The sequence below is a fragment of the Myodes glareolus genome, chromosome 17 (genome assembly GCF_982192425.1).
Source record: "Myodes glareolus chromosome 17, mMyoGla1.1, whole genome shotgun sequence".
Classification (NCBI taxonomy): domain Eukaryota; kingdom Metazoa; phylum Chordata; class Mammalia; order Rodentia; family Cricetidae; genus Myodes; species Myodes glareolus.
Window position 1 is genome coordinate 63,088,133 of NC_142042.1, and position 72,089 is coordinate 63,160,221.

The 72,089-nt window shown below is 42.1% G+C and overlaps 1 protein-coding gene across 2 annotated transcripts; it reads right to left on the minus strand.

The window, feature by feature from the left end:
- Window positions 1–20,965: 20,965 nt before the first annotated feature.
- On the minus strand, window positions 20,966–45,437 carry Them4 (thioesterase superfamily member 4). 2 transcript variants are annotated; one of them, XM_085678000.2, is made up of 7 exons: window positions 45,261–45,373; window positions 41,719–41,764; window positions 36,829–37,015; window positions 32,755–32,914; window positions 31,784–31,891; window positions 25,482–25,606; window positions 20,966–21,525 (listed from the first exon to the last, which is right to left on the minus strand). In XM_085678000.2, the coding sequence occupies exons 2-7, from the start codon at window positions 41,749–41,751 to the stop codon at window positions 21,485–21,487; spliced, it is 654 nt and encodes a 217-aa protein (XP_085534126.1). In that variant the 5' UTR covers window positions 41,752–41,764; window positions 45,261–45,373; the 3' UTR covers window positions 20,966–21,484. The 2 variants fall into 2 exon arrangements, with proteins under 2 accessions (XP_085534126.1, XP_048283903.1); XM_048427946.3 differs by lacking the exon at window positions 41,719–41,764 and having other exon boundaries at window positions 45,261–45,437.
- Between the last annotated feature and the right edge of the window lie 26,652 nt (window positions 45,438–72,089).

The following is a 72,089-nucleotide window of genomic DNA, read 5'->3' on the forward strand; positions in this document are numbered from 1 at the left end:
TGAAGACAGGACCAAAAGCAAAATTTGTTTTAAAAAAGACTTTATTTACTTTATTTGTATAAATGCAAATGCTTGCATGTGTGTATGTGCACCATGTTGGATCCCCTGAAACTGGGGTTATAGATGGCTATAAGCTAAGAGCAACAACTGCTCTTAACTGCTGTATTTTCTCTCCAGATCAGAAACTTACTTTTAATGGTTATTTTGAAAATACACCTGAAATTTAAGAGGTCACACATTTACAGCCTATTTTTTTTGTTTGTTTTGGTTTATTGAGACAGGCTTTCTCTGTAGCATTGGAACCTGTCCTGGAACTAGCTCTTGTAGACCAGGCTGGCCTCAAACTCACAGAGATCCGTCTGCCTCTGCCTCCTGAGTGCTGGGATTAAAGGCATGCACCACCACCACCAGGCTTTTACAGCTACTTCTTTGTCAGTATTCTACTGGTTACTGACATGTTTTCATTTTGCCCCCTCTGTCTTTATTTATTTTTCTCTTTAAGTTTGTTCTCTTGAGCCACTCCTGAAGTTGCCTTGAATTCCAGGAACAACAGGTGTAAATGGAAGTTTCTTTCTCACACAGTCCCACAACTGTTCGCTTCCAAAGAAACACACAGAGGCTTATATTAATTGTAAACCATTTGGCCTATTAGCTAAGGATTATTATTAACTAGCTCTTACAACTTAAATTAACCCACAATTCTTATAAATGTTTAGCCATGTGACTTGGTACCTTTCTCAGTGAAACATTTTTATCTTGCTTCCTCTGTGTCTGGGTGGCTACTTCAGACTGAGTCCTTCCTCTTTCCAAAATTCTCCTAGTCTGGTTGCCCTGCTTATACTTCCTGCCTGACTACTGGCCAATCAGTGTTTTATTAAACCAATACAAGTGACAAATCTTTTACAGGGTACAAGAGCATTATCCCAGAGCAAACAGGAGTGATTAATAGCCATCTTTATACCCAGTGAGGTATCATTGGAGAAAACCAAATTTTCTTTGCAAATGGCATCAGTGTCAGAGAACTTCTTGGTCAGGGTGGAAGCCTGCATCCATGTCCTTCTCTCAGTGATGAGATCCTTTCTGACTTGAATGGGAGTAGTTGACCAACAAAATGAATTCGATAGTAGTTTTTAGATGTTTTGTCTCATAGTGCTTTGTTTGTGCATTTTTGTCTTATTCTTCCTAATTTTATCTTATTGGCTCACATGTATGCACACACACAAAAGTAAATATTCGTGTGTATTTTTTTATGAGACAAAAGCACACGGAATTGGATGTTTGGGAAGGTGGGAGATGGGAGGATCTGGAAGTAGTTGGGGAAGGGTAAAGCATGGTCAGAATACAGTGTATAAAATTTTTCCTCAATAAATAAAATACATCTTTATGACAAGGGTCTGATACCACTCCCAGCAACAGTGAGTCTTTCAGGGAAGATCACCTCTCAGATGAGGATGATCATCTCTGATGCTGAAGCTGCCCAGAGGAGCAGGAATTTCATGGGAATTAGATTGCTCTCAAGTGATAACAGGCGTTACGACTTCTCTGAGCCACCTTGCAGAACCAGAACTGAGATAATGATCAACCACACCTGTGGAACAGACATTTAAAAGAAATCCCACACTAGCTCAGAATTGAGAAATAGATGGTTATTTATTTAGAGGTAAACTCACAAATCAAAAATCTCTGCTTGAATGGAGAACAGCAATCCAGCAATCCGAAAGAGCAGCTGGGGAAGAAGGGGTGGGACGCAGGATCTGTATCAGCATATATAGTATAAGAGGCCATGCCCCAGTAGGTGGGTAACCACAAGCTGTAAGATTTCCTAAAGCACCTCGCCTTTTTGTTTAAATAAGAGAGTTCTAAGCCTAATACAAAATTATATACAATAAGAACAAATATATTCAATAATTATCCTATTTTAACTTGTTTAAGTCTTGTATAATAAATAATTTGGTCAAGTCATGAGAGGAAAGTAACTACAACTATCTAGTCTTCAACTCCATCGAAGATCTGAGAAGGAAAATAATATTACTTGAGTAAGCAGGAAGTGCAATCAAGCAGCTTCCAAAATGTGCAACAAATGACAGAGACAACTGGCTACCTGGGCAATCACCCAAAGACTCGTTTGCAACATTGAAGCAACCAACTTTGTCTAAGGCCTAGTATAACTTACAGATCATTTTCAAAGGCAGGAAAAATTTCAATACTGTCTTGGCGAGATTTGACAGTCCTACTTATCCATTTCTGGATATTATCTTGTCAGTGGTTGAGGCATGGGCATTTTTTTTGCCCAAAGGACAGTTTGCCAAGAAGAAAACAAACTCCAAGTGGAGTGTCTTTGGTGCTCAACTTCTCTTGGGAATAGATCAGTGCTGGCAGGAGCAATTGTGTCTCACTTCAACAGAACACTAAATTATTTAAATGGCATATTCTTCAGTTCTTTGAAGTGGTTGAAGATTAACTATCTATGCATAATATAATGTCTTTGTATCTAAAGAACCTGATTAGTCTAACTATAAGTATGACAAACATAGATGACTATTGATCTATAATCCTTAATACCTATATAACTTAAAGACTAAGACTTCATATTATACAATAAACAATTGTGCAACAAATGAGGACAATGACCTCAAAATGTAAACAATGTATAAGTATCTTGATCAGAGGTAGAAATGTACATTGCAATATGGTAAATATATATCAATATATAAAAATGTTTTAAGCAGAGGTAGAAGCATACATGTATACAATATTCAATATAATTTAACTTTGTATCAATATACAAGAATCTATACTAATGTAATTGTCTATAAATAACTCACAAATATTCACTCTATTACTTGCTATTATTATTAGTGTGAGTAAGCTCATACCAATCTATTATCCCATCCAATTTTCCCTTTTTTAAAAAGAGATCCCTGAGCCTATAAAATTTTCCCCAACCCCAACCCTAGACTAATTATAATCAACCCCTAAATGATGTTCCTAACTCTGAGGACAAACTTTGTTGGGAGAGGGGATGTCATCTTCAGAATTATTTCCAGCTGTCATGGGGCAATGTTCTTTCTATGGGATCCTGTGAAAGTAAAATGATAGTTAAATATGTCTTGTATAATTGCAAATAGACTCTGAGTATTTGGTGGAGGTCTGGCCAGAATGCTGTAAAATGTGCACCATTTCAGCTAACCAAGTTGGAACCATCTTGTGCAGCTGGTACCCAAAACAGGTCTTGTAGTAGTGCTATCAGCATCATGATGTCATATCAACCAGGCGGAGTTGTTGTGGGGGCCCCATATTCTTCTTGGAAACTTCAAAGATTACTGCAAGAAGGTTCATTGTTCATTTTGGAAAATTTAAACATTATTTATATAAACATATACAGTCATATATATTCAATGAAAGGTATGATAAAGACAAAAATAGATAAGAAGAAAAGTAAAATTTTTTTCTAAATTCTTTTTTCTTTTTGTCTCATACCAGATAGCTCTTGACATGAGACAGAAACTCTGGATTTTTCTTTGAATAACATGCTTGGATTTAGAGAAGGACAGAGCCATTGTCTAACTTCAAAACCAGCACTATATATTCATAAATATGTATACATACATGCACATATAAATGTATATATTTTATCATCTGTCCTTACAAGTCATATTTGTTTTTCTTGATGATCCTTATTGGATAGCCATTTTTCCTTCTGTCAGCAACCAAACATCCAGAGTCTCTTGAAGTTTTGAAGATGAGCATTTTCCTGCAAAGACAAGAACAGAACCCTGTCCCCACTCTATATGCTTTCCTTACCACCTGTATGGTTGTCACCATTGTGGATGAGCTGTCATTTCTCCTTTCCAAGAGGTTTCTTCTTTTCAAACTGAATCTTTATTAATTTTGATGGTATCCATAGTTTTTCTTCTCCTGTGGAAACAAGAGCAAAACCCCTTCCCCAACACAGCACATATCCTGGCTTTCATTGTGAGATCAGCACATCCTTGAAATAAACCAGTTGATTTAATTCAAAAGACTTTTCTATTTCCAGTGTCTTTCTGCTGCTGTTGTTCCTTTCTCCTTAGCATTAAGAAAGGTCATGATTAATAAGAAATTATGTAATCTATTTCTGGGGGCATTTCCCACCCCTTTCTGTTTGTTTAACATATCCTTTATAGTTCGATTTGATCTTTCTATAATTGCTTGACCTGTAAGATTGTGTGGTATACCTGTAATATGCTTAATATTATAATAAGCAAAAAACTGTTTCATTTATCTAGAGACATATGCTGGACCATTGTCTATCTTTATTTGTGCAGGTATACCCATGATGGCCATAACTTCTAATAAATGAGTGATTACTGAATCAGCCTTTTCTGAGCTTAAAGCCCACTGAAAGCCTGAATAAGTGTCAATGGTGTGGTGTACATATTTTAATTTTCCAAATTCTGCAAAGTGGAACACATCCATCTGCCAGATTTCATTCCTTTGATTACTCTTTGGGTTAGTCTCTGCAGGTAGCAGTGTTTGGTTATAGAAAGAACAAGTAGGGCATCTCTTCATAATCTCCTCAGCTTGTTGCCATGTAATAGAAAACTCTTTCTTTAAACCTTTGCTATAGACATGATGTTTGTTATAAAATTCTGAGGCCTGTAACATGTTTCCAATCAACAACTTATCAATTTCTGCATTAACTTGTGCTAGAGGACCTTGCAGACCCATATGGGATTGGATGTGTATTATGTATATAGGACAAAGCCTATTCCTGATTGTGTCTTGCACCTGGATAAATAATGAAGTCAATTCTATATCATCTGGTATAAATTCAGTGGTTTCAATATGCAAGATAACTCTTTCTGCATATTGTGAATCAGTAACTATATTAAGAGGTTCTTTAAAATCCCTTAGCACCATGAGAATAGCATATAATTCTGCCTTCTGGACAGAATTCTAAGGACTCTGTTACACCTTACTTTATTCTTCTGATTTGTATCCTTCCTTCCCTGATTTATTTGCATCAGTATAAAAGGTATGAACTCCAGTTATTGGAGTATCACATACAATTCATGGAAGAATTCAAGAAGTTATTGCTTTTGCAATAATTGCTATTGATTTCTCCCAAAAATTTAGCATGAGGTCTTTGCCATGATTCATTGTCTTTCCATCCATAACTTTTTAATTTCATCAGTAGTGAAAGACACTATGATCTCTGCTGGGTCTATACATGCTAATTGATAAAGTCTCAATTTATCTTTTATAATTAATTCAAAGACTTTTTTCACATAAGTTTTTAATTTTTTTACTTGGTTTATATGGTAAAAACATCCATTCTAAGATAATATCATCCCTCTGCATTAAAATTCCTGTGGGAGAAATTCTGAAAGGCAATATGACTAGAATACAATTAAGATTTGGAATCACCTTTTCTACATGTGCCTCCTGTAATTTTTCCTCAACAATTGTCAATTCCCTTTCTGCTTCAAGTGTTAATTTTCTGGGACTATTCAAGACTTTATCACCATCTAAGGTTTTGTTTAAATGAATTATTAGATCAGGTGTTATCCCAACAGCCAGTGGTAGACTGGAAAATGTCTCCTAACAATCTTTGAAAGTCATTAAAAGTCCTCAGCCAGTCTCTCCTAATTTGTGCATTTTGTGTCTTAATTTTCTGCAAACCTATTCTGTAACCTAGGTAACTGACAGAATATCCTCTCTGTATTTTTTCAGGAGCAATCTTATTCTCAGCCTACTAGGTGATAAGTAGGCACTGTGAAGGCAAATTTTCTCTATCCTTTTCTTGTAAAGTTATAGTGAAGAAACAATCTTTCAAATCAATACCTATAGAGGCCATCCTTTTGGTAATAGTGAAGGCAGAGGAATTCCAGATTGTAGAGGGCCCATAGGCTGAATAACTTTATTGACAGCTCTTAGATCTGTCACCATTCTCCATTTACTAGATTTCTTTTTTACAACAAATACAGGAGAATTCCAAGGACTGGTTGAGTCTTCAACATGGTGAGCATCTAGTTGCTCCTGTACCAGTTGTTCTAAAACCTGCAGCTTATCTTCAGCTAGAGGCCACTGCTTAACCTATATTGGTTTCTCAGTTAACCATTTTTAAAAGTAGGGCTGCTGGTACCTCTAAAGGGTTGTTAGTTGCTTTATGCTCTTGTAGAGCCTGAATGCCTAGTGACTTTTTTGTAGAGTACCTTATATCCTTCCCAGAATCATGAGTTCTTGGGACTGCAGGAATGTCAATCTGGGTATTCCATTGCTGTAGCAGGTCACAACCCCATAAATTTATTGCAATATTAGCTACATTTGGCCTCAGCTTCCCTCTTTGACCTTCTAGCCCAATACAGTCAACCCATCTTGTACTTTGTTTAACTTGAGATATGGTTCCAATTCCTAGTAATTGAACATCTGCCTCTTGAAGAGGACAATTTGGATGCCAAGATTCTGGAGTAATGATACTCACATCCGCACCTGCGTCTATCAAACCACCAATTATAATGCCATGGTCTTTGATCATTTATAGAAATCTGCCAGAATATATGTTTCTTATTTCCTATTGGAATTTTTGACTTATCTTCCATGTTTATGCCGCCATCTAGAACAGTATGGTCTTTTACAGAAGGCTCTGGATTTTTAATTTTCCTGGTGAGACATGTCCTCCACAGTTACTGGGAGTGACTGGGCCACTTTTGGCTTGGGATCCTGCAAGAGGTCCCTCAAGGAGTTTCTCAATGGTGTCGGGTTGCCTTGTCTGTCTGTTGTTGATCTGCATTCATTGTCCAATATCAGTCTTTGCCACACCTTCTACATATACCTGAAGGCAGAGATCTCCTATTTTTGTCATTCCCAGAGGAGATATTATTTCTAGGAATTCCTTGTCCACAGTCCCTTCTTGGATGTCCTATTCTACCACAATTAAAACATTTGGCATTTTGATTTCTCCTCATTTCTTTGGAAATTGCTTCTCTTACCCAAAATTCAATATTATAGTCAAATGTCTTAATATTCATTGTATTCAGAATCCGTTCATCCATAGGGCCTGATCTGACCTTTAAAGACTCAAGTATCTTTTTGCATTCTAAGTTTGAATTTTCAAAAGCTAGAAATTCAATAAGCACTCATCTATCATTTGGGTCTGTTACTCCTATTTGTACAGCCTTATTTAATCTTTGCAAAAAGTCCGTAGAGGGTTCTCTCTGTCTCTGTCTAACCCTAGTATATAACTCAATTCTTTTTTTCTAGTTCTTGAATCCTGACTCAAGTATTTAAGGCTACTTTGTGACATAGGGATAAGATTTCTTCATCATAAAGAGCTTGAACCTATGGGTCAGCATTAGTGCCCTCACCAAGAATTTTATCTTGGGAAGACTCAAGTCCTTTTGCTTTTCCCTGTTGTTCCAAAATTTTGGCTTCCTCTCCAAAATAAATTTTAAACATCAATAAAGGTCCATCATCCAAGACTGCTGAAATGAACTGAAAAAAATCATGTGGGGTTGCTTTGATATTAGAATCCCAAGTCTTTATCATCTCCTTAACAAATGTGGAATGCAAGCCATAAGTTACAACAGCTTGCTTAAATTCTTTTAGATCATTCATTCCTATAGATATCCATCTACCTTCTTTAGATCCTTTTGGGCTTTTAGAACTTGATGCTTTGTCAGAGTAGATTACAGGGTAGGAAGCTAAAACCCTGACAGTCAATGGCGATGTTGAATCCCATTCTTGTACCTTCTTTCCCTGTTTTTCAGTTCTAATAATTTCCTCAATTATTTCAAATCTTTTCATTATTGTCTTTTGTAAAGTCTAAATCTCTTGGCCTGTATATATTTCTAGTGATTTCATTGAGGCACCTAGTCTCTGGTTCTCATTCTGCACATGTGATTCCAAAGTCTAAAGTTTCTCCTTTAAAGATAACATCTCATTCTTGAATATTACTTGAACAGCATACAGATGGCCATCCTTGAGAGACAGTTTTTCCTGCTAACTTATCATAACTTTTTGACAACTTTTGATGCCACCCAGCCACCCAACCACCCAACCACCCAGTCACAGCCACCCAGCCACACAGCCACACAGACACCCATGACGTAAGAGTGGAAGTAAGATATACAAAGGTAAGAAAAGGAGAAAGCCCAGAGGTAAAAATTAATTGGGAAAATTTAAGAAAAGCTGGAAAGAAACAAGCCAAGCTAAGGCTGGGGCATTAATAATTAAGAATAGGCTTCTACATGAAGCTTTGGTGAGTCAACAGTCTAGTGAGCTTAACACAGTAAATATACAAGCTGTGGAGCCTACAAACCAAGACCTACTTGGTGGAAGGAGAGACCCAACCTCTGCCAACACAGTGTGGCATGCATGCTCCCCAATAATCTACATGGTGGAAGGAGAGAACCAACCTCTGCCAACACAGTGTGGCATGCATGCTCCCCCATAATGCACACAAACAGATAAAGATAATACACAAAGAACCAAGAATTTCAGCATAGTAATCGTGAGGACAGGTGAACAGGAGACAGAAACTGGTTGGACAGTTTTAGGGCAGAGATTTTGGAAGAGAGAAATTCTAATTTTTGTTCTTGGGCAGAAGCCAAACATAACCAGATTGACTCATCCATCTCCAAAATTATTTTAAGATTTTAACTCTTGAGAGGAGAATGTTACAGAGATATCAGGGCTTAGTTGAGGTCTATTAAGGGGGAGCTACTTCTTTCAGATTAAAAGAATGGTATCTACCTTAGGCCCTGTGTGAACCCGACTTTCTGATCTGTTCCAGAGAAGAGAACATTTCATTTCTATTTTCTCCTCCACTAAGAGTTAACCTGGGAGCTGAGCAGCTGTGGTGCAAGTCTTTAATCCCAGCACTCAGGAGACAGAGTCCATGAGTTTGAGGTCAGCCTTGCCTACAAAGCAAGTTCCAGGACTGTTACACAGGGAAACCCTGTCTTGAAAAGTCATCTCCCACAAAAAAATAGTTAATTTGGAGGTGGTGAGATGTCTCAGTGAGTGAGTAGAGAACTTGCCCCTGAGGCTTGAGAACCTGAGTTCTCAGGGCACACATAAGGGAATAGGGGACTCTACTAGATTGCCTTGGGATCACATATAGTTTCATTCTCTCTCTCTCTCTCTCTCTCTCTCTCTCTCTCTCTCTCTCTCCTCTCTCTCTCTCTCTCTCTCTCTCTCTCTCTCTCTCTCTCTCTTTCTCTCTCCACTCTCTCTCCTTTCTCTCTCTGTTTCTCTCTTTGTCTCTTTCTCTCTCCTCTCTCTCCTTTCTCTCTCTGTTTCTCTCTCTGTCTCTCTCTCACACACATGCTGGTTTCTTGAACCTCCTTATTCCCCAGGGAAAGGTGAGTGTGCTATCTGCCCATTCTAGTCCTGTAGCCCCACGATGCAGGACAATCACATGCAATAGGGAGCTGAGTCAAAGCAAGAACTCAGTTTATTACTGTGAATGTCAGCTTATATAGCTTAAGTGACATGGTGTGATGTGAGGGTACCTCCAGCCAATGAGAGGCAGCCAAACCCTCCCTCTGGGAGGGGAGTCTACCTAGTTTTTGCTGTCTCATCCTCACTCTGTCCTACAGGCCTCAAAGTCTGGACCCTGAACTTGAGCCAGGCTTTTTTCTGTCCTCAAGGTACAGGCCCTGAGATAATTTTGTCCACACACACACACACATACACACACACACACACACACACACACACACACACACACACACACTAACCTGTTTCAGAGGGGGAGGAGTTGGATGTTTGGTTCTCTGGTTGATGGAACTGCTTAGGAAGGATTAGCATGTGTAGCCTTGTTGGTGAAGGTGTGTCACTGGGAGTGGGCTTAGAGGTTTCAAAAGTTCATGCCAGACCCTGCCTTACACTAAATATACCTTTTGCCTATGGATCAGGATGTAAGCTCTCAGCTCCTGCTCCTACACCATGCCTGGCTGCAGTTGCCATTATGCCCCACCCTGACAGTCATAGGTTAATCCTCTGAAACAATAAGCAAGCCTCCAATTAAATGCTTTTTCTTATAAGCTACCTTGGTCATTGTATCTTTTTACAGCAATACAACTGTAACTAAGACAGAAGGTAACCTACTACCAATACTGAGATCCCCAGTTAATCAGCTCACGTCTTTTGGGTCCTTTAACATTACAGGCACAGGCTAACTATTGCAGACTTTCCCTAGTCATCATGGTGGGTATCACTTGTGCCTCACTCAACCATAAAGCCCCCAAGAAACCCACAGTCACCTGGCCTTTTCACCCTTTGTAAACTAATTCCTCAGGCTTGCTTTGTTAGGTGTGCTCCAATGTCTCTTAACTGAGTCTCCAAATCTGCAAAAACACTCAAAGGTTGGTGTTATTCCTTTGGTCTTTAGTCCCTTTTTTTAAAAATATTTATTTATTTATTATGTATACAATATTCTGTCTGTGTGTATGTCTGCAGGCCAGAAGAGGGCACCAGACCTCATTACAGATGGTTGTGAGCCACCATGTGGTTGCCGGGAATTGAACTCAGGACCTTTGGAAGAGCAGGCAATGCTCTTAACCACCGAGCCATCTCTCCAGCCCCTCTCTGGTCCCTTTAAGGGACAATTCACGCCCACTCCCAGTGACCTCTGACTTCTCGTTGCCATCTTTAATCTCTTTCTGTTCTCTCTCTTGGCATGTGCACACGTGTTTCCTCTCTGTCTCTCTCTCTCTCTTTCTTTCTCTCCCTCTCCTTCTCCCTCTCCCTTTCTCTCTCTTCCCCCCTCACTTTCTCCTCAATAACCCCCTGAATAAATATTTCAATCTCACTCTACATGTCCATGTCTCTCTCTCCTGCCCGCCTGCCATGTGTCTGCTTGCCGCCACACTGGCTGCTCCCAGAGCCCGTGCTGCCTGCCGTTTCTTCTGGGACTGGCTGCTGCCTGCCGTCTCTCCAGGGACCGTCCGGGGATCTTGGGCAGGTTGCTAGCATTTTTAAAGAATATTAGTTGGTGTTATGCTAAGCAGATATAACAAAATATTTATGCAGAGGAGTGGCCGAACTCTGATCATGAACAGTGGGTTCATGGTAAAACCCTTGACCACTCTGTTCCAAGCAAGTGTCTGGTGATCACAGAAGTTCACAACAAAGGAGATACTGATGGCATACATAAGCAAGGTGCAACACAGCTTGAGAAGCTATTACCCACTAACTTCCGTTGTTCTCTCCATAGGTCCATGTTGGGCACAGTATTATAGACAGGAGGCACCAGCTTAACTCTCCACAGTCCTCAGTCATTTCTGAGTCATTCCTCTTCTATACCCTGGCTCTCTTCCATGGAGCCTCCCCGTATTTTGTATTTCCCCACCCCTGTTGAGCTTGCTGGGGCTGGTTCTTGCTGCTCATCCCTGTCCAGTGTCAAGGTGGAATAAGGATCCCCTCTCCCCAGCTGTATCTTCTGGTTCTCTGGGCTAGAGAGGCTCTGGGTTGGCACCTTGTACTGGCCTCAGGATGTGTACCCTGTGGCTTCAGGGCTGATGGTTACATCTCTCAGTTTCTCTGCTTCTGCAGCACTCAGAGTGAGCTCATCTGCCCCCATATCCCATGGCCTCACAAGGCATGTGTGGGGGATTCTTTTTGCTTGTTTAAAGCTTTCTCCTAACTCCAGCAATTTCAGTGCAGAATATTCTTTGGTTACTATGGTCTCTTGTGCAGAATCTCTATGTGCATGAAGGCTCATGAATTTTCCCTTTCTTGGTATCAAAAGGTCAGACTCTTGGGTATCTTTTGTTGCATTTAGGTCACTCATTAATACTGGACTCTTCTCATGGGTTCCAGACTTTGGAGTCTCAGAAGGGACTCTGTATTACTGATCTAATAGGGGTGGCCTTCTACTTTTGGCTCACCCAAACAATGGCAGCCTAATGCTTCCATTTCTCCTTGAAGCCAATTTACTCCTTAAGTTGGAGGCCAGTACTGAAGAAAACACCTCATTGTAGGGCCCGGGTCTACCCCTGCTCCTGGGGTCCATCTTAAGGACAGACAGTTTCTGGTCAGCCTGCTAAAACATTCGGTTTGTTTCAGTGCTCTCTCTGCCCTGCCTGGTGATTAGCTGTAGGATATTGTTTACTCCATCTTGGGTGTGGCCACATGCCTGGGGGGAATTCCTTGTGCAGCAGCTAGGCTAATAAGGATTTCCTCAAGGTTGAATAAACGGCTTTCAGTTGATCTCCTTTCAAATGACCCAGGTCTCTTGTGTGTTCTTTCAATCTCCAGACCCTTGCCTGGCTCACGTAAGGTACATTGGTGTACGTATTGTACCCAGAGGGTAACACAGAATTGGGTGTTACACCTCATATTTCCTTTTCTACAATTCTTTCTTTATACCTGTTTGATTGGCACCAGGCTTGCCCCTACTGGAAGCCCCATTTCTCTCTCTCTCTCTCTCTCTCTCTCTCTCTCTCTCCCTCTCTCTCCCCAAACCTCACCCTCCCAGAGAGTCTCTGAACAAAGGGAAGGCACCAAAAAGCCCAGTTCCATATCCTTGGTGACCATTGCAGCATCTTCTCTGAAGTTTTTAGCTGCCCAAGTCCCCACCTAAGTGCTCAACTTTTGACCATACTTGGGCACAAACCCAGCTTGTGGTGGACGCACCATCATCCCATGCCTACAATCTATAAAACTTTTCTACCCTGGCTTGAACATACACCTTCTCTGGCTTGGATCTCTGGGACCAGAGATCCTGCTTGGGAGTGGCTTTGCTCAACATACCTGTTGTTAAACTTTTTCAGTTTGGCTTGATCTGACTTGCTGTGTTGGTGGAGAACCTTAATATGGAAGGCAGGGCAGAAAACACCCTCCTGGATGAGCCTTGGCCTCAGATCTCTTCTTATGTAATCTTGCATATTACACATTGTAAATTGTTTCCATTGTTTCAAGAATGAACTGACCATAAGATGTTTTGTGGATGTTAACTGACTGACTGTGTGTGTGTGGGGCTGCTTGTTGGTTCCAGGCTGCCCAGCTTAGACCCAAAACAGTCACACAGAAACTATATTATTTAAATCATTGCTTGGCCCATTAGCTCTCTCTATCTTACTGGCTAACCCTTACATCTTAATTTAACCCATCTCTATCAATCTGTGCATCACCACGAGGTTGTGGCATACCAGCAAAGTTTCAGCACATCTGTCTCTGGTGGTGGCTCCATGGTTTCTCTCTGACTCTGCCCTTCTTTCTCCCAGCATTCAGTTCTATCTTCCTCACCTATCTAAGTTCTGCCCTGCTACAAAGCAGTTTCTTTATTCATTAATGGTAATCACAACATACAGAGGGAAATCCCACATACCTCCCCTTTTCTGTTTAAATGAAAAAGGGAGGTTTTAACTTTAACATAGGAAAATTACATTTAATAAAAACAGTTATCAAGCAAGAATTATAGTTACAATATATCTACTTTATCTTTTTATCATAACTAAGGAAAACTATAACTATAAATTCTTCAGCTCCATCAAAGACTCCAGAAGGATATGATATTACCTAACTAAACAGAAAGTGCATTGCAAGCAACTTCCAAATCTCTAGAATTGACAGAGACATCTTGGTGCCTGGACAGTCACCCAAAGTTCTTCTATACCACTGGGACATTCATCTTCAGCCTACAGGCCCATAGTATCCAGCAAACTTTTCATAAAGCAGGTAATTTTAAGGACAATTCCACCTATACTGACAGCTTGCCAGTCACTTTCTTTTTTTATCCTGCAGAATGTCTAGTGAGTCTTTTATGAAGTGGGAACTCTGAAGGACAATCTCACCTTTAAGCAAGTTCAGCAGTCATTTCTCTGTGGGTCCTGCATGTCCAGTCAAGCAGTCCAGGCAAGAGCAGTTTTTTGCTCAAACCAACTCCATAAGAGGCCGCTTTGATTCCCATCTTTTTCTTGAAGTAATTGGTGCTGCCAGGAGCTGATGTGTCTCACTTTCATGAAAAGTCCTAAGTTCTTAAACATTTTAAATGTCATATTCTGTAGTCTTTGAAAGGTTTGAAATATGCCTACCCATCTGAAACACATCTCTGTCCATCTAGAAAATCTAACTAACATGATCACAAGCTTGACTATTATAGATGAGTATCTATTAACTTATATTTCTTAATTATACATTACATTTTTAAAAGAGTTATACAAACACAATACCTTAATCAAGATCAGAAATACATATACATATAACAAAATTGACCAAGATCCATACCAATGCAAATTATTTATATCTATATCATAGCCCCCTTTAAATGTAAACAAACATTTACAAACAATATTTGGGAATATGGGGATAGTCTTCTCCATACTGCTACCTGCTCATTGTTGGGCATAGTAATTTTTGGGGTTGTTCACGGTGACCTTTGGCAGAGTCTTGTTCCATTAAACCACACCACTCTGGAAGCAATTCACAGGTTCTCATACTCTGTGGAAACAAAAGAAGAATCTCTTTTCCAAAGCAACACAGCCTTAGACCCAAGTTTGGAAGTCATGATATCTTTATAATATACATGCCGGTTTAGTTTAGCAGCCCACACAATGAAATGTCTCTTGGTACTTAGGTTATTCACAGTCAAAAGATTAAAAGATAGCACAATAATAAACATAATCCAGACTTTGTGAATTTTCCACTTTTACATGGCTTACTTTTCTTTACTCCTTTTAATCTATAACTATTTGTACTCTGTCTCTTTAAAGACTTTACCCTTTTTTAAAGCATTAACTTTATTTTATGACTCTCTATACTCTTTTTCTTCTCTCTTCCAAGCCTATGTACACTTATCCAACAGTATGACTCATCTGGATTTGTCTTTATTGCATATCTGTAATTCTTTACTGTCCAGGAGCGCTTTTTAAAATGTTAAGCATTTCTTAAAACTTAAGTTGCACCATTACTATGGTATATACAGCACTTCCTGCCTACCATGCCCAGTCCAGCATGGCGGAGCCTCTGAGAGGCACGCACACAGCCAGTCCATGCTGCCATCAAACAAGCCACAGCATGCTTCTCACAAACCCCATCCAAATTCTCAGTTTCCTGAAAGAGCCAGAGTTCATGCTAGCAGCATGGCCTATGGCTGGGAAGCTGCCATTTTGAAGCCACATGGTTGCTACCACTGAATCAGTAAGACTTCTCTTAAAGGAGCCATGCCTCTGCTTGCTTCTAGCAAACAGAGCCCACCCAAGAAAATGCTGCTACCAAATCATGCTTAACTCTGTTCTTTTGTGTCTAGGATTCCTTTTTAAGCTTTCTCAGGTTTTATGTGGATTTAGTCTACCATATTGTCATGCCAATTTGTTGGAGGGGGCTGCTTGTTGGTTTCAGGCTGCCCAGCTAGCTTAGACCCAAAATAATCACACAGAAACTGTATTATTTAAATCATTGCTTGGCCCATTAGCTCTAACTTCTTATTGACTAACTCTTACATCTTAATTTAACCCATCTCCATCAATCTGTGCATCACTACGAGGTTGTGGCATACCAGCAAAATTTCAGCACATCTGTCTCTGGTGGCGGCTCCATGGTTTCTCTCTGACTCTGTCCTTTCTCTCAGCATTCAGTTCTGTCTTTCCCGCCTACCTAAGTTCTACCTGCTATAGGTCCAAAGCAGTTTCTTTATTCATTAATGGTAACCACGGCATAAGAGGACAATCCCACATCAACTGACCATAAATTCATAACATGTACCTTTCCATGACCATAAAGAGAACTGCCAAATTCTATCTTTAATCACTTGCTCACTTGGTATAGAGAGACTGCTCTGCCTTCAGTCTGTCATTTTCATTCTCCTTCTATGGGAGACTGAAAATATGGCCCAGCCATATTTTCTTGGTGTTGCTCCTGTCTTCGACACTGTGACAGCTAGTGGTTAAGAGTGAGGGCTGCTGTTCTAGAGGACCTGGGTTCAATACTTAGCTCCTTCATTGGGTGGCTCACAATCACTTGCAACTCCAAGGGATCAGACACCCTCTGCCACATACATACTAAAATAAAAATAAATCTTAGAAAGAAACATGTTTGTAAATTAATACTGAATTTGCAAACTAGTTTTCTTTTAAGATTTGATTTTGTTGGCTGTGTTCTTGTAAAACTTTTTAACTGTTGTCTGCTAGTGGTCTATAGCAGTATTTGTTTTTGATGGTTGAGGGGTTTGGTTTCTTGTTCGTTTGTTTTTAGACATTGTCTCACTGTGCAACTCTGGCTGTCCTAGAACCTGATATGTAGACCAGGCTGGCCTAAAACTTCCCAAGTCCTGGGATTAAAGGAGCATGTCACCAAACCCAGCTGATGGCTGTGATTTTGGAAAGCTTTATGAGGAAATGGTGTCCACTAATATTTTCCAGCAATGAAACTTCTAACAAAAGGACCTGATTATTACTTTCCAGGTGCTTGGACTTCACTTGTAGGATAGAAAAAAAGGAAAATTCAAGAATCGACTCCAGGTAGGGTTGATTTAAGACACACTTCTTTGCTGGGCATTATGGTACTCACCTTTAATCCTGGTACTTGGGAGGCAGAGGCAGGAGGATCTCTGTGAGTTTGAAGTTAGCCTGGTCTACATAGTGAGTTCTGGGACAGCTACGTGCCTTAAAAAAAAAGATCCACTTCTTCTATAACTCTTCATTACTTAAAAATGACTATAAATGGTTTTATTAGCAGGAGATCCTTGACATATATCACTGTACCACATCTTTTCTGTTTCGACACCAAGCAGCCCATAAACCATGACACTGAGACTTAGCATTAATTTTGAATGCATGGCCTAGCTTTCTGGCTAGCTCTTTTAACTTAAATTAACCCGTTTCTCTTTATCTACCTTTTGCCTTGGGGCTTATTACCTTTCTTATTTCTGTATATCTTACTTTCACTGCTATACTGTTTGCCTGTCTGTCTGGTATCTGCCTGACTTTTTGCCCTTGGCATGTCCCTCATTCTTCTTCTCCTATTCTTCTCTTTCTTTCTCCTGAGCCTAGATTTCTAATTTAATTTCTATTTATTTATAATAAATAGGAGGTTCCATATTTATAAATCTCAGAAGGGGGTGACTTCATGTAGAGATTCAGCTGTCCCTAGTTCTCTGGTGGGAAGCAGGAGGAGATGGAGTCTTATATTAGCAGGCAGGACTCCAAGGAGACTCTAAGGAGAAGCACATCTACTTGAAAGGCACCCATTATATGGGTGGCCTGTTGAAATCCCAGAGACTAGCAATCTGAGGTCTACAAACTTCCTTAGGGAAGGGAGAATGATGTCTGCTATTCTTCCAAAGTCGGGATACCTGGGGAATGTTAGGTTGGAGATTCACAGTAGAAGGGCTGCCATTTCCCCTGTGGCAGAAGAGGCTACACATGGTACAGTTAGCCTGCAGTCCCAAGTAAAACAAAACAAATTGTTCTTCAAATTATTTCTTTTAATCATGATGAAAAACTAACATAGTGGTTTCAAATACATGTCAAATACAACCGGAAGACAAGACTGCCAAGGTTTTGTGGATCCTGCAAAATCTGCTCTAAAGTAAGGAAACAGTTTCCCCCCAATAGCAGCTGACACTTTCCATGGCTGAGCTTGATCATATGCCGCAGTTCACTTTGTGAGAATGGAAGCCGGGAGAGACATGGGCTAGAGAGAAAAAAGGAGATCCACAGAAAGGTGTGAATGTTCCTCAGCATTCTTTCAGCTAGGAGGTTCTACAAGGCTGTCCAGTGAAGCCAAATGACAGGTGTGAAGAACCTGCACCGTTTCAACTTCCACCTGTAATAGATAACAGGCAGTGATGGCACATTGTTCTTTCAGCTTCACATCTAACAGGCCAAGTCCAAGAAATACAAGTTGTCATAACACTCTCCCAGAACTCCAGAATTAGCTGGAAGGGTGAACGGAAATAAATGGTAGCTGTTGCTCAAAGTGACTTACAAAGCTGTGAGTTCTACCACTTCCCAGGTACTTCCTCAAACTCTGTTGGAGTTTCCATGGAGAGGCAGCTGCCAAGTTCAACCCCATGGGCTACAGGTGGCTACCAGAACTTCTCCTAGGACCTGAGTCCCTTCCGTGGCTTGACCACCCCAGGTTCAGCTGACGATGGAGCATCCAGCTAATCTCAGGCTGTGGAAGAATGACTGGTGAGGTACCGCATGGCTACCTGACCTGGGGGATGACGACCAGAGGAGAAGATAAAGAAGGCAGGAAAGTTTGGGATCCGGAGGTCTTGTACAAGTGCACAATGGCTCATGCACAACAGGTTTATTAAGTAAAGAATTTATATACAGTTTGTGGGGAAAAAAGGAGACAAAGTCAACATAAAGCCATCAGACAATGGGATGAAGTCAGCAGGAAGCTAACCAAGAAATGTTATACAAAGGGAATACAGGGCATCTCAAGAGCTGCACAAATCAAGCACACACCAGCTTTGGGACTGATAACCATAACTTAAGGTGGAATGAGTTGGGTTCTCAGGATCCAAAGCTGCAGCTCCCTCAAGGCCTGGTCCTAGGACATTATTGGCTCTGCCAAGCACATTGCTGATTTTAGAGAGGGAACTGTGTTTCTTTTCCATATATCAGGGCCTCCGGGGAAAGCTCCCAAGGCTCTGGCCCTAGGCTAAAACTGGCTCAGCCAAGCATGTTCCTGGTTTAGAAAAGGAGCTATGTTCATTCACAGATCAGGGCCTACGTGACTTCACAGGTAGGGACTCAACAACTATCTCTAAATTACTAGAGCAAGATTCTGGAAGTTGTTGACACTTGACCATTATGACACCCAGAAATGGCAGTTTCGCAGGATTTAGTCTACACTTTTAGTAAAAGGAAAGGCAGGAAACAGAAGTCCCCACAGTATCTATTGCCTGCACCAAGAAGCAAAATATGACCCCGTGAGCTAATGACTGATGTGGAAAGGTGTGTCTGCGGATGCAATAGTGGCATGAGTGTCATGGGGTAACCAACTGCTTTCTGATGGGATTCAAGACTTGCTCCACAGGAGGAAATACAACCTGGTACTGTAAGCTTGGCCAAGGACCCATTGCTGGGGAACTGGTAGGCCCCATGAGGCCTACTATTATTGTGCTAAAAGCATCTCTCTACTCACAGATCAGTGCAGCTCTCAGACTACCTCAGGTAAATTTCCTTGTGCAGTGGATGGAACTTCACAAGTGCTGAAAGTACAGAGCATAAGTGTTTCTGGAATGCTCAGCCACATATGGGTCATCTGTATCATATCTACTCCTGTGGGAGTGGGGATGGAAAAACTGGTAGAGTCAGAGGTCAAGGAGGACTGGACACAACAGGACCACTGAACCCATGAACTCATAGTAGCTGTTGTTCCCTTCCAAGACCTGTAACAAGATCAAACCAGCCAGTATCCCAGAATGGCTCACAAGCCCCCAGCCGTCGTTGAGGAGCCATTGGCAGGTGGCCATGGGGAAGGGAGAGTCACTGTTTTAAAAGAGTGTGGCTCCTGGTAGGGTGATCATGCTCCAGTGGATGACCTCACCCCATGAGTACATGGGCAACAAAAACTGGACTCAGTGGGTTATTTTTAAAAAAGAGAAAGTAATCAAAGATGGGAGGCAAAAGGGTGGATCTGTGAGGGTCTGCGAGAGTCTGAGGAAGAAAATGACCAATATGTTGTACACATGTATAAAATTATCAAAGAATAAAAATTAATTATTAAAAAATTATTTAAAAAAGTATGGGAGGCTGGAAAGATGTGTGGCAAGAAAGAGCAAGTATGGCTCTTCTGGAGGAGCTTGATTTCCAGTTCCAGAGGATCTGACACTTCTGTCCTCTTTAGGCACCCATATGCATGTTACACACTCACACACCCAGATACGCTTATGTATAAATAAATCTTTTTAAAGATAGGGTTTTACTATAGATACTACACTATAGATCACTCTATAGATCAGCATAGAACTTATAGAGGTTCACCTGTCTCTGACTCCTAACACTAGGATTTAAGGTGTGCATCACCTCACCTGGTCAAAAATAAACCTTTAAAGCAAATGCACAAAGCAGCAGCAAAATACCATGGTTAACCATGAGGTGGTGACAAGTAAGCCCTGGCATTTGGAGGCAGAGGCAAGTGGACCTCTGTGAGTTCTAGGCCAGCCTGGTCTACTTAAAAAGCTCCAGGTCCCATCTCAAAAAACAAAATTAAAAACAACAAATGATGACTAGAAGTCAGGTGGTGGTGGTGCATGTCTTCCAGGACAGCTAGGGCTGTTACATAGAAATACCCTATCTTGAAAAACAACGTAAATAAATAAAAATAAAAAATAAAAAAAATGATGACTGGAGAGATGGGTCAGCAGATAAAGGTGCTTGCCACTAACTCTGATGACCTGAGTTCAATCCTTGGAACCCACATATTAGGAGAGAACCAGCTTCCTCACACTCTGAACTCCACACATACACTTTCATGGCACATACACGCCCCCCTCCATGTATATTCAAATAAACGTAAAACAAGAAGTAAATGCTTTCTAGCACATTAATCTCCCAATTTATTTGAGCATCTGCACACACACACACACACACACACACACACACACAGACACAGAGAGAGAAAGAGAGAGAGAGAGAGAGAGAGAGAGAGAGAGAGAGAGAGAGAGAGAGAAATAAACCCTTTCAATTCTTTCAAAGGGAAATTTGGATACAGGGAACACAGAAATAGTATGATGGAGAGATACAATGGGAAACCATTGCTGTGTCTAAAAATCAGGGAATGCTGGAATCTCTCTTGGTAGAAGCCAGGAGATGTGAAACAGTTCCCGCCCAGAACCTTCAGAAGGAGCAAGGTTTGGTTAATACTCTAACTTTAGACTTCTGGCCTCTGGGACTATGACAGTGAAGTTTGTGTTGGTTTAAACCACCTAGCTTGTAGTTCTATATTACAGTCCCAGAAAACTAACAGAGCCTTCTCCCAGTGATGACAAGCACAGTGAGGTAAGATACAATAGCACAGATTGAGGAAAAAATGAACAACAGTTTAATCACTAGAACCCTAGACAACAGAGACGTGGGATCCATTCCCATAGGAATGAGCTGTGTTCCCTAAGGTGGCCAGAAAGATATTTGTTCACAAACAACAAACCTCTCTTTGTAACACACAGTCTGTGCTCGTGTACACGTACACTTCACACACACCACTCCATTTCCATGTTTGCAGTAAGTTTCAGTGCAATCCTTTGCTGCAGTCTGCAGTGGAGCAGGTACTAGGGTTGTCAGCTTTGAAGTCTGTTCATATTTCAGGACATTTGTCCTAGGGACACATGACTGCTGAGACTCTTCCAGGGAGTGCTTCTTATGAAAAGTCTGGAAGGCAGACAGCGAGTTCCTGCAGCCCTGGGTTTTAGAGGCTGTTCTGAAGGGTCCGTGAGAGCAGGTTTTCCCCTGGGGGTTCAGCAGCTGGGACAGGAGTAGAGACCGGTGCTGCTTGGGTTGGGGACTTCATGCATAACAGTGTGGAGTTCAACAGAAGTTCTTTATGTCAAACGTTTGTCAGGATCCAGTTTTATAAATAAAGCTAAACCAACAAAACAATAGATGATTGTAAGTCAACTGTTTTCCATTTGATGAGGCCAAGCAGGAAGACAGTAGGAAGGGATTGCTTGTATCTTTATCTTTCTACTCTCATTTCTCAGAAAACTAACTTTTGACTGGGGGTGGCGGTGCACACACTTAATACCAGCACATGGGAGGGAGGCAGAGGTAGGTGGATCTCTGTGAGTACAAGGTCAGCCTGGTCTCTATAGTGAGTTCCACGCCAGTCAGACCCTGTCTCAAAACTAAACAAACCAATTTTTGACTGTCAAAGGCCCTTCCCTCCCCTATACTCCACTATTTCATGGTCCATTAATACTTCTCTCAAGAGGAAGCCTGGGAAATGACACCTAACTGACCAACTGACATGGAAGGTTTTGTGAGCGTGCTGACAAGCTTTAACTGTAACCTGACAGCCCTGATACCCGAGAAGGGTGTCTCAATTGAGGGCTTGCCCCATCAGACTGGTCTGTGGGAGCCGACAGTTCTGGGCTGTCTAAGGCAGCTAGGCAGGAGCCTGCTTACTGAAGTAGTGTCCTTGATGGCTTCTGCCTAGAGTTCTTGCCCTGCTTCCTTCAGTGGTGGACTGTGACCTGAAGAGTAAGCTGAAGTAAACTTTTTCTTTCTCCAGACTGCATTTGGTCAGGGTGTTTTATCATAGCAACAGAAGCAATGTAGAAGAGAAAGAACTGGAATGGCGCTGCAAACCGACTGTGGATTCAGACCACTATGCCATCCTCCTCTCCCTTACCCATCGTGAAAAGCTGACACTTCGGGGAAGTGGACTTCTTAAACAGAGTATGAAAAGCATTATTACTTGTAAAGGGAAAAATCTACTAACTGGGACTACACTAACATTACAAACTTCTGTTCATAAAGAGATGTTTTAGAGCAAATAAAACCATTTTACACACTGGAGGATGTATGGAGTGTCTACCTATCCAACATAGGTTTAACCAAAAGTAACTATAGAACTCCTGGAAATTGGTGAAAACAAGAAAAAAGAGAATATGAACCAACAGGAATTTCACACAATGGGAAACAAATATGGTTATGAACATATGAAGACATATTCAACTTTAAAGGCTACCTGGTAAATGTAAATCTAAATGACACTAAGATTCCATTTTAGCCAGGCATGGTGATGCAGACCTTTAATCCTAGCTGTTGGGAGGCAGAGGCAGGTGGATTTCTGTGAGTTTGAGGCCAGCCTGGTCTACAAAGTGAGACTTTGTCTCAAAAAGAAAAAAAAATGTATTTTAAAAGCTTTTTTGGTAAAAATTGAAAAATCTGTCAACTGCTAGAGAAGACAGGGATCAAAAGAATGTCATACATTTGGGGGCAGCTTTTGACGACAAGGTGGGCTCCCGTGCAAAGCTGAGCACTTATACACTCTACAACCAGAAACTGTGCTTCTAGGCAGATGCCAAGCTCCTGCCGCGCAGAGGGCACAGACATGAACATGCCCAGCAAGTGCAGAGGCCATTATTAGATGAGCCAAGTCACTGCGGTGGGATGGCTAATGGAGCATTACTCAGAAGTGAAATAAGGGACCGCACAGCCCAGACCGGGACTGAATCTTAGCAACGTACAGTTAAATGAAAACCAAACCCAGAAAAGCCACACATCACTATCTCTTTCTACAAAGTTAACAATGAACAACTGAAGAACACACCCCTTAGATGTATGTTATTCTTTCTTTTTTGAGGTCTCCCTCAAAAAATACCAGATAGCTCATGTTGGCTTTAATCTCATAATCCTCCTGCCTCAGACTCCCGAATGCAGGATTATGATTATGAACCATTTTACTCAACCATTTTTTTCTTTTTATTTCTATCTTTTTCTTTTTCTTTTTTTTTGGAGACAGGATTTGTCTGTGTAGCCCTGGCTGTACTAGAACTAGACTGGCCTCAAACTCAGAGATCTGCCTTCCTCTGACTCCTGATTACTGGGGCTAAAGGTGTGCACTCCTACACACCTGGTAGACTCAAGCATTCTTAAGGAAATTTTAAAAATAAAAGCTAGAAGCTACAAAGTAATACAAGCTACTAAATTCAAGATCAGAGTTATCATTAAACAGGAAGAAAAGATGGGGTATGTAGAGATAAAATACAACTAAGAGTCTGATTCCTATTTGGTGGTAGGCCCTAGGGTATTATTTATTATTATGTTTAGTAGATGAATAAATAAAAGATGAACAGCTATATTCCAGTGGGGACCACGTCATAACTCAAGAACTACGATTAGCATAAACAAGTGCACTAGATAATGTAGGAAAATGCAACTAGAGCTGGGTAGGCCACCTGCACCTGAAACTGAGGCTTCCAGGGCCCTGCCTGCAAAGTCCTGTTGGATGCAGTGCTCAAAGTATGAACAGGAGGCATTTCTAGGTAAGATTTCTGGCTCGCTGCCTACAGAGAGCTCAGTAGGAAGGAGCCTGCATCTCTAAGTCAGCAGAAATAGGTTGTGGTTTCTTTTCTCATCATAACTAAAATTTCAGGTTTATACCAAATGTTGAATTTTTTTTTTAAATAAACTGGGCTTCTTTTAAGTTTTGGGACCCATTAAGTTCAACTCCCTTCCCAGTAATCATTTCTCATGTCTTACTCTCAGGATATACACAGGGCCTACAGTAAACTGCCCACCCAGTCCCCTTTCCAGAATAGTCTCTGTGCCCTCCCAAGAGCTGTCTATGTACATGCAAATAATCGTAGACACTTGCCTATTCTCCCATTTCATAGTTTTTACTCTGGAACAATTTCAAGTTTATAGAAAAATTGTGAAGTTGGCACAAAGGTATATCTCTCTCCAAACTACTAGAGAATAATTTAGCAAAGTGTGCATAAAATGACTTTTCAAAAGTTATTACACTATTTGGAAGAACAACAGACTGGGAAAACCCACATGTCCACTGAGTGTCTCTAGCTCCCGTGTAAGCACAGGATTTAATTACGATTTTCTCCCTCTCTGTGACTGTGTCAGAGTGAGCCTGCGCCCATCACTGCTGCCATGCTCCCGGCACACCTTTCTTGGGTTTTGGCATCTTGTGGTGAGCTACTCCCTTGTGATATATCCTCCTTATCCTGTCCAGGCTGACACTGCTGGCCACTGTTGCTGCTCTTCCTTGGTGTATGTGTGTGGGTCTCCCTGTCCCTGGGCTTACCTCATCTAAGTCTACATAATGGCTCTTACAATAAATACAGGGAGGGAGGGGAGCAAAGGGGAGAAATGGAAGGACTTCTGCCTTTCACTCTAGGCCAGTGATATTGACTTAGATCTCTGCCCCGCCCTCTCTGGCTCTCACCCAGTATATGTTAGTAAACTCGCTTCACAGCATAAACTGGGGAAGAGCTGTAGTTCTTTAGCCAGTTTTCCATGGAAGTGAGTCAATACTTTGTTCTTTTTTTTTTTTTTTTTGCAGTTGCAAGTAAGGGATGCATAGTACTTGAAGCCTAGCAACCTCCTATGATACCTATGAGATTCAGTCCTGGAGCTAGATCAAATGTTATCTCACCTCTAGTTGTAATAGATATTGGTGAATAGGTCCTTCACTAGCAATAGGTAAGAATGCCTTTAGCCACGGGGCTGGGTGTGTACCTCAGTGAAAGAGTGCCTGCCTAGCGTGTCCAAAGCCTTGGGGTTTGATCCAGCACTGAACCTCCCCCGCCCCAAAGAAAAACAAAAAGAAAACCTAAGTCAGGTGTGGCGGGTGGTTCAAGCCACACTCAGAACTCAGGCAGTAGAGGGGCAGGGTCAGGAGTTCAGGGTTCTCCTTTGCTGCGATTTCAAGGCCATCCCAGGCTACGACAACCCTGTTTCAAACACTCAAACTAAAACCCAATCCAAAACATTTAACTTGTTTTGTGTGTTCTGAAATGAAAGCAGAAGTAACCTTGAGCCAGGCCAACCTCCCAAACCAGAGACAGTGCAGTTTCTCACCTGTTGCCTGTGTGTATAACGTCTTCTCATCAACACTCTGAACAGTACAGGAAATAAAAAGTTTCCTTCCTTCAGTCTTACTGAGTTGGCTGGTTACCACCACAACAGAACCAAGGGGGATAGGTCTGCAGAAGGGAAGAAAAAAAAACAACAACATTTTTTTTTGGTTAAATCTGACCACCAGGTGCACGACAGGGTGGACACACACCGATGTTAACGTGCTGGCTGTCTTAGCTGAACATCCCTTAAGGGCTCTGACACCAACAGTCTCTCCTGTCCCTCCTGCTTCCTTTCTCCCACACTCCTGCCTGCAGGGCATTCTAGGGCATATGTTCCCAGACTGCCCTTCTGGGCTTCAGTTCATAGACCAGGATTCCAGCTGTTTGGGCAGACTTTCCATTCGTAGATCCAGAGCCTAGTCTGATGCTAGTGGCAGAAAGAAGTGAGAACAGGGGGTAGTCCTTGTCAGTGTCTTGTTATCCTCAGAATTTCTCGGGCCAGTTAGATGACTCAGTAGGTAAAGAATCTTGCAGCCAAGCCTGAGTTCAATCCCTGGGCCTGTATGGTGGAGGGAGACCCTGAAAGTTGGCCTCTGACCTCTACATGCATGTTATGGTATACATGTACCCCACCTTAGACATAATAAATACATACATATAATTAAAATTTTTTTATTGACTTATTTTTAAGAGTACTTGCTGGCAACAACCTTATTATTCTAAGTCAGTGTTCCACAGTTGAGTTGTCCAATGTGGTAGTCACATGTGGCTACTGACCACTTGGAATGTGGCTAGTATAAATGAGAAACTGAATCTTACAATTTATTTCATTTTAATTAATTTATATTTAGATTTAAACAGCTATATGTGACTAGTGGCTAGTCTTTTGGGGAATCCTGGAGGTAGAGTACCACAATGAGAAAGAACTTTCTTTGAAGATCAGAGTTCTGTTGGTTGATGCAAAATCTCTGTTCTACAGCACTGCCATGTGGATGAAGGGACTCTAAGACACATGGAAGTTGTCATGTGATTGCCCCTGGCCCAGTCTTCCCTCCCATCACCTTTTAACACGCCATTCCATGAGCTCTCCTGACCCCGCTGCTGAAGACGCCAGGCTTTGCTCTTCTATTGGTGTCTATTCAACATCCGCCAAGGTCCTGGGGACATCTGGTGTTCTTACCTGCCCAGCATCTCTTTTTCTTTTTTAAAATTTCTTTTTAAGATCTTAAAATTATGCTTGTTTAATTGTGTGACAGTATGTGCAGGTGAGTGCAGTTCCCCAAAGAGGCCAGACAAGGACACTAGATCCCCCAGACCTGGCTACAGATAGTAAATACCTAATGTGGGTGCTGGGAATTGAACTCAGATCCTCTGCAATAGCAGTACGTGCTCTCAACCTCTGACCCACCTACCCAGTCCCCCTTTAAAACGTCTATTTATTTGTTTATCTACTTATTGTGTGTAAATATGTAAGGGCAGACATATATGTTTCATGAGGATTGCTTGCTTGCAAAGGAGCCTGTCTCTGCCTCCTGCTTTAATGGAGGAGTTCTGGAATGATGGACTCCTGCCATGCCCAGCTTGATTCTGTATTTTGAAGCTGTTTTTTCTGTACCTACTACTACTTTTTTTGGTACAGCTGATTTTTGCTGATCTTAGTTTTCTTCTGGTTGGTTTTGTCTCATGTATTTTCCTTTCTTTAAAACTTTTCTGTGTCAGGCTAGGCACAGAGGTGCATAACTTAGATCCCAGCACTCAGGAGGCAAAAGTTGGAGGATCTTTGTGAGTTTGAGGCCAGCCTGGTTTATATATGGTGTTCTAGGCCAGCCAGGGCTATTTATACAGACCCTGTCTCAAAAAACAAACAACTTTAAAAAACTTTTTTTTCTGTATTGTTTTAAAATGTTTCATGCTTCTCAGATTTTTATATTAATTTCAATCTTATAATCTGTGTTTGGACTGATGTTTGGTCAGTTATTGCACTGACTTATTTCTGGTACTATCTTACTTTGCTTTTTCTTTGATTCACATTTTCTGAACTTTTTTCTTGTTTTAAAAATTGAGTTATTTTCCTATTTATTTGTACTTTTCTATTTGTATTTCTATTTGTATTTTTCTATTGCTTTCTGTATTAATTATCACTCACTTTAATTTTTGCTCACTACTAAAAATTAATTAATTATCACTCACTATTGAAAAATACAAGGCATCCCTTGCCTTCTCCCCAGCTCTGTCTTGTTTTAGTGTTTTAGCTTCTTGCTGCTCTCCAGATGCAGACATAGCCTTGCAGGTGAGTCCCATGTCCTGTACACGGACCATGTGTTTGCTCACGTTGTCTTCCGTCACTGCTTTCCTTCCTTCTGTAGTTTTCTGTATGCTCCATGGACATTGCCCTAGTTTTCCATAACCTCTCTTAATTTTTGTTTCGATGAAAACAACTTGACTTTGCCCTCTGAACCATGCTGGACCATGGTTCCGAGCTGGCCCAGTATGCTGTGGAGCCTCTTCTGCAGCTATGGGTTTATTGCTAGGGTAATGGCGCCCTCTTGCTTCCAGAAACAGCTCTTCTACGTGTGCTCTTTTGTCTCTGGTGCTTTTTAGGACTGTATAACTAACTTCTCTATAACAATATAATGCCTTACTGTCATTTATCCTAATTGATAATTATTGTATTTTTTAATCATTTTTCTACTGTTTCTTATTAGAGTTTTGATCTGTTTCCATTATATCTCAACTCCTTTTCTCTCTATACTGGATTCAAAGCATCTCTCTCCCTCCCCTTATTCTTAAAATGATTCCAAACCACCATTAAACATATTAAATTGCCAGCTCTGAACACATCAGTAGTCCTAACAGCCTTCTAGAAAAAGTGTTCTCATCTCTTATTGGATGAGCCACCTGAGGGTCAGAGAGTAGGCAACGCTGTATCAAACTGAATCCATGTCAATCTGACTGAATTCTGTTTTTCCTCTTTATTTACACTTGGTGTATCTGCCATTGGTTTAACTGCGGTGGACATGTTAATAAAATTGTGGGGTACACTTGATGTCTCACTGACATAGCGGACTGGGTGAGTATCGCTGACCACCACCACGGAGCACACAGCCTGCTGTGTGGGATCTGGAACAAATCTTAACAAAGGAGGACTGTCTGTGGTGAGGAGTGATTTGAGGCTTCACTGGCTGTGAGATGATAAAGGCCATGAGTGAATTTTCAGGGCAAACACAGGCAGGGTTTAATTGTACATTTTAGAGGAGCAAGTTTGCTGAGTGTGAGACCAACTGCTACACGCTGATCTGAACTGCTGAAAGGAGAGAAAGAACAAATGTAACCTAAACTCCCAGGGAACAAAAGACATACAGCTAGGGATGCCCCCACCCATTCCTCTGTTTCTTTCAAAGAGAAGGAGCAAACTCTGCTTTAAGTAACTGTAGTGGACGAGCATTAAAGAATGACTTCCCAGGCACTAAGGATTCACTTCCATAGCCTTCGTGTGGCGGTTAGAGACAGACATGCCACTCCGGGAGGGGAGAGTGGTTTGAGACACAGTTTATCTGTATGGCCTGGTGGCCTTGAACTCACTCTAAGACCAGGCTGGTCTCGAACTCAGAGAACTCTGTCTCTGTGCCCCGAGCTCCAGGATTAAAGGTGTGTGCCATCTCTGCCCAGCCTGACTTTCTAAACAGATTCAAAGAAAAGGTTTTGAGCTCCACGGGGCATTGTGACTGCAGGTTCATTTCCTTAGTTCTACGTTTCTGGTCACTTTCAGTTGTATTATCTAAGCCCCTTTGCTCTTTAAATAATTTTGCCTTCACATCAAAGTTCTACTGAATTCCACAATAAATCTAATTAGTAACCTTTACTTTCTTTTTCCTTTCATTTCCTTGAGCATCTCACATGGTCGTGTGCATCTGGCTGTTATCCCATGAGGACAGCTAAAGTCCTTGAGGATCTAAGTTTGTTTTTGCTTTTGTTGATAATCTTTAAAACTTTAAAAAAAGTACTTTCATCTTTTATTTCTGTTTATATGTCTATACAGGTGTATGCCATGTATGTAAAGGTGCCTGCAGAGGCCAAAGGAGGATGTCGGAGCCACCCAACATGGGTGTAACTGCTGAGCTGTCTTTCCAGCCCAATACTCACTCTTATGTATGTATGCACATATGTATGTATGCATGTATTTGATGTAGAATCTGCTTATGCTGAAGGAAGAATATCCTTGAGTATTATTTTCTGCCACATAGAATCGGGAAGTCTAGTGGTGAGCTTCCGGCCTGATACGTCATGAAGAGGTTATAGGCTCAGACACCTCCCCTTTCAGTACCATCAGTTTTCAATTGTTTTGTCCTCAATGTATTTAGAGACAATGAAAAAGTTCAGATAGATTGGCTGGAAACTGAGATGGCTAAGGTGAGGTTTTGCTTCTTAAAAGTAAAAAGGCTGCAACCCTCATAAAGTTCCAATGTCATTGTTTTGTTTTCTCCTTGTAGAATTAAAAAGGCAATTCTGAGACGTATGTGGGAACAGAACCAAACCCATTAGAGCAATCTTGAGAAAGAAGAAAGCTGGAGTTAAATATTACTTGATCTCAGGATATCTTACAAGGCCAGATAATTAAAACACAGTCACAAACCCACTCACATACAGCCTATGTTCCTGTGTGGTGAGCATATCTGAGTGTAAGAGACTACATGGAGAAAATGGGGGCCACTCTCCATTTTATTCAGGGTCTTACTGAACCTAGCGGTCACTGACTTGCTTAGACTATCTGGTCAGCAAGTCCCAGGAGAGCCCCCACCTCTACCTCCCCGCACTGGAATCACAGTTATATGGTGCTATGCCTAACTTCTTTTTAGAGTGGGTGCTGGGGTTCTGAACTCAGACCCTCTGCACGCACAGCGAGAGAGAACTTTACCAACTGAGGTGACCTTTGACAAGGGTGTCAAGAAACACAATGGGTAAGATACAATCTCTTTAATAAATAGAAAAACTGGATATCTGCAAGAGAGTAGATGTAGACCCACATCTGTGGGGGCTGAATGGCTGAGGACATCCTTTCCTGACTGTTTTTAGATGATAAATTTCAATCTTGCCTAACTTTAATTCGAAGTTACTATTATTGGCCACTAGAGAGGAAGAAATTAAAATAACAATTCTCTGTTTTTGTTTGAAGGAAGGTAAGGGACAGGGGGAACTACAAAAGAAGGCAAACAGCTCTGTCTTTTTTCTAACTGGACCTCTGGGTTTGGCAAACTACAGCCCACTGGCTATTCTTCTTTCTAAGTCAGTTTTACTGGAACACAGTTATTCTTATGCACTATCTATAGCTGCTCCTGTACTTTCATGACTGGGTTGAAAAGCTGTGTCACACACTACACAGACCACATATATAAAATATTAACAGAATTTCTATAGGATGAAGCTAGTCTAATACATCTATGTATTATCTATAGAAAATTAACTTAAAACCGATGAAGCATGGCTTCCAAAAACTAGTACTCAAGTAATACGGCTTTTGTGATATGTAAAGGGGAGATGTTTAGTAACTTACGTACTATATGTTTGTGGTGGTAACCCCCAAGCTTCCCTTGAGACTTCATATTTTGAAGCCTTTGTTCTTACACTCTGTTGTTGACCTATAGCTCACTCTCTATTCCTTGCTAGAAGCCGTTCTGTTGTCTGGTGTGGGAGTGTAGCTGGATGGTGATGATCACGCTGAACTTTGCCTCTGATGCAAATCAAACTCATCTTATTTCCACTCATTTCTCTGTGTAAAGTTAGGAGGACCCTTTCTCTCTCTTTTTTAATATGTAGGGACTATTTGGACTCCATCCAGATCTTACTGAGTGAGATGCTCAGCTGGCTGGAGCACCTGCTGCTGAGCCTGACGGCCTGTCTGTAATCTGTGGGATCCACATGCTAGGAGACAGCTGACTCTTACAGGTTGTGCTCTGATTCTATATACACAACATGGCACACACGCCTTTTCTCACATGTATACAAATTAATAAAAAAATAAAAAGAAATTATTTCCTGGGTGATGCTTTACTCAAACACAGACAGCCAGGGCAGTTCCCATCCTATAACTGGAACAGAGTTCAGTTACTGATGGAAGGAATAATTCTGAAGCATGACTCTCTCTTCCCAGAATTTCTTTGTGCAGTTTGGTGGAAGCTACTCTTTGAGAGCTGAGGCTTGGTGGCCTCCTCACTGTCCTGCTTCTCCATCTCCCTTGCTAGTGACTCAGGATCTGCTGCTGGAGAATCTGACTTAAGAACATAAGGAGAACTATCATGGACTTACTTTTTATAGTTGATGTTGAGGTTGGCTGTCATGGCAACTCCCTCAGCAAATGCACACGTGCCAGTAGTAACATCAATGATGGTTGCAATGGCACCTCCATGAACAAATCTACCCACAACAGCAGCAGAAGAGAAAGTTTCAGAAGGTCAGGAAATAGCTTCTCAAGATATAAATTATTCGAGTGTCTTTATACATTTACCTCATGTTCAGTGTATTTAATGTTTATATATATGTATATATATATGTATACGTGTACACACACACACATACACACACACACACACACACACACACACATCTCCTTACTTTATTCTTAGCAGAAAGGATACTTGTAATAAAACTGGAGTTTGGTACTGATCATATTATAGAATGAAAAGCTAAACTTTAATTAGAAAACATTTAAAAGTTTAGAAAGTGGGGCTCAAGAGTTAAGAGCACATAGTCTTGCAGAGCACCCAAATTCAGTTCCCAGCATCCACACTGGGTGGCTCACAACTACCTGCAACTCCAGTTCCAGGAGGATTGAACACCTCCGGATTCCTTTGGTACTGGCACTCACATGTGCCGACACACACACACACACACACACACACACACACACACACACACACACAAACGTTTAAAATAATAATAATAATAATAATAAAAGGAATCTTTAAAGTTTAGGAAGTGCAGATAAATAGAAGGAAGACACCTCTAAGCCCTTAACACTACCATCAAGCCATGGCAAAGCATTGCAAACACGTTCACCGTACTCTGCTGCTCTAGGTTCTATAATATGTTATATGCGTCATTTAATACTATGTCAAAATTTTGAAATTTAACATAGATAATATTCAACTAGTGTGTTATAAGCATCTTTCTATATCAATAAATATGTATTTATATTGGCATTTTAATGTTGTCTTTGTAGTCCCTGAATATGTGAGAATAAAACCCTTTCTGCTCCATGCTGCTAGGAGAGCTCTTACCCAGGTACCCCTTGCAGGTGAAGACCTCCTTGAAACAAGCAAACCATCCTCTTCTCCACTTTATTATAGAACAACGCATACTCAAAGCCCAGGCCTTCCTCTAAGCTTCTGCTGAACTGTTGGGCCTTTGACATTTGTTCTTCATTCATAAACCTGGGGTCTGTAAAGAAAATAAGGGTATGGGACAGGAGGGCAAAAAACAGACAGGAAAACACATGACAGAACTAAGCACCTGTGCCCTGCTAAAATCATATGTGGGTAGATAACTGATTGAAATGTCAAAGAAAGGAATGGAAAGGTCACAAGAAACAGTGGCTAGAGATGGAGTTTAATTGGCAGAGTGCTTGCCTAGCAGGCACAAAGCCCTGGGTTCCCACGCTCCAGCACCACATAAAACGGTGTGTGGTAGTACATGGCTGTAATGTTGGAACTTGGGAGGTAGAAGCAGAAAGATTAGAGGTTCAAGGCCATTCTTGGCTACATGGTGAGTTTGAAGTCAGTCTGGACTACATAAACCTTCTCTCAAAACAAACTAAAACTAAAACAAACAAAATGAACAGAGTATTAACAGAATGCAAACTTTCTGGGACAGCAAAAAAAGCATATATGCAAACATACACGGACAGAGTAAAAAAAAAAAAGCAAAGTACCTACATAGACATGGCAGTTAGCGAATCTGGCACATCAATGGTAGTGGACTCAAGTGTGGTTTAAACAGAATTTAGCAAGAATGAACAATCCGACAGTAAGGAAATGGTTTTCCTGGCAGATGTGAATTTACCCTGCTATCCTGAATTAGAAACAGAGCTAGTTTAGCCTAATAAATCACCATCTTTGTGTCAGAACTATGTGGCCCTGAAATCAATTTAAGAGTTTAACATATCTAGTCAAGATTATCAAATTATAAGGTAGCTTATAAAAATGGGGAAAATAAGTAAAACACATTTGTTAAGAGAATTTGAACGTCTACCCCTGTTTAACTGAGGCAGAATCTGCTCTTTGACAAGACTCGCAGGGTTTCACATCTGGGTTAAAACCCAAGACAGAAGAGCGCTGCGGCTGTAAAGGAACACCGGAAGATTGGCACTCCTGGTGGGAGGAGGGCTCTGATGGAGGCCAACTTTACACTATAAAATGAATAATGCCTACCAAAACTGGCATGTAGACCAGTGACAGTTTCCATACATATATCATTCCCGCAAAGCTGAGCAGGTAGAAGCCAGGCTGCATTAAGGGCATTCAATGAATCGTGTGATGTCAGAATAACTGTAGTAAAAACAACAACACCACTTTTATAGTGCTAGCGATTAGACCCAGGGCTCTGGGTGCACCAGCCAAGTCATCTACAGTTAATCCTGTGGACTGGGGTGGGGCTGGTTTCAGTTAGAACAGGGTCTCACCGTGTAGCCCAGGATGGCTCAAACTCTCATCCTCCTGTCTGAGCCACCTGAATATCAAAACTATAGACATCCTCTCCCATATCCAGCATGAAAATTTACCTTTAAGTAATTTATAATAGTTAAAATTTAATAATGCAACCTACTTAAAAGTTAACTTTTCCCTTTATTGATAAAAGAATAATTCTTGGCTCTGGCTGAAGAGACAGAAATCTGAAAATGACCAACTATTCTTGGTTAAAGTAATTTGACTTTTGTTTCATTTATTCCTCCAGCCATGAGAACACCAAGGCATGGGAGGATAAAGTATTTTGCCCAAACTCACACAGATTTCTATGCTGCGAAGAACCAGAATTTCAACCTAAACTTGCGAGACTAAGTGCGGTGGTTAGTATCTTTGTTAATCTGACTCAAGCTAAAGTCATTCGGGAAGAGGAAACCTTAACGATGGAGGGGCAGCCTCCATCATTCTGCCCACAGTCAAGCTTGGGGGATATTTTCTTGATTAGTGATTGGTTTGGGAGGACCCAGCTCACAGGCTGAACAAGCCATGCAGAGGAGGTCGTCAGGAAGCAGCCTTCCTCTGTGGCTTCCGCCTGAGTTCCTGCTTCCCTTCACGATTTTGGCTTGTAAACAGTAAACATAAAATAAACCCTTTCCTTTTCAACTTGCTTTAAGTCACGGTGTTTACAGCAACAGAAAGCAAGCCAGGACCTGAAGTTCCAACGATTAAATCGAGAACTGGTCAGCTTTTCAATGGCTCCTAAGGCCATGAGATCGAAGGGGCTTACAATGATGATGACTATTATGTACTGAGAAATGGGTGCACCCCATGAGAGTCTGGTGGCGGAGTGTTCCCGAGAGACTAGTATGAGCAACACAGCTGTGGCAGGTCTGCCTGCTTCCGAGAAAGATGTGGCAGGGAGCAACGCCACAAGCAGGCCAAGGGAAGGGGACACAGCGCAACGACCTTTATTCATGGTCAGTTCATTCGTGCAGGTTAGAAACAGATCAAGCTCGGGTACAGGGAGGAGGGGACAAGAGTGAGGAGAGCTTGGAAATGCCCTTCTGCTGGCTTCCACTTTCATTTAGTGAAACAGGGAGGGAGACCTGCTGAGAGTGAGGGGGAAGAACTAGAGGTGTGAGTGGAAAGGAAGCAGGACGCAGGCATCCAGAAGAGCAGGGTTAGTAGACTAGGGAAACAGGGACAGGCTGCCAGGAAACATTAAGGGCTAATTAGAAGTCATCAAATATTGTGTAAACTCTCAGAGAATTAATTAAAATAGTTATTTAATACAAAGCGTGTTAAAAATAAAACCAAACAAACAACCCAGAATGACGGGAAGTGTAATTTGTGGGTGTTAGGTATGAGGTAGGTTGTCTTTGGGTTTGAAGTCTGAGAGATTAGAGGGTGTGCTGGCTAGTTTATGTCAGCTTGACATTAGCTACAATGTCAACTCGACATAAGCTAGGGTCATCAGAGAGGAGGGCGCCTCAGTTGAGGAAATGCCTCTGTAAGATCTGGCTGTAAGGCATTTTCTTAATTAGTGACTGATGAGGGAGGGTCCAGCATCTCATGGATGATGCCACCCTTAGCCTGGTGTTCTATAAGAAAGCAGGTTGAGCAAGCCATGGGGAGCAAGCCAATAAGCAGCACCCCTCCGTGGCCTCTGCTCCTGCCTCCAAGTTCCAATCCCACTTGAGTTCCTGTCCTGACTTCCTTCAGTGATAGACTACAATGTGGAAGTAGAAGGCAAATAAACCCTTTCCTCCCCAACTTGCTTTTGGTCATGGCATTTCATCATAGCAATAGTAATCCTAAGACAGAGGGTAATTCAAGTGTTCTGATCTTATCAAAGGGAAGAGGCCAGATTTTGAAATAAAGAGAAAAGAGATTGATGATGTCAGCTTTAAGATTCTAGGTTGGGAGGATTTTTTTTTTTTAATGTTTTTTTGAGACAGGGTTTTTTGTGTAACAGTTCTAGCTGTCCTAGAACTAGCTCTTGTAGACCAGGCTGGCCTCAAATTCACAGAGATCCACCCGCCTCTACCTCCCAAGTGCTGGGATTAAAAGCCTGCGCCACCACTGCTTGCTTAAAATTAAGACCTTTTGTTTGCTTGTTTGTTTCTGTTTTTTCAAGACAGGATTTCTCTGTGTAGCTTTTTGAGCCTGTCCTGGAACTCGTTCTGTAGGCCAGGCTGGTCTCGAACTCAAGTGCTGGGATTAAAGGCGTGCGCCAACACCGCCTGGGATCATCTTATTTTTGATGTTTTCTTTTCTCTCACAACCCACAGAATTTTGTGGATTTCTGGCCTATGACAATGGGGACTATAGAACCCACAGTACAATTGCTTCCTAACCTCCTTCCCATTTCCCTTGTTTTTTCTTTCTCTTCTCAATCCCTCCTTGCTCTGTTTCCTGTCACTCCCTTCTCCCTTCCTCCCCACTCTGAAATGGGGTCTTACTATGTAGCCACTGCTGGTCATGAATGGGACATTGTGACCCAAGCTGGCTTTGAGCTCATGATCTTCCTGCTTCAGCCTACTGAGAGGATTACACACATGGAAGACTTACCATGTCTGGCTCTTCCTTCTCTTAAGTAATAATTAGTGCTTTAATCTGTTATGCTTTACATTGATTTTCAAATATTACTTATGGGAAAGTGGCTGTTCTTACCAACAAAACGGGTTTGGAAGTTTTTAAGGGTTTGAGTAGAACTTTGTCTGTATGAAGGCAAACGTTTCCAGGAGCCATCTTCACATTTCTTCATGAACTGGTCAAAGAGGAGTCTTAGGTCCTTGCTCCAGCTGGGGTTTGGGAGACCATAGTCCTTGGGAATGATTTTCTCAGAGGAAAATAACCTCTAAAAGACAAAGAAGAATAGGAGGTATGTGCTATTTCATATTTTCTACAACTTCCTAAGACTACCGTGCTGCTTTTCTTACTGCTAGAAGATGATCACTTCAAAGTGGCTGGGAACTTCAGAGCTCATTTGACCTACACCCCTTCATAGAAATGATAGAATGACAAAGGGTCAGCGATTTTCCCAACTTCTCTCAGCTAGTTACTGGTACAGATAGTATTAAGCCAAGGTGAGACAGTCACCAGAGATAGAGAGATGGACAGGTGAGATATACATGGGGTGGTAGTTTGAACGTAATTGGTTCCCATAATCTCATAGGGAGTGCACTATTAGGTGTGGCTTTGTTGGAGTAGGTATGGCCTTGTTGGAGAAAATGTGTCACCACATTTGGGGGTAGGCTTTAAGGTTTCCTATGCTCAGGATACCATCCAGTGTCTCAGACCATTTTCTGTTGCCTGCAAGACGTAGGACTCTCGGCAACTCTGTCAGTATCATGTATGCCTACACATCACCATGTTCCCAACCATGATAATAATGGACTGAGCCTCTGAACTATAAGTGAGCCACACCAATTAAATGTTTTCCTTTATAATAGTCACTGTGGTCATGGTGTTTCTTCACAGCAAAAGAGACCCTAACTATGACACACAGGAAGCTGGAACACAAGAGAATGGTAGTATGTGGCTTTGACCTGAATACTGATAAGTGGAAATTAGCCATCTGGAAAGAGTAGCATATGTAAAAATAAAACCAATAAACCAAATAGCAACAACAAAATCAGTGTGTGCAAACGTAAGGAGGCATGAGACAGTTTTGAAAGTTTTTATTACTCTATGCAATAGAAACTATTGTCTGCATTGTACAGATGATAAAATTAAGGTCTAAAAGAAGCTAGGTGCAGTGTAAGAGAAGGAGCAGAAGGATACGGAGGTATAGGCAAAGCCTCAATGCTAAGCTAACTGGTTTGAGTTCTATCTGCAGCACTCTCCGATTATTTAAGCAGGGAGTGACGTGCTCAGATTTGGCCATAACAGGAAAGAGAATGGTAATGTTCAAGATTACATGGAGGATTCTACTTGGAGGCTATTGGGGGTAACTCAGCAAGAATTGTTAGATCATAAAGCAGAACTCAAGAGACTACTTCCATAAAGCAAATGAAGGAATAGGATAAACACTATGGACAATCCCTGGTGTATGAATGGCAGGCACCATGGAGTAAATGACAGTTAATTACAAAAAAGAATACAAGAGGGACAAGGAGGAAGCTCAGAGAAGAGAGGCTGGTGTCATGGTAACCATGACTGTCACTCATGATATTTCTCTGGAGCACTGAGCATTGCCACCATTCCAGTCAACTTCCGAGATGTAGAGGACTAGGAAGACAGAGTGTCATCTATGAAGAGCATAAAACATGCTCATAGGGAGCAAACAGGGAAGGCCAGCAGAAATCTCAGGACAGTTAAGATTAAAGAAGGCATCAACCATGTGGCAAAATTGTAAACGTCATTCAGCAGACTTTTTTCCTCTTTTTATACTGCTCATGCCCATTGAAGTTGCTATCTGTTTGTTGGGGAATATTATTTTAAGGTGTGTGACTGTTGTTTATGCTTCATTTGCTTAGGCAAATGTAAAGCTGTGGTTCGTTGCCCATCTGTAACACCTGATGGTCCTAATAAAGCGCTAAATGTTCAATAGAGAGACAAGAGCAAGGATGGGGGGGGGCTGGCAGAGAGTATAAACAGAAGGAGACCTCTGGACGCAGAGAAGGAGCAACGAGAGAACAAGGGAAGGAGGACGTCAGGGGCCAGCTACCCAGCCAGTCACGGAGTAAGAGTGAAAGTAAGATATACAGAAGTAAGAAAAAGAAAAGCCCAGGGCAAAATGTAGTCGGAATAATTAGTTAAGAAAGGCTGGAAAGAAACAAGCCAAGCTAAGGTCAGGCATTTATAACTAAGAGTAAGCGTCCACGTATGATTTATTTGGGAGTTGGGTGGTGGACCACCAAGAGTCAAAAAGCTAAAAGAGTAATAAATCACACTATATCTATTCTTTTACTTTTCATTGAGAAAAGTTTTAAAGGAGTGGAAAGATGGCGAAAGCCAGAGGATCCAGGACTTTGCCATGAGGTTGTGTTTCCTAGTATACAGCAGTAATGTCGCCCCAACATGACTGCCCAACGTGAGCTGAACAAGGATGGCAGCAATGGACATGCTAAACTACACAGTGACCACAGAGAACCACAGGCAACTGAGTAAAGCTGGGATTGGGAGGAAGAGGCGGTCCTCCCCAGGGAAGAGCACACCAATTGGTTGTCCAGTCCCGAACAGTCAGTGCTGAAACATGCAGACAAGTAATATTACATGGACTCAACAGTTATATCTGCGATTATGCATGCATACATAAATACACATAAGCACACAAGAACAACTGATGATAAAAGAGGTGAATTTAAAGGAGAGGGAGGAGGGTACTTTGTGGTGATACTTAGTTTGTCATCTAACAAATAAAGCTTGCTTGAAGATCAGCGGGCAAAGCTAGTCATACTAGTTAGCCATAGAGGTCAGGCAGTGGTGGCACACACCTTTAATCCCAGCGCTGGGGAGACAGAGGCAGACTGATATGTGAGTTCAAGGCCACTCTGGGCTACACAAGATTGAATCAGTCTAAAAGAGAAACAGAGGCCTTGATCCCAGGACTTGGGATCCCGTGCCTTTAATCCCAGCACTAGGGAGGTGGAGACAGGAGTGATGTGGCTGGGCTGAGAGAGGAACGTTAGGCGGGAGGAGACAGGAGCTCAGAGCTCTACAAGTCTGATGACTTGTAGAGACAGAATACCCCAATAGGTCTGAGGATTTCATAGAGAGAGGAACTAAAGGCTGGCCACTCTGCTTCTTTGATTTTTCAGCTTTCACTGCCCCCCTATATCTGACTATGGGTTTTTATTATTAAGACCAATTAGAATTCATGCTACATCATATGAGAGGGCTTACAGGGTAAAATGGAAGGGAGAAATGTATTTAAATATTTAAAATACAATCACAAAATAAACAAAAGTTTTATTTCATTTTGTTTTTGAGACAGGGTGCTGCTATGTAGCCCAAGCCGGCCTAAAGTCTGTGATCTTCCTGCCTCCCAAATGTGGAATCACAGGTATGTACAACTGTGTCCTGTCTGAGAGTCTTATTATTTATTTATGAGATCAGGTCTCACTATAAAGCCCTGGATGGCCTGGAATTCATTATGTAGATCTGGCTGGCTTTGAGCTCACAGAGATCTGCCTGCCTCCGACTCCGCCTCCCTGGCGCTAGGATTAAAGGTGTGCATCACACCATACTAGCTCTTTGCAGGAATCTCTTCTCTTCTTCCACTGTGGGATCAAACTCATGTCTTGAGGATTGATAGCAGGTACCTTTACCCAACTTGCATTTTGCAAGCACAGTACCTCCACCCTCTCTCTGCTGTCTCTCTTATTTATTTATTTATTTATTTATTTATTTATTTATTTCGGGATAGGGTCTCACTATATGTAACCTTGCCTGGTTTGGTACTCAACGTATAGACCAGGCTGCCCTTGAACTCAGAGAGCCACCTATCTCTGTCTCCCGAGTGCTGGCATTAAAGGTGTGTGTCATCATTCCTGGCACATTTTCATCTCTTTAAACATCTAACATTTCTTGGTTCTAGTAACTCTCAAATGTCTTTCTTTTCCTTTATAAACTATATAGTAGGGGTTTGGGGAGATGGCTTGGAGATGGCTCTGGGTGAGAGGTGTTTGTCTGCAAGCACGAGGACCTGGGTTTAAATCCCTGCACCCATGGAAGCTGGCCATGGCTGAATGTGCCTGTAACCCCAGCACTGAGAGTGTGGAGACAGGTAAATAAGAGCTTGGTGGCCAGACAGCCTAGCCAAAATATTCAGTTTCTACATCAATGAAAGACTCTGTCTTAAGGCAAAAGTAAGGTGCAGAGTGATAAAGGAGGAATACTTGACAGCCTGTCCTCGGCTCTGTACGCATGGGTGTGCCACACAAGTATATAATAGGGCTTGGGGATACAGCTCAGTGGTAGAACACCAATTTGACCTGCCCCCCCAAAAGAACATACCTCTATATAATAAACCACTGTAAACTATAACTACCACCCACCTGTGCTGTGGTGTTTATACTCATGTGACTATATTTGATATTGGTTATTCAGCCTCTATATTCCTTCTACCCTTACCTGTTTCTCCCCTTTCTAGTCTCTAGTAACCAGTACTTTCTGCTTCTATGACATTAGCTTTTTTTTTAATTCCCAGAGTTCTTCAAATAAAAATTTCCTTAATATACTCTTAATCTGAAAAATAAATTTTCTGTGTCACCATTTAAAATTATTTAGTATTCACTTTTCTGTGTTCTTAGTCTTCGTATCAGCACATGTGTGTGTATATGTATGGTATATGTGCATGTGTCTACTTGGGTGTACTTGGCATACATGTGAAGGATATCTCACGTGCTGCTCTGCTATACCTTTGACATAGGATCTTTCATTGAACCTGGAACTAGGCTGGTGGCCAGAAAGCTCTGGGGATCCTACTATCTCTACCTGCCACAGTGTTACCCACTCAAATGACCATGCTCAGTTCATTTCTGTGTACGTGTCTGTGTGAGTGTAGGCAATGTGTGTGCGGGTACCTGTGGATACCAGAAGAGGGTGTTGGCTCACCTGGAGCTGGAGCTGTAGGCAGTTGTGAGCCATCCTGTGAGGCACTCTGGAAGAGGAGAATGACTGTTTGGATGAGAAGGGACTCTACAGGCTCATATATTTTAATATTTGGTTCCCAGTTGGTTGAGCTATTTGGGAAAGATTAGGAGGTATGGTTTTCTTGGAGGAGGTGTGTCAATGGGGGAGGACTCTGGGACTTTTAAAGCTCACATCATTCCCAGTTAACTCTCTTTGCCTCCTACTTACAGTAAGAAAATAAAGTCTCAGCTACTGCTGCAGCATGATGCCTGCCTGCAGCCATGCCTCCTACCATGATTGTTATGAACTCATTCTCCAGAGCTGTAAACCCCAAATATGTGCCTTTTTCTATAAGGTGCCTTAGTCATGGTGTCTTCAAAGTGTCTTGGCTCCACTCAGAACTCTTAAATAAGAAACCCCAGCTTGGAACAGTTCTAAGATCCTTTTATAGGCTAATGAAATACAGTTAATTGAAGACTTTTAAAGCAATCAGAAGAACTCCTGGGCTCTCCTACCAATGGAAGGTTTTTTTTTTTTTTTTTTTTTTTTTTTTTAGACAGTGTCTCACTATGTAGCTGTTCTGGAACTCATTATGTAGACCAGGCTGGCCTGGAACTCACAGAGCTCTACCTACTTCTGCTTCCTAAGTGCTGAAATCAAAGGTGTGTTCCACCATACCCAGTCTGATTTTAACTTTTAAATATAATTCAAAAATTTTTCCTTAAGTTCTATAATGTGCCCTGTTTTTATACCAGGGACAGGAAAGACAAAAAGAAAAGATCTAGGCCCTGCCTTTAATTGTTAGTAGTCTCAGATATGGAAATATTACTACAGACATAGAGATACAAGAGCTTTCAGGGAATACTTAAAAGCAAATAAGCAAACAACACACATCAACAACAACAAAAACAACAAACCCAGAGTGATTTCTTGCAGCTAAAGTTCATGAAGGTGAGAACTAGGGTTACACTAAGCAAAGACACAGAGACTAAAATGACTATATGACACACTAGATTGACAAGACAAAAGCGGAATCACACCACAGGTCTTAAATTTAACCTTCTAGGTCAATCAATGGTTTAAAGAATTAGTGTGAAAGGTGATTTTAGGTAGCACAAGGACAAACACTGATGTATATTTAAATATTACATATAACATAATATGTAATTACAGTAATAATAAAATCCTTTATATATATATATCACAGAAGAACATGAGTAGCACTTCACACTTGTTACATCACAAATATTTTTACTTAGGATGAAGCTACTTAAAGAGGCAATCATGGGGCTGGAGAGATGGCTCAGTGGTTAAGAGCACCAGGATGCAGGTTTGATTCCCAGCACCCACATGGCCTCACAACTGTCTGGACTCCACTCCCAGGGGATCCAACACCCTCCTCTGGCCTCTGTAGGCACTGCCATATATGGTTACAGAACATAGAGAACATGAGACAACACACAGAAATTTTAAAACTACTTTTCTTTTTTTAAGTAAAAGACAATCATATAAAAATTTCACGAAGGTGATACTTGAGTGTTGAAATGCCTTTTTCCATGATGAGCCTTCAGCAAAGGAACAACATTGGTTTTCAGAAAGTTTCATCAAGTGAAAAAACAGTGAGAAGAAAAGGGAAAGAGGCCAAAGGTTGTTATAAAGGTCTAGGTCAGAACGGTCCACAGCACAACTAGGTACGGAGGAATAAGAAGAAAAGGTTTAAGTGACAGTCAGCACCAGAACCCAGGGAAACGGGAGTTGCTAACTTCAGGAAAGAGAAAGCACTAGAGTCTTGGGTGACTCCAGAGCTGTGGCTTTGATGGCATGGTTAGAAGAAAAAGATGTTTGTGAGGGTGGAAGTGTGGGTCAGAGAGAACGGGTTTGAGGGATGCTGAGTTACCTTAGATGGACAATGTTGGTGGGAAACAACTCAGTTTTCAGTTCAAAGAGGCGAGAACTAAGAGCTACTTGCAGTAAATGCACTTGTAAACCTACAGCACAGTCGTGACTGAAGGATGAATCCAAGGGTCATTACCCTTTGTTCTCAGTAGAGGAAAGGTCATGCTTGATCTTTAGTTACAGATTTATCAAGGTTGGACTTGTAAGAAAAGTTATGACCTTTTATACCTCCTTAAAGATGTAGAGCCTATAAATACTAACGCTTAATTGTTTCCAGCACAGACTGCCAGGCACCAACACGTAACTAAAGAAACTAATTCATCTTTGTGGTTGTATAATTAGCACAATGCATTTTCCTTTCTAGTGGGCAAGATGGTACCTGATTAATAATCTGCACTCATTATTCATTTAAAATTGTGTGTACGTGTGTGTCTGTCCACCACTGAGCTATACCTTCAGTTCTCACTTACTATCTAGCAGGAAGCTGCAGCAGCTTGAGAGAGATGCCACAGTCATCTAACAACCAAAGTTCGCTTTCAGTTCTTGCTCAATAGAGAGCTGTTCCCTGTTGTTCCTTAGTCATGTATTTAACAAAATACAGGCATTTGAATTTAGCAAACTGACTCCATTCTCCCAAACTAGACCTTGGGAGGAAAATTCTTTTCTTTTTCCTTATCTAACTATAATATGTCTTACTAATTATCAATGGCCAGACAGGCCATTATGTAGGGCCCAGCCAGGACAGGCTCAACAGAGACCACTCAGGCACCACCCAGGAACAGACCATCCAAAGGATGGTCCCAACCATTGCAGATAGGATCATCTGACGTCCAGCACAAACCTATCCCCATTTCACCAGGGCACCCCTAGACAAATGTCAGTCAACCACGGGTGCTGAACCTTAGAAATCCCTCACCTCAAACTCTGCTAGTATAAAAAACCCCACCCCAGTTGACCTTGGGGTTCTCTGATAGTACCAATGAGTTGGACACGGAGAGTCGGAGTTCGAACTTGAATAAGAATAAAGGCTCTTTGGCTTTACAAATGGGACTCGGTCTCCTTGTTGGTTTTGGGGGGACTCTGCGGATCTGAGCGTAACAATGCCTGGAATATTGTTGGAGCTCAACAAGTACTGACCGCATCAGTGAAACAAAGTAGGGATATAAATAAGGGCAGGGGATTATTTAAGACTTACATTCCAGGCATGCTATACGCTTCCCTTGCATTATCTAATTTAACCTTATAGCATCCTCTAAGATGATGAAAATGGGTTAGAGAGGGCGTAATTGATTATCTGACAGTCGGAAGCCTTTTCCCTTGTTGGTTATAATGAATCAGAGACCATCAGGATTAGATCCTGGAAAGGTTAAGTGCTCTTCTCCAGTGGTCTATAATGGCTGGCTCTTACACAGGTTTCTTGGGTGACCTTGTTAACCATTCTTATTACATCAGTAGCAGTAGCTGTCCTATCTCTGCTGACCTTTCTCAACCTCGAGTTACGTTCCCTTCCCGATCTCCCGATTTGAATCTCAGGGCTGAGGAGCCGGCGCCCCGTTACAGCAGAGGATCGGCTGCCTTCCCCGCTTGCCTCCCGGCTCGCACCATCACCGGGGCGACCCGCGACTCACCCACACTGCTCCGGGCCTCCTCGCAGGCGGGACACCAAGAGCGCGCAGGCGCGTAGCGCAGCTTCTTAGCATCGCTCAGGCCGAGGGCAGGACGCCGCTGTTTCCTCTCACCCAGAAAGAGCCGCATAACCACACACGCCGACACGCCGGCTCCGGACTCTTAGCTGTGGAGGCGGGCGGAGGGCGGAGCCGCGCGCCGCGGGCGCTGCCGGCGCCTCCCCTAGACCGGGCGGACCGACTCTCTGCCGCCGCCCGCCTTTGGTTCCGGGACACTTTGCGCCCGGCTCCCTGTCGTGGTTTCCTCTGGCACAATGTCCCCAGGCAATTAGCACTCCACCTCAGCGCCTCGGGCGGACAGGAGTGGACAACCTTTGGGAGCGGGTTGCTGGTGTGGAAGTACTGTCTTCCTTCCGGTGCAGGGCACCTTTAAAATTGTCAGTACGTCCGGGCGGTGGTAGTGCACGCCTTTAATCTCGGTACTTAGAAGGCAGAGGCAGGTGGCTTTCTGCATTTGAGACCAGCTTGGTCTACAGAGCGAGTTCCAAGATAGCCATGGATACAAAGAGAAGCCCTGTCTCGTCTCAAAATACAAAAACAAAAGAAACAAACAAACAAACAAACAAAAACCAACCAAACAAAAGAACAGCAGCAACAACAAAAAAGTCAGTCCCTTCTATTTAATATATACACTCTTCAGTTGCACTCTGTGTGTGTGTGTGTGTGTGTGTGTGAGTGTGTTTGTGTCCGTTTGTGTCCGCGCGGATCTGTGTACTGAAAAGAATGTGTATCAACTTTTACTTTTGCAAGAACCGTCTCTTTCAAAGAAAGTGCAACTGGACTGATTTGATAGAGAGTTAGCCTGAACTGTCTGATGGGAGCCTCTTAGTTTAAAGAATATCCAATGATTCACTGATGTTCATTCTGTGCTGGAGATTGCTAGACAAACAGAAATCTCACAAGGGAACAAGGAAACAAGGGGAGCAGTTCAGCAAGGCAATTCTTTTTGTTGAAAGAGTGCACCAAGACCCACCCAGGGTTAGCAAGCTACACAGGGACAGGTGGCAGAAACCACCCATCCCCAATTGCCTGGAATCTGTCATGATTGGCTAATTTTAAAACGATAATTATGGAGAAAATGGAAAGGGTTGACTCCTTAAGACAAGTCGCTTAAGTTCAGAGAAGGCTGCAGTCATTATGTAAACAAAATTTTTATCCGGTTGGGGGTAGTCTACACAGCACTTGGGAGGCAGAGGTAGGAGAATCTCTGAGTTCAGCCCAGCCAAGGCTACCTAGTGAGATTCTGTCTCAAAAAAAAAACAAAAAAACAAAAATGAATAAATGACCAAGAATCTGCATAGAACTGGAGAGGTGGTTCAGGGATGGATTAAAAGTACTGCTCTTTCAGAGGACCCAGATTTGATTCTGAGCATCCACGTGACAGCTCATACTTGTTTGCAATTCCTGTTTCAGGCGATCTGATGCCTCTTTTTGGTCCATTTTATTTCTCAGGCAGCACTAGATATTAGGAAAAAGTTAAGAAAGGCTGAGGAGGGTCCCCAAACCCCTATACAGGAATTGGTGGAAATGGCCTTTAAAGTTTTTAATGCCCGAGAGAAACGGCTGAGTCTTTCTGACTGACAAGGCTACACAAAGCAGTTAATCTGCAGGCCTAGGCCTTAGCAGCTGCCCTAAGGTCACAGGAAGGGGGACAAGGGAAGCCAACCACAAGGCTCTACCCTGGTGGAGCCCAGCCAAGTCAACCTCACAGGCAGGCTGTTACAAATGTGGCCTAAATGGCCATGTGGTACGATATTGTACTATGCCTCCTTCGAGGCTATGCCCTATCTGCCAGCAACCTGGACACGGGAAATCACAATGCCCCTGTGTGGGCTTGTCCTCTATGACATGCCACGGAGGTCCAGCCTCGCCAACATTGGCAAGTGAAACTGCCAGCCTTTGAACTGCTCAGCCTTGCAGAGGATTGACGCTGCCCAGACTTGGTAAATCCCGTAACCCTACCTGAGCCTAGGGTAAAGCTGCAGGTAGTGGGTAAGTCCATTACTTTTCTTTTGGACACAGGAGTTACCTATTCTGTTCTAACATCTCACTCGGGCCTTATGTTCCCCTCACCAATTTCAGTTATGGGGGTAGAAGGGACCTGTTCTTCCTCACTTAAAACTTTGCCACTGCCCTACATTCTTGCAGGACAATTTTTCTCTCATTCTTTCTTAGTGATACTTGCTTGCCCAGCACCTTTACTAGGTGGAGATATCCTTAGCCGCTTCAGGACCACACTCACTTTAGCCCCCACACACTCTCCTGTGTCACACTTTGTTCTCATTTTAGTGGCCTCTCAGGTTCCTACCCCAGACTGTTCTGTCCCTTACTCAGTAGATCCTCAAGTATGGGATACTTCTGTTCCTGTGATTGCTACTCACCACCAGTCAGTGTTAGTTCACCTTAAAGACCCTTCATTCTTCCCTTCCAGACCTCAGTTTCCTATTTCTGAAACCCACCACCGAGGCCTTAAGCCTATTATCACCATCTCCTACCTCAAAGACTTTTAATTCCTGTCGACTGGCCCTTCAACACTCCAATTCTTCCTGTGCGGAAGCCCTCTGGCACTTACCGTCCAGTTCAAGACCTCTGCCTCATAAATGAGGCAGTTGTTCCAGTTCATCCAGTGGTTAACAACCCTTATACTCTCCTGTCTGACGTCTCTTCTACTACCTCCTCCTTTACAGTTCTAGACCTAAAAGATGCCTTCTTTACTGTCCCTTTACACCCTGACTCATACTTCCTTTTTGCCTTCACGTGGGAGGACCCTGACTCCCGGTCCTCCAGACAGCTCATGCGGACTATTCTCCCTCAAGGTTTCCGAGACAGCCCCCATTTCTTTGGCCAAGCTCTGGCTCCAGATCTTTTAAATTTTGACACGGGTTCTAGCACTTTCCTCCATATCCATCTCTATACAGAGAAGTGGATGACCAACTTCTCTGCAGTCCTACATTGCCTGTCCCAATAGGCCACCTCTGTGTTCCTTAACTTCCTCAAATCCCTGGGATATCAGGTTTCACCAAATAAGGCTCAGCTATGCTATCCTACAGTGGTATATTTGGGTGTTCAACCTAGCCTGGGGTTTAAGACCCTCACCTCTGACAGGGTTCAGGTATTGCGGAATTTACAGCCTCCAACTACAGGGGATCAGATCCTCTCATTTTTGGGTCTGTTGGGGTTCTTTCGCCCTTGGATCCCTAACTTTTCTATTACAGCCAAGCCTCTGTACCAGGCAGCCAGAGAGACCCCCACAGGGCCTCTTACTCACCAGGCCATTGTCCATCACCACTTCTCTCTACTGCGAGATGCCTTCTAACAGTTCCTGCCCTTGCTCTTCCAGACCTCACAGAGCCTTACAATCTCTATACAGATGAGAGGTCAGAAGTGGCCACAGGAGTTTTAACCCAATAGGCTGGGCCTTTGAATCGGGCTGTCGCCTTTTTATCCAAAGAGCTGGATGTCACTATCTGTGGATGGCAACCATGCCTGAGAGCCCTGGCAGCAGCAACTGAACTCACTTGGGAGACTCTCAAGATCGCCTTGTCTGGGCCAATCATAGTATATTCTACCCATTGCCTTTCAGACATTCTGAGATACTCCTCTCTCTCCTTCCTTGGGCCTTCATGAGTCCAGGCTTTTCACTTACTGTTTCTAGAAAACCCCCAAATTACTTTGGCTTCCAATCCTGCCCAAAACCTCTCAACTCTCCTTCCTGTTCCCTTCCCCTCTGGTACCTCCTCTCACGCTGGCCCAGAGGCTGTAGAGACTTTAACCTCACCACAGTGGCTAGGTGGCTGGATCTTCTGAACCAGCTACTTACAGATCCCCAACTCACCCCGTTTGTTGACAGAAGTTCCCTTATAGATAAATAAGGAAACCGACAGGCAGCGTATGCTGTGATCACTTCCACTGACATAGTCGAAGTGACCTGCCTGCCAATGGGAACCTCCTCACAAAAGGCTGAATTAGTTGTCTTGACTAGGGCACTCCAAATAGCCAAGGGCCAGCAGGCTAATATCTACACTGACTCTAAATATGCCTTCTTAATAGCCCACACTCATTCTGCACTCTGAAAGGAAAGGGGCTTCCTTACTACCAAGGGCACTCGCATAGTTAATGGACCCTTTATAGCCAACCTTTGGGAGGCCCTCCAGTTCCCTGTGGAAGTAGCCATTATTCACTGTCAGGGACACCAATCCTCCAAGGACCCAGTGGCTTAGGCAATGCCAAAGCTGACTCAGTGGCCTGGGGGCTGGTCTCTAGCTCCTCAAACTTTACAGAACATATTTTGTTCTTAGCTCCCTCCTATCAGCCTTGTTACCAACCTAAAGAGGGGGATGAGCTTATAAAAAGGGGTCCCACAAGAACAAAGGATGGATGGTGTAGTAGGGAGAGGTGCCCCTTGTTTGTCCCAGCTGCCCGGCTAGCTTACACCTGAAATAATCACACAGAAACTGTATTCATTTAAACATTGCCTGGCCCAATTGTTCTAGCCTCTTATTGGCTAACTCTCACATCTTGATTCAACCCATATCTAATAATCTGTATGTCACCACGAGGTCGTGGCTTACTGGGAAACATTCAGCATGTCTGACCTGGCAGCTCCATGGCAGCTCTCTGACTCTGCCCTTCTTCCCAGCATTCAGTTCTCTCTACTCCACCTGCATAAGTGCTGCCCTATCAAAAGGCCAAGGCAGTTTCTTTATTCAACCAATGAAAGCAATACATAGACAGAATAACCTCCTACACTAATATGGTTCTATTTAAATAACCATCTCATCCTCCCTCAAGACCAGGCATTGTCAATCATTTCAGACATCCACCAGACCTTACACATAGGCCCCAAAGCCTTGTTCTGCTTCTTGGAGCCCCCTTTTGACCCCATTCACCTCCAAGATTCTATTTTACAGGTTCACTTCTCCTGCTAGACATGTGCCCAGGACAACCCACAGGGTGCTCTCCACATATGTCAGTCTCTACTTTGTGGACAACAACTGGGCAGAGACTGGCAGGTTGAGTTCACACATATGCCTACTCATAAAAAACTCTGTTACCTCTTAACACTTGTGGACACTTTTACAGGATGGATAGAAGAATTTCTGGCCTCCAGGGAACTGGCAGATGTGGTGGCTCAGGTAATCCTGGACCACATCATTCCTCGGTTTGATGCCCCATGAACCATCTAGACGAACAATGGGCCAGCCTTCACTTCCAGTATCATGGAGCTCACGTCAGAAGCTCTCAACATCTCCTGGAAATTCCACACTCCCTACCATCCACAATACTCAGCAAAGGTGGAGAGGGCCAATGGACTCATCAAACGACAACTAACCAAGCTTTCCATTGAACTCAGGTTATCTTGGCCCTCCCTTCTCCCCATTTCCCTTACCTGCCTCAGGGCCAGCCCATATTCCCCTATGGGCCTGAGCCCTTTTGACCTAGTTTATGGCAGGCCCTTTCTCCTTAACCATCACCTCTCAGCCCAAACTCCTCCACTGGTGAGGTACCTACCCTACCTCTCCCTTTTAAGGTCCCTTCTTCTTCGTTCACACGCTGACAATTGTCTACCTGCTACCACACCAGTGGACCCTAATGCCCCTGAACCTGCCCTGCTCTCCCCAGGGGGCAGAGTATTCCTCAAACAGCTAGTTCCTAGGTCTCTCAAATCTTGATGGACAGGACCTCACACAGTAATCCTTATCACCCCCTGGGCTGCCAAGCTCTTGGGACACCCATGTTGGTACTGTCTCTCCAGGCTCAAGTGGGCACCTACTCAGGACACTTGGTCTGTCCAACAGTTAGGACCTTCCACCCTCCAGTTTTCCAAGATGCCATAATGTAGGGCCTACCTGCTCCTCATCCTGGCACACTCATCTCTGGTGATACAAACAAGACGGGTAATAACAATATTTTTCTAGACACCTGCCTTCTCACCTCCCCCCAAGGAACAGATGCCTGGCATCTCCGGGATGACAGTACACAGGATGCCTTTCCAGCCACACCTCTCGCTGAGCGTTGACCCACCAACACCCAGCTCTCCCCTTCCCCATGTTGTTCCGTGCTCACAGGAAGTAGCCAGACTGAGGCAACATCCCTTTTTCCTAAGAAAGCCTAAATGTTAGTCAAAATATCACCTCAGCTTCCTGTTACCCCTTATACAGTCTGGAATGTAAGTCCCGCCAAACTTTGACCCCTCCCTGAAGGAGGGTCAAGACAGCCCACCAAAAACTTGACCACTCCCTCAGTCTATTTAAACTCCCTTGGAAAGTCCTCTCATGGCCTCCCCCCATTCATGTTCGTAGCTTCCCGGTTCCTCCTCCGGGCCACCCAAGAGTGCAGGAATACATTAAACCTGGATATTCTTTAATTTGGCTTGTTGCGATTTGGCTTGATTGGGTTTTTTGCTTTGGCAGAGAGCTCGTGTTAGGAAAATTCCTAACTGTAGCCACACTGGTTGCCATAGAAACTTGGCAGTGCATGCCTTTAATCCCAGTGGTGCACACTTTTAATCCCAGAACTGGAGAGGGTTATAAAATGGGAGAAACAGCTCTCAGACATAGTCTCATTCTGTGATTCCTGGAGGCAGGATCGCCATTTCGGATTGAGGTAGAGGTAACAACCAGTGGCTGGCTGTTTTGCTTTTGGATCTTCAGGCTGAACCCCAATTTCTCTCTTTGAGTTTTTATTAATTGTGCTTCATCAACTGTTGGTCCTCCTTTCTTAGCTCTCTAAGAGCTGGGGTTACAGGCACAAGCATCTGGTTTCTCTTGACATTCATGCTTCAGGTGCCCCGGATGTGATCAATGTACCAGTCTAGCAATAGACAGTCAAGTCAATGACACTGTCTTCCAAATCCTTCAAGACAGAGGAGTAGGCAAGAAAAAGGGGGAGTTGTAACTGGATCTTACATTCCAGATTACTCCAATAGTAATGGAATGGTTGTTAAAAGTATTTCTTAATATTAGCTCCCTGCTGATGTAAAAATTCCCAATCAAGCCAAATCAAAACAAGCCAAATTAAGAAATATCCAGGTTTAATGGGAGATCTGCGCTCTCGGGTGAACCGAGAGCTGAGGGGGAACCGGGAAGCCATGAAAACACAACCCCCAGGAGGAAAAAAGGAAGACCATGTGTTCCTCTTTTGGGGGCTCACTTAAATACTCTGGGGAGTGGTCCTGGCCTGCTGGGATTTGGAGTCCAGATCAGACCTGAGGGCTGGGATAGATGCGTGGGGCACCTACACTCCCAACTTGACACTTTTGAGTTCTCAATTCTCCTGAGCCTTTCTCTCCTACAGTTCCCTTAGTTCCCAAGAATGGCACATCCAATTGCTCAACAAAAACAAAGGGCAGAAATTACTCCGGATACAACAAAGACCTTCTTAGTACCAACATAATTCTGCAAGGCTGATCCTCAGACATGGACCAAGCTAATGTTAGGGTAGACCACAGCTAGACCAAGAGAGCCTGTATTGTTAAGCAGAACTCCCAGGTCCTTGCCCTTGTTACTCTTTTCTAGATTATGCTGAGTCTGCTGTAAACACTTTGAAGATGGATTTTGGTCATTAAACTTGGTCCTTCCTTGTGTGATCATATTGCTAAGAATGCCCTTCTCTACCCTACGTTCAAAGGTAGTTATAGCATGAAAGAAATGAGGGGGAGACCTTTGGAAGGAGGCTAGTATCATTTCTTTCTAGACTTTCTGTAACTTATGTTTTTAACTCTCATTTTTAAATCATTAAAGTTCTCATCATTAACCACTAGGCTAATGATGTGAGGTGTCCATATTATCTCCATTTTATGGCTGAAGCACTGGGGGAAAGTGTATGTTCTCATGCTATCATCAAATGGAGGTTTTCCTTATAAAATTTCCTCTTAGTTGTTTCTGATTACAGGATGGTGGTGTCTTAGTCATTGTTCTATTGCTGTGAAGAGACACACTATGACCACAGGAACTCTTACAAAAGAAAGCATTTAATTGGGGCATGAGCACAATTTCAGAGGTTTAGTCCCTTATCAGCATGGTGGGAAGCAAGGCAGGCAGGCAGGCAGGCAGGCAGGCATGGTGCTGCAGAGACAGCAGAGAGTTCTATATCTGGATCTGTAGGCAGTAGAAAGAGAGAGTGACATGGGGCCTGGCTTCAGCATTTGAAACCCCAAAGCCTACCCCCTAGTGACAAAGCCTCCAACAAGGCCACCCCTCCTAATCCCTGTCAAGTAGTGCCACTCCCTAATGACCAAGCATTCAAATATTTGAGCCCATGTGTAAGAGTCCGCACTTTCCAGTGGATACCCACACCCGATTCAGGCGCGCGCTTTCCCGAACTCGGGCCCACGAGAATGGACGATTGTCCTGAGGGTTAAAAGAGACACACACAAAAGAGACCTTCACTCATTTACCAGAGTAAATGGCCACTTTATTAAACTCAAGTCGGGTATATATACCAGTGGGCTAGAGGGATCGAAAATGCAAGGCCTCCTCCCATCCAGGAGCAGGAGGAGAAGATTAAAGTCTCCCGGCGCCTCAGGCAGAATCAGCTGGGGGAGGCAGGCTATGGGCCCACTGCTAAAACCTTGAATACAAGTGGAATCACCATAACAAAGAGAGCCAGGTTCTTGCTAAGTTATCCCCTCAAGCCAGTGCTAGAGCAGAATCTCCAGGGAGCCGGAGGTCACACGGCCCTGCTAATCGCCAGGAGAAGGGAAAAAACCTTGGTAGCTACACCCATGGGGGCCATTCTTATTCAAACCACCATTGTTCGCTTTATAATTATGGGCATTGCTTTTGTTGAATTTAGAGCTAAATAGCACGGTAGGGTTTGCTATGTAGGCATCTGATTAATGGGCCAAAGAAACTATTAGGTGAAGATTCTGGCAATGAGTAAAGGGTCAGGGATAGATAAGTAACATTCTTCACAGAAGTTTACTTAAGAAAGCTTGGTCAAACCCGGCGGTGGTGGCACACACCTTTAATCTGCCACTCGGGAGGCAGAGACAGGCAGATCCTGCAGTTCCCTGCAGTTTGAGGCCAGCCTGATCGACAAGAGCTAGTTCCAAGATAGGCTCCAGTGAAACGCTGTCTTGAAAAACAAATAAACAAAAAAGAAATCTTGGTTTGCTCAGACATGGTAGTGAAGAGATAGAGGCATACAGATCTCTGTGAGTTCAAGATTAGCTTGGTCTACAAAGTAATTTCTGGCCAGCCAGGAATACATACTAAGACCCTGTCTCAAAAAAAAAGTGCTGATGCCATGTGACTCATACAGGCAAAAGACATCCATAGGCCACCCTGAGTCCTCACAGTCTGGGTTGGCTGAAGGCATCCACAGGCCCATTCAGTGCCTTGTGGAGCCAGGTGCCTGGTTCAGTGCCATTATGATGGGTATGTGAGAGAGAATTGGGGAGAAGGAGGTGGAACAGGTTGTGTGCTGTGGTAAGAGGCAGTTCTGAAGAAGCAAGGGCAGTGAGGTATGGCCTGCTTGCTACCTGTGTCCAGGGTGATGTCTAGGCCAGGTCTGCAAACATGGTCCTACTGCAGCCAGGATCTGTGTTGACATCTATGCCCCATGTTACCCCTAAGGCCATGCTGATACCAAGGGCTCTGGACCTCCACCTGGGGCCATGGTGACATTTGGGTCAGGGCTCCTGCCAGGGACCATGTCTGGGTCATGTGGCCTTGCAGCAACCAGGGTCCGAGTTGGTATCCATAGCTTCTGTTACCGCCAAGTGCTGTGCAGATGCCCAGGGTCTGGTCTACCATCTGAGACCATGCTGGTGTCCTAGGACCTTGCTGTTGCTGGGCCATACTGTTCTGGGTGACTTGTGTTGCCACTGGAGCCATAGTGATATCTAGGCTTGAGCTTCTGCCAAGGGCTATGTCTGGGTCCATGTTCCTGCTGCAGCCAGGGTCTGTGTTGAGGTCCATGGTTCATGTTTCCACAGGTTATGGGTCATAGGAATCATGTGTGTTGAAATCTAAGAGCTATACCACCCCCCGACACCTCATTGACCCTAGGATAACTGGCTCTGGTCCTTGCTGGACACTAGCAGGAGAGTTGTTCCTGCCCCTCATGGGGGAGCTGGCCTTCACACTTGGGAGAGATAGCTTGGTGCAGGAGAATTGTCTGTATTCTGTCAATCATGTTTTAAATAAAAGCTGATTGGCCAGGCAGGAAGTATAGGTGGGTCGACCAGCCAGAGATGGGATAATGAGAACAGGAGTATTCTGGGAAGCAGGAAGCTCCCTCTGCAGTTCTGTCCAGATCACCGAAGAAGCAAGATGTGAGCTGCCCTGCTGAGAAAGGTACTGAGCCATGCGGCTAACATAGATAAGAATAATGGGTTAATATAAGCTACAAGAGCTATTAAGTAGCCTGAGCTAATGGGTCAATCAGTTTTATAACTTATGGAGATCTCTGTGTGATTTTCTTTGGGACTTGCTGACTGTGGGGAACTGGGCAGGACATAAACCCTAACAAGCAGGCTCCCTCATGTTACAATAGCTTACCATGGTCATGGGAGAATTGGCCTAAGAGAGCTGGTTCTGACTCTTGACCAAGAAGGGTGGCAGTCCCAGTGGCCCAGATAAACTGGTTCAGTTACAAACAAGACCTACATTATGGGCCTTGGGTTGGTCCACCCTAACATCTACCCCATCTATGACCTGCTGGAGCACATGAAGTGACTGGTCCTGCAGAATGATAGTTTCAGGATTTTCATGGCTTGTGGAAAGAGCAGGATATCTGAGAGGAGTTTAGGTGAGGGTACCAGAGGTAGTTAATGGTAATAATGTGTACCAGAGGCCTTGAGTCAGAGCAATGACTCACTGCAATGAACATCTAATGGATGTGACTGATTGGATAAAAGGGTACATACTGCAGTTACCAATACCTCTAGGATGAATGAAGAGGTATTAAAAAGACAGAGGAGCAAAGTGTTTTTTTAAAATTAATTTTTTGGTTTTTTTCCTTAGGGGGGATATTGCAGGGGTGAGGGGGATGTTATGGAGGAACTTGTAGGTGAGTGGGATTTGGGTACATGATATGAAATTCCTAAAAAAGTAATAAAGAATTATGTTATAAAAATATAAATAAATAAATAAAATATTATATCCTCATTCACTGTTGGTTTGACTGCAAATTAGCACAGCCACTCTGGAAATCGGTGGTGAATTCTCAAAAAACTAAAAATAAATTTACTGTATGACTCAGTTCAGCCACTCCTTGGGTTTATGCCCAAAGGACTTGACATCCTACTCCATAGATACTTGCTCAATCATGGGCAGTATTGCTCTATTCTAATAATTAGGAAATGGAAACAACCTAAATGTCTTTTAATTGATGCATTCTTAATGAATAATGAAAACGTGATACACAAGCACCTTGGAGTACTGTAAAGAAAAATGAAATAATGAAAATTGAAGGTGAATGGATAGGACTGGAAAAAATATTGAATAAGCATCTTAGTCACTCTTCTTTGCTGTGTAGAAGCAATGGTCTTCTTAAAAAGGCAACTCTTATAAATGAAAGCATTTAATTGGGGGCTTATTTACAGTTTCAGAGGGTTAGTCCATTATTATCATGGTGGAGAGCATGCTGGCTCTCATGTCAAACATGGTGCTAGAGAAGTAGCTGAGAGCTTTTTGTTCTGATCCACAGTTAGCAGGAAGAGAGAGAACCTGTCATGGGTTTTTGAAACCACAAAGCCTACCCGCAATGGCATACTTTCTCCAATAAGGCCACACTTCCTAATCCTTCTAATCCTTTAAAAGAGTTCTATTCCCTGGTGACTAAGCATTCAAATATATGAGCCCATGGGGACCATTCTTAATCAAACAACTATAGCAGGTAACCCAAGCCAAGAATGACAGATGTCATATGTTCTCTTTCATCTGTGGTTTCTTGCCCCAAATGTTCAGATATGTGATGTGGGATTCCCCTCTGTATGTTATGAATGTTTTATTATCATTGGTCAATAAAGAAACTGCTTCAGCCTATGGCAGGACAGAGTAAAGTCAGGTGGGAAATCTGAACAGAAATATATAGAGTAGAAGAAATCAAGGAAATGCCATGCAGCTGATGAAGGAGAAGAATACTGGAACCTTACCTGTAGGTCACAGCCTCATGGTGATACATAGAATATTGGAAATGGGTAAATTTAAGATGTAAGAGTTAGTTAATAAGAAGCCTGAGCTAAAAGGCCAAACAGAGCTTTAATTAATATAATTTCTATGTGATTATTTGGGTCTGGGCAGCTGGGAAATGAATGAGCAATCTCCGATTATAGATATGGGTATAATACCTGGGGAAGCAAAAGGACCATATTGGTGGGTTTCGGGAGAGGGAAACAGCAAGGTGATATAAAGGGACAAATGTGGGGCTTTATTTGGAGGAGGGAGGTTAACATTGAAGGAGAAGCAAAGAGGAGGGATAAATAATGTTCATGATGTTATTTTATATTTACATAAAATTATATACAATCCATATAAGTGCATGTATGTACACATGTATATAGTTTAAATGAAGTTAAACCATTTAGAGTGATTATAATTCACCTAAGACCTTTAGAACACCTAACAAAACTCCAGTATCAGGCATGAGAGACCCCCTTTCAACCTCTTGGTCAGTCCAAAGAGGCTCCCCTATAGCTACTCTTTCTCTGTCCTGCCTGCCAGCTCCTAAATCATGGCACAGAGATTTATTATCAGCTGATAGCTTAAGCTTGTTTTTTAACTAGCTCTTATAACCTAAATTAACCCATTATATTAGTATATGTGCTCTCCTGAGGCTACTTTACGTCATCTATGTACTTTCATTCTCCTTGCCTTGAGTGTCATGGCGTTTCTTTGGGTTTCCCCCCTTCTTCCCAGCATCCTCTCTGCCTGGAAGTCCTGTCTAGCTATTGGCCATTCAGTTTTTTATTAAACCACTCACAGCGACTTATTTTTACACAGTGTAATAAAATATTTTACAATACTCCCTAAATAATATAGGCTATTACTGATGCTGTTGGTGTGCCTCCCAGAAGTTGAAGGTGAGTTTCTACTGCTGAAGACACCATGAACTTCACACATAGGATTTGGAGGGACTATTTGCAATTTTAAAAATTTAAAATATTATTTCATCACTTTTCCCTCCTTCTTCTCAAGCGACTAAACTGAGAAGACGACACATATATGTCTATATATGTGTGTGTATATTAAAGTAAATATATATGTATGTATAAGTTAAAATAAAAGGGGCCATGAATTTGAGAGGAAGTGAGGTAGGAGTCAGGGTGAAGACATAGAAGGGTTGAAGGGAAGAGAGGGAGAGAGAAATGATGTAATTATATCTTAATTTAAAAAATTTAAAGAAAAATTTACACCATAAACCAAATGGATTTAAAAATATCTATAGAATATTCCATCCAATAGTGACAAAATGCAAGCTCTTTTTTTTATTAACACAAGGAAGTTACTCGAAGCAGACATATTAGACCACAAAGTAAGTCTTCTTTTGCTTGTTTTCGAGACATGGTTTCTCCTTATAGTTCTGGCTGTCTTAGAACTTGTTCTGTAGATAAGGTTGACCTTGAACTCACAGCAGTCTGCCTGCCTCTGCCTCTTGAGTGCTGGGATTAAAGGTGTGTGAGGTAACTCCTTTTCACAGAGCAAATCTTAACAAATTAAAAGAAAAACTGTAATAACTGAGAATCTTAGTCAGTAAAGGGCCTGCATTTTTAGTCACAGATACCTAGGGCATTAAAGGCACTAAAATTTTTATGAAATGGCACGAGATGGACTTTGGCAGTCGGGTCGGGTCCAATGAGTCCCATGGAGGGTAAGTAAGATACAGACATTCCATACAGGCAGAGTTTATGTGCAGGGTTTTATTGGTAGGAAGGGAGCAAAAGAGAGAGAGAAAGTAAGCAGAATGTAATTTCATGGGGAGAGATAGAGAATGAGAGAGGAAGAGAAAGAGAAAGTGTATCAGAGACTACTCTTTTTTTCCCAGCTGCCCAGACCTGAATAATCATACACACACTCTTATTAATTATAACAATGTTTGGCTTATTAGCTCAGACTTCTTATTAGCTAACTCTTACATCTTAAATTAACCCTTTTCTATTAATCTATGTATTGCCTTGAGATTGTGGCTTACTGATAAGGTTCTGGCATCTGTCTCCTTTGGCAGCTACTTGGTATCTGCCAGACTCTGACTTCTCTTCTTCCTGCATTCAGTCTAGTTTTCCCATCTAGTTCTCTTCTGCCCTGCCATAGGCCAAATCAGCTTCTTTGTTAACCAATGGTAATAAAACATATTCATAGTATACAGAAAGGGAATTCCACATTATCTCCCCTTTTCTGTCTAAACAAAAAGGAAGGTTTTAACTTTAGTAAAATTACATATAACAAAACTGGTATCAGGAAAGAATTACACTTATAATGTTTAGTCTATTTGTATCTGGAAAGTTTTATATCTAATTTATCTTTTATCATAACTAAGGAAAACTATATAACTCTCTGTCTTCAACTCCATCAAAGTCTCTAGAAGAATATAATATTACCTAAATAAACAGGAAGTATTGTAAGAAAATTCCAAAGTTTTAGAAATGATGATGACATCTCGCTGCCTGAATAGTCACCCAGAGTTCTTTTGTAACATTAGGGCATCCATCTTCAGTCTACAGGCCCATAGTATCTATCAGAATTTTCTATGAAGCAGGAAATTTGAAAGACTGTTTTGCCTATATTGGCAGTTTGTCACTATTTTTCTTCTGTGTCCTGCAGAATGTCTGGCAGTTTCTTCTGTGAACATGAACCCTGAAGGACCAACCCATCTTTTGGAAAGTTTAGCAGTCACTTTTCTGTGGGTCCTGCATGTCCAGTTCATACAGCAGACCATCAAGCAGTCTTGCCCAGATGGCCAGCCTTGTCACATTGAAGGCAAAGTCCATAATTAGTTTCTTAAATGCTCATCAACCTCTCTGAAGTAATTGGTGCTGCCAGAAGCAGAATGTCTCATTGCTGAGAAAAGTCTAAGCTCTTAAAACATTTTAACTGTCATATTCTATGAAGTGTTGAATATTATCTGTCTAATTGAAAAATATCTCTGCATATCTAGAAAATCCAACTAACAAGACTAAAAGTTTGATTATGATAGATGATTATCTATTAATCTGTATTTCTTAATTATATATTACATTTTAAATGAGGTGCAAATGCATAATACCTTAAACAAAAGTAGAAATAACATATACACACTGAAATAAAATTGATCTTAAATTTGTATCAATAAACCATATCAATGCAAAGTATTCACCTCTATACCATATCTCCCCTCCTTTTTCTAGAAAGAGATTTAACCATTTATACCCAACCCTTTTAAATGAAAACAAACATTTATAAACAATCATTTTGGGAATTTGGGTGTAGTATCCTCCAAATTGCTTCCTGCTGTTTGTTGTGCAAAGTATTTTTAGAGTTCATGGAGACCTTTCAGGGGCTCTTGTTCCATTAAACCACATTAGCCTGGAAAGAATCCACAGGTTCTCATCTTCTGTGGAAACAAAAGCAGACCCTCTTTTCCAAATATCCCTAGACCCAAATTTTGAAGTCAAGAAACCTTTATGTTGGTTTAACTTAGCAGTCCCCGAATCAAATGTCTCTCTGCAGTCAAAAAAATTCAAAGAAATCACAATAATATACATAATCCAAAATCTCTTTGTATTTTCTGTCTTTACATGGCTTATTTTTTTTACTTCTTTAATCTATGACTGTCTGTACTATTTTATGTTAGTTTTACTGTCTCTTCAAAGACTTTGTTTTATTTTTGAAAACTATTTATTTCTATCCTCTTTTTCTTCTCTCTCCCAAGACTATGTACATTTTAAAAACACACTATGATCTGTTCACAGGTTTATTTCTTTCTGATTCTGTCTTTATTGCATATTTGCCTGGAATCATTTTATGACCATGAATGCTTTAAAAATGGTAAGCAACTTGGTCACAGGAGCCCTGGATGCTGGCTCAACCTCTCTTGACCTTTCAATATGGCAGAAGTATGTTTATCGCCAGTTCTGCAGGCCATGCTCACTCACTGCCCCAGCTTCAGGGACACAGCAGGTATATGTTGCCATTAAGCAACTTGTAACACTGTGCTAACAAACCCTAAGTGCTCTGTAGCAGAACCTCCCGAAAGAGCTGCTGCCAGTACAAACCAGGAAGCTGTTTCTTAATGGAGCTGCACCTCTCTTGCAGTCCGCAAACAGAGCCTATCTGAAAAAAAATGCAACTACCAAGAAGCTGTGCTTGGCTCCCGTTTTCATGGCTCTAGAAGCCCTTTTTTTTCTTTAGCTTTTTTAAAGGTCTTATGTGGATCCATGCCCCAGATGATGGGCACCATTATGTAGTTGGGGACTGCTCTTTCATTCTTGGCTTTCCAGACCCAAATAATTACTGTAAAGAACTATATTAACTACAACATTGCTTGGCCTGTTAGCTCAGGTTTCTCATTAACTAACTCTTACATCTTAAATTAACCTATTTCTATTAATCTATGCATTGCTACAAGGTTGTGGCTTACTGGTAAGTTTCCGGCACCTGTCTCCTTCAGCAGCTACATGATGTTAACCTGACCCTACCTTCTCTCTCCCTGCATTCAGTTTAGTTATCCTGCCTAGTTCTCTTCTACTCTGTCATAGGCTGAAGCAGCTTCTTTATTAACTAATGGTAATAAAGCATATTCATAGTATACAGAGGGGAATCCCACATCAAGAAAGAAGGGGAAGGAGTAGGCAGAGTTCTGCCATCTAAAGGGACGCAATGAGACCACACAGCAGACTAAGGTACTGCTTGCCATGTAGGCAGGGGTGATACACTCTGTCAAGTCCCCAAGGGGCAAGGACAGGTGTTCCTGGACGCTAATGAAAGTCACTTTAAAGTAGTTTGTTTTTAATTGGTCATTTAAAATACTTCAACAAAAGTATATGGCTAAAGAGCATGACTTTGTTAAAATAGGGAAAAGATACCTGCGATGGTTTGAATGAAAATGGCCCCCAAAGGAGTGGGACCACTATTAGAAGGTGTGGCCTTGTTGGAGGAAGTGTGTCACTGTGAGGGTGGGTTTTGAAGTCTCTTTCATTCAAGCTTCTGTCAGTGTGACTGCCAGTTGACTTCCTGTTGCCTGCAAGATATAAGACTCTCAGCTACAGTACCACATCTGCCCGCATGCTGCCCTGCTCCCTGTCATGATGTTAATGGACTGAACCTTTGAAACTGTAAACATTTTCCTTTATAAGAGTTGCTGTGGTCATGGTGTCTCTTCACAGCAATAGAAACCCTAACTAAGACAATTCCCAAAGCTTTGAGAAAATCATCAGAGATTAGAAATTTAAAAACAGAACAAAACACCAAGCCTTGCCCTCTAGGCTATACATTTTGTAAATGTCACTAAGGACAGAACTTTAGCTTCCACAAAGCCTTGATGCTTCAGACATAAGAATTAGTTTTTAATTTTACACTAACGAATTAAATTTTCACCAGCGGAAAAGACTCTTAGATAAATTTACATTCTAAAATATCTTATAATGCTTTTAAAAATAGTATTGAAGACCATGAAAATTTTCAGACTTTGGATTCAATGGGAACATGGAGTAGTCACGTCCAGTAGGAGATTTATTATGAGAGTTACTAACACTATAAATAGACAGACCGAAGCTCAGGAGGGGCTCTGATGAGAGCTCAGGCCTTGGGAACAGGGTGGGGTTCCTTCTTACAGGCCTCAGTAGAAGCTGGAAGTTTCCTGACAGGTAGTTGATTTAGTCCACGGCAGGGATCTTCGCTCTGGAGAGGGAATGTGCCACTCTTAGGATGTAGGGGGTGAGGAAGAACTTCATACCTAGTTGTGAGTAGTATACATACATATTATACTGGCAGCGCCCTGATGTCCCGGAGTCTGAGTCTGTAAATTGCCTTGGGGAAGTGAGAAGGGTGCTTTCCATTCTCCTGGAATTCAGGCACCCAGGAAGTCTGTTAGGAGGGACAGAAATTCACAGACAATTTCATTGTAGCAGGATTAGCATTTCCTTTACAGGGGCTGTAAGAAAGAGGGGTGGCAAGTGGGTGTAGCTGAATTAGGTCCCAGTTCAAAACCTAACAGATCATAAACAGATTTATTACCTAGTGTGTAAGTGTATCTCACATACATGATAGCCCATCTAACTAGAGCTATGAAGCTGTTAAAGGACTTTAGCCTAAATATAAATTTAAATGTTAAAAGCCACACACAATTAGGAGAAAACATAGGCATTAAGTTTCTGTCTTTTAAAGTCAGCTCTTTTTCTATTTTACTAAAAGTAAATCGACTGCTGCTTTTGTTTTAGACTTGGTCTCATTATGAATTTCTGATTGACCTGGAACTCCTGCATTGAACAGGGTTGGTTTCCTTGAACTCACAGAAGTCTGCCTGTCTCTGCTTGTCAGGTCCTGGGATTAAAGACTACACCACCACACCTGGTATAATCAAAGGAAGCGTAATTGCTGCGAACATAAAGCACGAATACACCTACGAACCTTTATAAACAACATTTTGCTTATGACTAACCTAACTGCTTCTAAATCTTTTCTCATGAGATTTATGTTTTAAGCAGTTTTATTAATATGTGCTACATAGATAATAATGTATTTTCTTAGAGCATTTCTGCACATGAATATAACATGTTTCAATCATATTTACTACCTTACCTTCTCTGTCTCCCCTCTTCTAGCTGACCTCCTTTCTCTTCTCAATCAGCTCCTTCTAATTTAATATCATTTTAGATTTTAGACACACAATGATTTTTACTAATTTTTGATAATGTCATACAAACAAAGAATGTATTTGATCATATATACCCCATTCCTCTATTTTTTAAAAAAATAGCCCACAGTGTCCATTTTGTGTTGTCTGTTGACTTGTGGGTATGGGACCAACCACAGGAGCATAGTTAACCTACCAAGGACCATAACTCTAAGGAGGCTATCTTTCCTATAACTGGTATCATATAGCAATCATGAAGGGACTCTCACAATTATGATAACACTTATAAATCTATTTCTATACATCAGATAAATTATGAGTGCCATTAGTAGATATACTCATTATACAGTCATTAAAAATATCTGAAAGATTTAAAAAATAAACAAGAATTTTAGTAACATTTAATCATGTTGCCTCTGCTAAGTGTTATATGGAATTACATTACATATAGTACAAGAGGATTTTCTGTTACAAATAAAAAGATGGAATTTAGTTATCCCATGAACAGAGACCCTGAATATAATATTGTGTTTTTGTGGCTAGAACTGGATTTATCTTAATGATTTTACAGTATAAATGGATAAAAAATTAAATACAAAAACTAATCAAATAACATTACTCATATAAAAATGTACTATCTATTAGCAACTATGCCAATAGAGAAGTAACCCATCACAACACTGACAAAATCTTTGCATATTTCATATGATCTAGAACCCCAAAGTCAAGTAACATTATCTCTACATATGGACCAATCCTAAAATTAATGTTTTAAATTTAATTTGTCTAGGAAAAAATTATATCTATTCTGAGCATTTAACAAAAGCATTAATAATTCAATAATTAAATAATAATGTTACAGAATATTTATTTACACTTGAAAGATGTCTTTGCCTAAGGTGCTTTCTAATTGGTTTAATGAAGAGCTAAAAGGCCAGTAGCAAGGCAGGAGAGAATAGATGGGATTTTTGGGTAGAGAGAGAACCTGGGAGGGGAAATCTAGGTGTGTGGATTATGCCAGAGCGATGACAGGAGACTCTGAAGAAGTTGGACATACAGTACATAGCAGAGGCAACCCAGCCATATGAAAGAACATAGATTAATAGAAACAGATTACTTTGAGTTGTAAGAGCTGGTTGGGGATAAGCCTAAGTTAAAGATCAAGCTTTTCTAATTAATCAGAAGTCTCTGTGTTGCTATTTGAGGGCTAGTGATCCAAAGATAGTTGGACAAGAAAGTTTGCTATATTTGATGCCAAACATGACATGTAAACTCAAACAGGGCCTGAGAAAGCTGAAAAAAAAATTCCCAAGTAGGCTGAGTCCTTGTGGCATGTAGAGGCATGGAGTTTTTAAGAGACCCTGCTACTGAACACTTGAATTGAGTTTATGAGTAGTGGCCATGGGCGGCATACTACATGGCAGAAGAAAACTAGGTAGAAGTACCTACTGGAGCTAGGGATAGACTGGCTCCAGTCGGGGCCACAGACACGAGGTTCCTCTCTCACTTACCTGAAGGAGGCAGAGCCAGCTGCCAGGTCATGTGCTAAGCAGAGCCACATGTATATGGAAGTTTCTGTTCTGACGGGTTCCACAACCATTCAGTCCCGAAGAAACATACAGAAGTTTATATTAATTATAAATGGTTTGGTCTATTAGCTCAAGCTTATTATTAACTAGCTCTTACGAGTTAAATTAACTCATAATTCAAGTCACATGACTTGGTACCTTTTCTCAGTAAGGCATTCTCATCTTGCTTCTTCTGCATCAGTCTGGTGACTGACTTTCTGCCTTTCCTCTTCCCATAATTCTCTTAGTCTATATTTTCTACCTGGCTACTGACAAATCAGTGTTTTATTAAACTAATATGAGTGACAAATCTTTACAGTGTACAAGAGCATTGTCGCACAGCAGCTACACAGAGGAGAGCCTCGTCACTGCTTAACAGTTTAAGGTTTGGTTCATATGGTCAAAAAAGGCTGCAGATGCACAAAAGTCAGGCCCTGACTGAGAAAACATCTAAACATATACACTATGCTTAAAAATGTGCTTAGATACTGAAGAAAGAAAATAAAAAGGATATAAACAGTCATAGAAGAATAGATAGTATAAAAATAATAAAGTTTTTAAAGAGAAAGTAAAGTAATATAAAAGGACAAAGCAATGTAAAGATGGGAAAAACATAGGGTATCTGGATCATGTATGGTGCTTTGTTGACTTTGAATTTTTTAATTGTTGATAAACAAAAAGCAATAGCTTCTGAGAGAGACTGGACTATTAAACTGTCAAATTAAACCAACCTATATATTTTAAGAATTTCTTAACTTCAGAGTGGAAATCAGAAAATATATTGCACTGGGTGAGACTTTTTGCTTTTGTTTCTAAAGGAAACAAAATGTTATGAATTTTTCCAAATTTAATAAAGACCAGTTCTGATTGGGGGAGATATCCTGAAAATATTGGCTACAGACATGAAAAAGAAACAAAATTAAAAGTACAAGACAGTGTAAGTCTCGGTCTCTGGTCTCCATCTTTGGAGGCCCCACCCCTGTGCCCCTTGCACCTTGACCCCTTCCTGAGGAAGGTCAAGGTAGCCCGCCAAACCTTGACCCCCTCCCCAGAGAAGGTCAAGACCACTCCTCCAACCTACTTAAACTGCTCCCCCAAAAATAAACACGTGGTTTTCCCTTTTCCCCCTTGGTGGTAGTGTTGCAGCTTTCCAGTCCCCCTTGGGGCCACCCAAGAGTGCAGGAAACCAATTAAACCTGGATATTTTTTAATTTGTTTTGTTTTGATTTTATTTGATTGGGATTTTTGTGTCGGCAGAGAGCTCGTGTTAGGAAATATTCCTAACATCCTGGAGGTTCCACCGGGTAGGGTGGCCCTTCCTGCAGCCTATGGCCAAGCATCCATTGAAAGCGCCCCTTGTCCACAACCTGAGCTTTCCAAGTCAGGCTAAAACGGGCTCCCGGACTACAGCGGCTGCATCTTGGTGAGTCCCCTTTTCTTGTCCATGCTATAGGGTTTTGGGGAACCCATTCGTGTTTACTTTTGTTGATTATCGGGCTCTTACTGAAGATGTGGACCACACCAAGAGCCCCATCCCAGCAGCTAAGCCGGGCCTAGCTTAGGTGGACTTTGTTTGCTCCAGGGACACCTAACATTCAATTTTCAAGGCCCCATTTTGGCCTAAGAGCTACTGTGGCACATGCACTGTAATAGATGTAGGCCACACGGTTGGGCATAGACTTTAAAATGGGTGCTTGCTATTCAAAGCCAGGTCCACTGTCGCCCCTGGGATGCCTCTTACAACATCTTTATAAATTGGGGCTGTCCGACACAATCTGTCCTGAACGGCTAATTTTTTATGCACTAAGATTTGGCCTCAATACGATCTTGACAATGGGACACATTGGCAACCAGAGGGAAGTCTTGAGCTTATTGTCCTCTGGGATCTAGAAAATTTTTGTTGCTGTTGGGAGAAGTGGACCGACAGAACTTTCTGGGCTCTGCGCTCTCGCCCTTCCCTCAGTAGCCAGTGTCTCGCAATACCAGTCTTGGTCGCTAAGGTTGCAATGCCTCCAACTTCCCAGTCATCTGTGAACCAGGACCCCAATAATTCCAGCTGGACCATGTAGTTAGAGGTACTGGCCCCCTCCCCCACTTCCTCAAACCCTTACTACCCACCCCCCTCCTGTGGAGGAACATTCTCCACATTCCTCTCCTTCTCCCTTCACAGCCAAACCAGAAATTCAAGGTCAATTTCCACCTTACCCACCTTCCTCCCTGTCCCTTCTACTGCATCTCCTCACTCTTGGACCCCCTCTGTGGTGCGGGAGAATTGTCTGTATTCTGTCAGTCATGTATTTTAATAAAACACTGATTGGCCAGGCAGGAAGTATAGGCAGGTCAACCAGACAGGAAGTAGAGGCGGGGCAATGAGAATAGGATAAGGCTAGGGAGGAGGAAACTCCCTCCGCCATTCCTGCGCAGACCACCAAGGCATGTAACTTGCCCAGCTGAGAAAGGTACAGAGCCATGTGGCTAATGTAGATAAGGATAATGGGGTAACATAAGTTATAGGAGCTAATAAGTAGCCTGACCTAATGGGCCAATCAGTTTATAACCTTATGGAGTCCTGTGTGTGATTTTTCTTTGGGATATGCCGGTTGTGGGGTACTGGGCAGGACAGATACCCCAACAAGCAGGCCCTCATGTTACACCTCTGCACACTGGAATAACCCCTCCCAATCCTCCCCAGTCTCCTCCCATACCAGATTCCACCGTAACTCCGCCCCTCTCCGGAAAGTGGTGGAAGTCAATGAAAGTTCATGTTCCCTTTTCTCTTCCAGATCCCTCTCAGATAAAAGAGTGGCTGGATTTCTTTTCTACTAATCCTTCTGCTTCTATTAAAGAATTTCATTACAGAGGCAGGACATCATGGTTTGTTGCCTCCTTCAGGGTATGGAAGTGGTCTCAGAAAAAGTAGTTAATTTTGGCAAACTTCAAGAGTTACACAGCTAGCAGATGAAAATCCAACCATTTTTTAAAATCGGTTACAAGAGACCATGGTCCAATATACCAGGCTACATCCAGCCTCCCCAGCGGGAGCCACAGCCTTGGCTACCCATCTTATTTCTCACTCAGCACCAGATATTAGAAAAAAGTTAAGAAAGGCTGAGGAGGGTCCTCAATCCCCTATACAGGAATTGGTGGGAATGGCCTTTAAAGTTTTTAATGCCTGAGAAGAAACAGCTGAGTCTTCCCGACAGACAAGGCTACAACAAACAGTTAATTTGCAGGTTCAGGCCTTAGCAGCTGCCTTAAGGTCACAGAAAGGAGGACAAGGGAAGCCAATCACAAGGCTCTACCCTGATGGAGCCCAGCCTAAGTCACCCTCGCCAGCAAGCTGTTTCAAGTGTGGCCTAAATGGCCATATGGCATGATATTGCACTGAATCTCCTACGAGGCCATGGCCTATCTGTCAGCAACCCGGACACTGGAAATCACAATGCTCCCTTGTGGGCTCATCCTCTATGCCACGCCACGGAGATCCAGCCTCACCAACATTGGCAAGTGAGACTGTGCCAGCCTTTGAACCAAGGGACAGATGCCTGTTATCTCCAGGATGACAGTAAACAGGATGCCTTTCCAGCCACACCTCTTTCTGAGTGTAGACCCACCAACACCCAGCTCTCCTCTCCCTCATGTCATCCCATGCCCACAGGAAGTAGCCAGATTTGAGTCAATGTCCCTTTTCCCAAAGAGATCCTAAATGTTGGTCATAAATATCACCTCAGCTTCCTGTCATCCCTTATATGAACAGCCTGGAATGTAAATCCTGGACTCTAGCCTCCATCTTTGGAGGCCCCACTCCTATACCCCTTGCACCTTGACTCCTCCCTGAAGAGGGTAAAGGTAGCCCGCCAAACCTTGACCCCTCCCCAGAAAAGGTCAAGACAACTCCCCCAGGCTACTTAAACTGATCCCCAGAAAATAAACACATGGTCCCCCCGCCCAACCCGTGGTTGCATTGTGGCTTTCTGGTCCCCCTTGGGGTCAACTGAGAGCACAGGATCCAATTCAATCTGGATACCTATAATTTGTTTTGTTTTGATTTGATTTGATTGGGATTTTTGTGTCGGCAGAGAGCTCATGTTAGAAAATATTCCTAGCAATAGATGCTGATCTCTTGTCATGGGAAGAGCTAGATGAGATGGGATAAGACATGATAAATCTTATTGGCTACAGAGCCCTCATGCCTTATTATTATTATATGCCATCCTTTCTTATGACATGGATAGAGGGTGGGTAATGCAGTACAAACAGACTTATAAAGTTGACAAATGCCTTTTACCTGCTCAAACAGAGAACAAAAAAGCATCTTTAGCTAACTTGTGTACACCCATACACAATTCCATAATTGTGTTAACACACACACACACACACACACACACACTGCCTTTAAAAGTTTGTGTATTTTCAGAAAAAATAACCAGACACCAATGAAAACAAGTAGCCCAGGTTATCCAGCCTCTCAGAATGCCTCTGTTGCAGTTTCCTCAAATTTCTGCATCGAGAATAACTTCAAAGCTGCTAGCTGAAATGATCCAGCCTCACAGCCTGCTCTAGTCAAGGCTTCAGATAAACTCTACAATTTCCCATCACACAGAGACTAAACAAAAAGTAATACAGCCAGTTCTTCCAGGACTTGACCATTATCTCTTTCTTTCTCAGGGTCCCCTAAAGATGCCATCACCTCCAGACAACAGGAGGTAATTTTAAGAACACAATACACACATTCTCAAGAGGTAGGGTAGATGGATTTTATCATTTGGTGGATTATAGATGTTTGTCATCATTTAGGGGTTTGGTGGCAAATTGTGACTAGTAATGGTAAGGGAGGAAACTAAGCAAGGAAGTTGAATTCAAGGATCTCTTTCTAAAAAAAGAGAAAGATGTAAGAATGATAGGACAAAAGGGCAGATTATTGAATCTACTTTTAGACTAAAAAGCAACTACCAGTCTCAAATATTTTATACTGCTATGGATTTTTGCATATTTATACATATTTAAGGTTATATTTGCTGTAACATTGTAATGCTTTTACTCTTGTGAAAGGCATTGCACCTATGTAGCTCATTTTAAAATGTATGTAAAGTTCTGGTCCTTAAAGGCTGTTATTGAAAACTGCTTAAGATTATTAAGAAGTGTAGACTAATAATTAGTCATCTATAACAATCAAGCTTTTAGCATGTAGGTATGTTTTCAATATCAATCAGAGACATACTTTAAATAGGTAAGATTGCCTTCAAACACTTCAGAGACCTACAGAATATGACATTTAAGATATTTTAATAACATAAGGCTTTTCATGAGACACGTCTGCTCCTGGCAGCACCAATTTACTTCAAAAAAGAATGATGGACATTGAAGAACCTTTATATGGAGTTTGCTTTCATTGTGGTAAGGCTAGCATTTGGAAAAAAACTGTATTTGCCTTGACTGCTGACAGTATGTTGTACTTGACTGCTGACAGTATTTTGTCCAAATTGGATCCACAGTACACAAAGGAAGGTGGCTGCTGAACTTTGCCAAGACAAGGTAGGACAGTCTTTAAAAATTCCTGCTTCACAGAAAAATCTGTCAGATCTTTTAGGTTTGTATGCTGAAGATGGATTCCCCAACATTGCAGAGGAACCTTAGGTGAATGTCCAGGTTGAGAGCTGTCTTTGTTGTTTCTGTAATTTTGGAAGTTGTTTACTTTGCACTCCCTGTTTACTTAGGTAATATTTTATCCTTCTTGGGTCACTGATTGGGTGTCAAGACTAGATAGTTACACCATTTTCTTTGTTACCAAATTAAACAAAAACTTGCATAAGAGATATGAAGTTTATAAAGTTTGAGAGACATAAAAAGTTAAGTTGCTTATCTAGAAGCATAAAAATATTAGGACTAAAAAGATATTTTTAGGATGGTAATACAAGTTATGATAAAAAGTGGCTTAGGTATAAAATGTTAGATTCATCACAATAGAACAGATAGTATAGTATTTTCTCTAAATATACCAAATACATTCAGACTAGACACTGTGAATATAATTCTTATCTAATAATTGTTCTTATTATATATAGTTTTACTATATTAGAGCTAAAGCTTTTTCTTTTTATTAGACAAAAAGGGGGAAATATTTCAGAATATTTGTTTACACTGTAAAGATATATCTCTGCCTAAGATGCCTTCTGACTGTTTTAATAAAGAGCAAAATGGTCAATAGTTAGGCAGGATTTCTGGGCAGGGAGAGAAACTGGGAAGAGAAATCTAGGTGAGCGGAATACACCAGAGGGACCCCGGGAGACTCTGAAGAAGTCTCGGACATATAGTATAGACTGTATGGACATACAATATAGACTCAGCCACATGGTAGAACATAAATGAATAGAAACAGGTAAATTTGAGTTATAAGAGTTAGTTGGGTACAAGCCTAAGCTAAGGC

Coding starts and splice junctions, on each gene's coding strand:
- Them4 (XM_048427946.3), bottom strand. CDS start 45,332: ATGCTAAGAAGCTGCGCTACGCGCCTGCGCGCTCTTGGTGTCCCGCCT. Junction 37,016..45,260: donor GGAGGCCCGGAGCAGTGTGG/GTGAGTCGCGGG, acceptor TTTGTCTTTTAG/AGGTTATTTTCCTCTGAGAA. Junction 32,915..36,828: donor CTTCCAAACCCGTTTTGTTG/GTAAGAACAGCC, acceptor TTTTCTTTACAG/ACCCCAGGTTTATGAATGAA.